Source organism: Panicum virgatum, chromosome 9N (genome assembly GCF_016808335.1).
Source record: "Panicum virgatum strain AP13 chromosome 9N, P.virgatum_v5, whole genome shotgun sequence".
Lineage (NCBI taxonomy): Eukaryota > Viridiplantae > Streptophyta > Magnoliopsida > Poales > Poaceae > Panicum > Panicum virgatum.
In genome coordinates this window covers 31,289,665-31,360,775 of record NC_053153.1, presented here as the reverse complement: position 1 = coordinate 31,360,775, position 71,111 = coordinate 31,289,665, and the positions used below count along the sequence as shown (strand labels likewise).

Genomic DNA, 71,111 nt, shown 5'->3' with positions numbered 1-71,111 from the left:
CGGGTTCTGAGCCGGCTCGGGAGAAAAGGAAAGAGAGGAGGAGGGCCAGCTGGGCTGGGCCAGAGCGGGAGAGGGAAAGAGAAACTGGGCAGGCCAGGTTGAACGCGTCGTGCGGGAGCTGGTGGGCTGAGGTGGGTTTTCTAGTTTCCTTTCCTTTTCTATTTCAAACCAAACTCAAACTATTCGAATTCAAATTTGAATTTGAATTCAAACCACACTCAATCAATAAAATTATGCACCAGCATGAATGCACAACAAGTTAATCCTAAAATAAATTTTAATTAGATTAAATGCAAGACTAATCATAATAAACCTTAGAAAATTAAACAAAGCCAAATAAATTTATTATAAAATGCTGGAATTTAAATTAGGGTGTTACAGATCCCCCTTACTAGGCACCCTCGGCTGGCCTTGAATATTGCGTAGGACATCTCAAACTCCGCTTCGAGGGTAGATTGTAGGGCACATCCATGTTGGTCCTGACTCTAGTGATTTGGGGCATCTGTTGAACCCTCGAACCCCTGATTAGTAAGGCCTCGGAATAAAGTTCCTTCGATGGTAAGGAATCCCAGAGGGAATATTCCGTCACAGTCCACGTACAGCGTGGAGTCGTGGGTTGCGTGCGGGTCTTCCGCTGGTCATGGGTGACGTGTCCCAGCGCGAGCGGTGCGGGCGCACCTTTTCAGGCAGGAGCCTCGGGTAGACGGAGCGGCGTGCATGGCGACTGGTTGACGTGACGGCGCTACAGTGCCACTGTGCCGTGTCGGTTACCGTACCACGGTAATTATCGCGTGTGGGCATGGGGGTTTCACAGGCGTGGGGCCCAGATGTCAGAGACCGCGAAATCTACCGCATTTAATGCGGCGGATTTGGGGTCGCTGCGGAGAATCTGCCCGGCGCAGCGATAAAAAGGGAAGTGAGGGGATCCGTTCGGCTTACCTTGCCATTTGCCTTTGCCTCCCTTGCTTCCCCCACGCTCCCCTGCATCAAAGCTCGGAGCCGAGGAGTGAGAGGAAGAAGAGGAGGAAGAAGAACGAGCGTACCTTTCCCTTCGTTCGAGCCCTTTCACCCATCCTCCGTTCGTTGAAGCGATGGCGCAGCTAGCCGATCTAGTGCCATAGGGCAGGTCCACCATCGACGAGGCATTTCTGGAGTTGCTGGTCGCCGATGGGGTCCTGCCGCCGAACACCTATCCATCGCGTCCGGTGTGGATCGCCCCGACATCGGCGGAGAGGGAGCCGAAGCCCCCGAGCGGCTACGTCGTCAGCTTGGCGCGACTGCATGAGCGGGGCTTCGGCGTCCCCGCCGGACGATTTGTCTGCGTGCTGTGCCACCACTACAAGGTGCTGCACAACTTCTCCCCCAACGCCATCTCATAGGCGGCAGTCTTCATCGCCGTCTACGAGAGCTATTTGGGGGTGGAGACGCACTGGGACCTATGGAAACACTTATTCCGGGGGGCTCTACACCGAATACGTCCAGAAAAAACCGAGGAGGGTTGTCCGCGCCAGTGGCCTCATGCTGCACATGCGGGAGAACATGAGGGATTTGTACATCCCCAGCAAGATGACGTCGAAGAATCATGACTAGAACAAAGCATGGTTCTATCTACGCAACGACAACGGGTGGCTCCCAGCGTATACCGCCAAGATCCTGACGGATAAGCCTGATGCGTGGGGGTACTGGGTGTCGCCCCCCCCCCCCCCCCGAGCGCCAGGCCATGCTCGAGGTGTTCACCGAGGCACTGAAGTGCCTGGTGCGCCAGGGGCTGACCGCGGCCGCCATCATTGCCAACTTTCACCAACAGAGGGCGCTCCCCCTCATGGAGAGGAAGTTGGCCATCTACCAGCTAACGCCCCAGGCTGTATCCGAGGGTTTGCGGATGTCGGAGGTGCTGCTCCCCCAAAACGTCGCTACCCCGAGAGCGAAGAGCGCAGTGGTGCACTTCCCCTCCGACACCGCAGAGCTCTAGGCGGTCAAGATGTGCCCCGAGGCGGGGTACGTCCAGCTGGTAAGATTTGCTTTCGATCGTTGATGGTTTTGCGTTGCTCCCTTTCTTTCCATTCCTGATCTGGGTCATGCTTGCAAGGGCTGAGCCATAGCGGGTATGTCTCAGACCCCCTGCTCCCCAAGACCCGCTAGGCGAACCGCCTGGGCGCGCAGGTGGAGAAAGCGCAGAAGGATGGGGAGAAGGCGACACGCGATAGGAAGAGGATGAGGAGGGAGGCACACGAGAAGGATTACAGGAGGCAGGAGAGGGAGGGCCTCTCACAGCAGACTATGCCCGAGTCCACCCCGGATCCAGATGATTCTTCGTCCGACGAGGTGGACCTCGAGATGTTCGAGGACCCCAACACGGGGGAGGCCGGAGGTCCACTGCCGGCCCAGCAGCGGGCTGGCATCGAGGCCTCGGCGGCGGCGGCGGGCGAGAAGGAGCCCGCGCCTGCGACGATCGAGATGATACCCGTGCTGACGGCGAGCAGGAGGTCGCCCACACCGGCGGCGGGCAGCAGGTCGCCCACACCGGCGGCGGGCAGGAGGTTGCCCACACCGGCAGTGGGCAGGAGGTCGCCCACGCCGACGGTGGGCAGAAGGGTGCCCACGACGGCGGTCAGAAGGATGCCCATGCCTGTGGCAGCGGCGGCCGAGAGGACGCCCGTACCAACGGCGGGTGCAGTGACACTCTGGCAGACGCCGCCGAGGGTGCAAGTTGGTCCAGGGTCGCCACCCCCGAGCCAATCGGAGGGAGGCCGTGGCGTGCCTTGAACCCCAAGGAGCAGTTCACAGAAGTGTAAGCTGAGCGTTCTCTCGGGGTAAGTAGTTCTCTGCTTGTTCTTTGTGCTTTTTCGGTTTCTTTCTCTAGTCCCTGCTGATCCCGGTTCCCTTCCCCGCTTGGTTCAGCCGGAGGGCTACTCCGGCCGCCGCCCCGCTGGCGCCGTCCAAGGCTCTCAAGTCGGGGCTAGGCGCCACGCCGCGCACAGCGGCGCAGCCCCCGACCGGAGGGCCTCAGACGGTGGAGGCGACCGTCACGAGGTACTGGGAGGCGTTGGCCCGGGGGGCCCAGAGCGTCCGGGCGCAGCCGGACAAAAGCGAAGCCGGCCGGAGCAGCATAGAGGAGGCTGCTCGGTCGGGTGCCGAGGGAGAGGCCGGCCGGGACAGCATGGAGGGTGCTGCCCGGTCAGATACTAAAGAAGACACCGGCCGGGGCAGCACAGGGGGTGCTGCCCGGACAGTACCGAAGAAGATGGGGAGACCGGTGGGAACACATCAGAGCGTCCCGCCAGCCAGGTGAAAGGTGAAGTCTTCACTCCCGAGCCCATGAGGGCTGGGGATGATGAGGCTGCAGTGGCGGCGGCGGCGCAGACTACGCCCATGGGGGCTGGGGGCAAGGGTGTAACACCCGGTTTATAAAAGGACATAAACCGAGCAATCATATACGTGCCAGGATCAAGTCACACGTATATACAACAGAATGAACAATATATCACAGCACATATCACATAAAAAGATATAATAAAGCGAATACAAATGTTATTTATTACATTAATGACAAAATGTCTGATACAGCGGAAGCGAAGTACAAAATACGATAAACTCTCCGAAGCTGAGCAGAGCGCCACAGGGACGTCGACTAGGAGACGAACACCTAGAAGTCCTCGTAGTCCTGGTAGCTCCGGGTGAACTCCCTCGTGTCGGCAGGAACTGAGCAGCAGTAGAGTATCCCCAAGAGGAAAAAGAGTAGAGTAGGCAAGAGTGAGTACACAACTTTTACTCAACAAGTATAACACAAACTATGAGGCTCTAAGGTTGGCTGACTGACTGCATTAGCTTTTAAGTCTTGGCAAAATTTTATTAAAGCTGATTACTACAAGTTGATGAATTACCATAAACCCAGTTACATAGTAATTAATCAAAATTAATGATGTTACTACTGAGAACCAAACCACAACCATACCATAACCCTGAGAGGCACCCCCTCGTCGGAAGGAGATAACCCCACTAATCAAAAGGAGGATCTGGGCAGCTCATGACCGTGAGCACGGCTAGTATACCAGTTTTACACTTTGTAGAGGTTGCACATCTTTACCCACAAGTCGTGAGCTGCGCCAGTTGTTCATCACACTTCCTTAGGTGGGATGACTAGCAAACTCACTACGAGGCCTTTACAAAAAATCTCGTTGGCAGGGAGTAACCGCGAGGGTGGATCGGCGACTATGGAGCAGGTCTAGTGGGCGTCAAGACACGAAGCACAGACGAGGCCACTCAGCACGAGGGCCATAGAAGCTTACCGCCCCTGCCCCGCAGGTAAGTTACTCCAAACCAAAAAGACCTAATTATTATGCCAAGACCGTCCCATTCCAGTCTTGTGGTAGCGCTGTTGTCCCAGGTTGTCGCTCTATGAACCGGTCCTTATGGAGAGTGGCCAACCAAGCACTAAGCACCGTGCTGGCCCCCTAAACCATGTTTCTAACAAAAACCAATTTTTAACGAGACGTGAGCCACTCAAGCCACACAGAGGGCCACTCTCAGAATTAAGTTGCATATACCATTAATCAAATTAATTAAAAAGGACCAAGTGTGTTATAGCGCAGCACCTAGCACAACTAACCAAAATGCAACCCAATGGATATATATATAAATGATATAAAGTGGCTAGGAAAGTCCTTATAGGCATACAGTATTAAAATGTAGTATGAAAATGTATTTAAAAGTGATAGGTTGTTCATGTTATACTTGCCTTCCTCGTACTGCTCCTGCTGCTGCTCAAACTGGTCAGAAGACGGCTACTCCGGGTACTGGTACTGGGGCTCCTCTGGTAGCTCAACGTCTACTCACGAACACATGGCCAAAACAAGGCACAACAATAAGCATACAAGCAAACACTAACAAAAGCTAGGAAACAGTGCATCAATACATAAAAACAGCACACAAAACTAGACTAAAACTATTCTACGTGTTACAACGATCGCGTGGACATAAAGATCACCTAAAACGGAGCTAAAACGCAAAATCTAGGCCAAAAACAAATTCTAGGGGCTTATCTGCGAGAAAAACTAAGTTCCAGGGGGTTTTCTGCAAAAAACGAGGACCAAAACGTAATTAAACCTTAGTTTCAAGGGCTAACCTGCAAAACCGACGGCTCAGCACGGCGGGTTATATTTCTAAAAAGGTCAGGGGGTCTGTGGAAAATTTTGGGCCAAACTGTAATTAGTTTTCTATACAGATGGACCCCGGGTTAATTCCTAGGAAACTGGAGGGCTCTTTAGCAAAAACCCCAAACGAACCGTTATCTACAGATCTCGGCCGTAGGATTCGGATCTGGTGGGTCAGATCTTAGGCCTATCAGATCTATTCAGCCTACAATCTAATCTGGGCCATTGCCTCCAGATCGGGCGGCCCAAGGTGAAGGGAGCGCGGAGCGGCGGCGCGGGGTCGCCGGAGATGGCTTCCCGCGGCGGGGCTCGCTAGACTTGGCCCGAATCGGCCGCTCCGGGGCCCAAAAACGAACGGATCTTGCCCCAAGAGGATCTAAGCGCCACGCGCAATCCACCTGGGCACCTAGAACAGGGCTCCCAGGCTTGGACAGGGCTTGCCATGGCGAGGGGCGGACTGCGCGGCGGCGCATGGCCGGCGTGCACGCGTTCGAGTTATTCTAAGGGCCGGGTGTTGGTCCAAAGGGGCCGAGAGACTTGCGCAGTGCCAAAACAAGCTCGTGCAAGGGTCATGCGAGGTGGCGTAGGGCTGCAGCGTGCCCTCCATGGTGGAGCAGCACCAACGCGGCGGAGGGAACGTCGGTGTGCGTGTTCCTGCCTCTGGAGAGGGCTACGGGCTAAGAGATCTAGCGCAACCGAAACAAGAAGTCGGGCAGAGGCTCACGAAGGGGTTGGATTGAAGAACGAGTCCGGCGCAGGGGGTCGACGGCGATGTCCCGGAGAGGCGGTCAGGGAGGCCAAGGAACCCACAATGGTGCGGAATTGCGGTGAGAAACTTACTCACCGGCGACGGGTCTTTGGCGGAATTTGGGAAGAAGGCGCGGTGCAGGGGCCGAAGATGTGGCCGGCGTGAAACCTGAACCCGAGGCAATCAACCTCGGCGACTTGCGGCGATGGAAGTGCGGTGGAACAGACGGGTCGTGGCGGCTTAGGACTCTGCTCCGGTCTGAGCTTGGAGGGCGGCGCGGCTAGGGTTTTGGGGTGGCGGCGCTAGCGGGATAGGATGTGGGGGGTCCGTGGGGTGCTATTTGTAGGGCGGCGGGATGACCTGGGCGTGCGCGCCCGAGTTTGGAAGGCCGGCGAGCGTCACGGCGGGGATCGCAGGGTTCGTTACGAGTGAGAAGACGAGTCTGACAACGGGGCCGGGCTGTCAGCGGGACGCAGTGGCGGGGACGCGGGTGCGCTGGCGTGGGCTGAAGCCGATGTCGGGCCGCTACGCGGGATGGGCCGCGAGAAGAGAAGGGTGAGTTGGGCCCGAGAAGGGAAAAAAATGGCTGGGCCGCGCAGGGGTTTGGTTTGGCTGGTCCCTGGGTTTTGGGTTGCTATGGGTTTGGGTTTTTAGTTTTCCTTTCCCAATTCTATTCCTCTCTCTTTTCTATTTCTAATTCAAACAAAGTTTGAATTCAAATACAAATTTGAATTCAAACCACACTCAAATAATTAAAACTATGCACCAGCATGAATGCAACACCAAAATTTAAACCTATGATAAAATTTTAATTACTTAAGGAACAAAATTAGATTAAAATGCAAGCTAAGCAAATTAAATCCTTAGAAAATTAAATAAACCAATTAAATTTGTTATTAAATGCTGAAATTTAAATTAGGGTGTTACAGACCCTACCCCCTTAAAGAAATCTCGTCCCCGAGATTTAGCTGGGCTGGCTAGCAAAGAGATCTGGATATGTCTTCCTCTGCTCATCTTCTCGCTCCCATGTAGCTTCAGCCTCACTGTGGTGACTCCACTGAACTCTGCACATCTTGATGCGCTTGTTCCGAGTAACCCTTTCTGATGTCTCCAGAATCTTCACCGGATGCTCAGTATAAGTCAGATCTTCCTGCACATCTACTCCATCCAGTGGTGCCTGCTCCTCAGGTACTCGCAGACACCTTTTCAGCTGAGATATATGGAAGACATCGTGAACTCCTGAGAGGCTGGTGGGCAACTCCAGGCGATAAGCAACTTCGCCTTTCCTCTCTAGCACCTTGAATGGTCCAACATACCGAGGTGCTAACTTCCCCTTGACATTAAACCTGCATATTCCACTCATCGGAGACACCTTCAGGTATACATGATCACCAACACTGAAAGTCAGGTCTCTCCGTTTGCCATCCGCATAGCTCTTTTGTCTGCTCTATGCAATCCTCAGATTTTCTCGCACAGCCTGAACCATCTGCTCTGCATCATCTATGATCTCAGGGCCAAAGAGCTGCTTCTCACCAATCTGATCCCAATAGAGAGGAGTCCTGCACTTTCTGCCATACAATGCCTCGAAGGGGGACTTCTTCAGACTGGCCTGATAGCTGTTGTTATATGAGAACTCAGCATAAGATAGGCACTTATCCCAACTAGTACCGTACTGAATGGCACAAGCTCTCAACATATCCTCCAACACTTGGTTGGTTCTCTCTGTCTGCCCATCTGTCTGAGGGTGATAAGCCGTACTGAAACGCAGCTTCATATCCAACGAATCATGGAGCTGCTCCCAGAACCGAGAATTGAACTGAGACCCCTGTCAGATATGATCTTCTTGGGCACACCATGTAAGCAGACAATCCGAGAGATGTACAACTCTGCAAGTCTAGCACCGGAGTAAGTAGTGTTCACTAGAATGAAGTGAGCAACCTTCGTCAGACGATCCACTACTACCCAAATGGAGTTGTACCCTTTCTGAGTACGAGGCAATCCAACAATGAAGTCCATAGTGATCTCCTACCATTTCCACTCTGGAATCTTCAAAGGCTGTAACAGACCTGCTGGCCTCTGATGCAAAGCCTTGACACGCTGACAGGTGTCACAAATAGCCACGTACTCTGCCACTGAACGCTTCATCCCATACCACCAGAAACGTTCCTTCAGATCATAATACATCTTCGTGCTACCGGATGAATAGAGTAAGCTGTATCATGGGCCTCACTCAGAATCAACTTCCGAAGATCATTCACATCTGGCACACAGATCCGGTTCTTGTACCACAAAGTACCCTGATCATCTTCTCCGAAATGAGGAGCCTTGCCCTTCTTGAGCAACTCACAGATCTCCTGCAGCTTCTCATCTTCCTTCTGATGTGCCTGATCTCTGACTCTAGAGTCGGTACTGCCTCAAACGCTGCACTGGAGGTATGATGCAAGAAGCCCAGACTCAACTGCTTGAACTCCTCGCATAACTCTAGAGGCATCTGGAAAGCCACGGCCATGTTGACATAACTTCTCCTGCTCAAAGCATTTGCTACAACATTGGCCTTGCCCGGATGATAGTGAATCTCCAGGTCATAGTCCTTGACTAACTCTAGCCATCTTCTCTGCCGCATGTTCAACTCATTCTACGTGAAAATGTACTTGAGGCTCTTGTGATCAGTGTAGATATCACACTACTGCCCATACAAGTAATGCCTCCAAATCTTCAGAGCATGCACAACTGCGGCTAACTCAAGATCATGAGTAGGATAGTTCAGCTCATGCCGGCGTAGCTGCCGTGAAGCATAAGCTATCACTCTGCCTTCCTGCATCAGAACACACCCGTGACCATCCTTCGAAGCATCACAATATACCGTGAACCTCTTGGTCTGGTCTGGCAGAGTCAGGACTGGCGCCGTAGTCAACCGTTTCTTCAGCTCATCGAAGGCCATCTGACGCTCATCAGACCATACGAAAGCCACATTCTTCTCCAGCAAAGAAGTCAAAGGCTTCGCGATCTTGGAGAAATTCTCGATGAACCTCCGATAATATCCTGCTAAGCCCAAGAATGACCTGACTTCCTTTACTGTCTGCGGTGTCTCCCACTCGAGCACATCCTTCACCTTGCTCGAATCAACAGCAATGCCTCCCTGAAAGATAACATGACAGAGGAATGGAACCTCGTCAATCCAGAACTCGCACTTGCTGAACTTGGCATAAAGCTGATGCTCCTTCAGTCTCTGCAATACGAGTCTCAGATGCTCCTCATGCTCTTCTTCTGTCTTGGAGAAGATCATAATATCATCAATGAAGATCACCACGAAGACATCCAGATAGTCCATGAAAACCATGTTCATCAGATGCATGAAGAAAGCCAGGGCATTAGTCAAGCCGAAGGACATGACCGTATACTCATACAGCCCGTACTTGCAAGTGAATGCCGTCTTCGGAATATCCCCAGGATGGATCCTCAGCTGAAAATAACCCGAACGAAGATCAATCTTTGAGAATATACGAGCACCTCGAAGCAGATCGAACAGATCCTCAATACGGGGCAGTGGATGCTTGTTCTTGATAGTAACTGCATTCAGCTCCCGATAATCAACACACATTCTCTTCGAGCCATCCTTCTTATCTACCAGCAGCAATGGAAAAGCCCAAGGAGAGAAGCTGCGACGGATATAGCCCTTGGCTAGCAACTCATCAATAGTCTTCTTAACATCCTCATGCTCTATAGGTGCCATGCGGTAGGGCCGCTTTGCAATAGGAGCTGTGCCAGGCAAGAGATCAATAGAAAACTCGATGTCGCGTTCAGGCGGCATACCTGGCAAATCATCCGGAAAGACATCCGGGAATTCAGACACCACGCGAATACCATCTATGGGTCTAGCCTCCATCTGATGAAGAAATCCAGAAGGCTTTGAAGCACTGACTGTCACCTCTTGGCAATCAGATGCTGACAAGTGAACTGTCCGCTGAGCACAATCAATACGGACTCCCCATCTGGTAAGGGTCTCCATGCCCAAAATCACATCTATCCCCGAGGAATCAATGACGATCAAACCAGTGCGGAATTCTACCCCCTTTATGACCATACTAAATCTGGAGCATATAGAACATGTATGGATCTGGCCCCCAGGTGAGGTAACTACCATAGCTGTCCTCATACAAGAAACTGGTATACCATGCTTCTCGGCAAATGACTTGGAAATGAAAGAATGAGGAGCATCGGTATCGAAAAGCACTGTAGCGGGGTGAGAGTTGACCATGAACGTACCAATAACCACGTTAGGAGCCTCGGCCGCTGACTCGGCCGTCACGTGGTTCACCCGACCCTGTGCTGGCACCCTGGGCTGAGCTGGGCGCCCCTGCTGTCCCGCCTGAGCCTTCCGGGGGCAAGTGTTGGCGTAGTGCCCCGACTGGCCGCAGTGATAGCAAGTGCGAGGGGGTCCCTGAGCCTGCTGTCCGGCAGGAGGAGCTGCCTGCCGTGGAGCCTGAGCCTGAGGTGCTGGCGGAGCTGGTGGAGCAGCACGAGCCGGAGGTGCTGGTAACCTCGGGCCCTGACCTGCCTGCTGCTGCTGTCAAGGCGGGTACTACTGCGGCCTCTGCTAGTACTGCTGGGGAGGCCGGTTGTAACACCCTAATTTAAATTTCAGCATTTATTAATAAATTTAATTGGCTTTATTTAATTTTCTAAGGTTTATTGTGTTAGGCTTGCATTTAATCTAAAATTTTGTTCCTTAAGTAATTAAAATTTTATCATAGGTTTAAATTTTGTTGTTGCATTCATGCTTGTGCATAGTTTTAATTATTTGAGTGTAATTTGAATTCAAATTTGTATTTGAATTCAAACTTTGTTTGAAGTAGAAATAGAAAAGAGGAAAGGAATAGAAAAGGAAGGCCCAAACCTCAGCCCAGCCCGCGGGCACAGCAGCCCAGCACTCAAACCGCATGGGCCTGCTTCCACCCGCACACACTCGGCCCAGCCTCACCCAGCGCGGGGCCCAGCAAGCGTTCGCGCAAAGGCCCGCTCCCCACACGGCCCAGGCTTCCTTTCCCTCCCACGCGCTCGGCCCGCGTCACTTTCCCTCACTGCCTGGCCGGGCCCATGCGTCGGGGTCATCCCCTTCCCCTCGCCGCGCGCACGCAACGGAAGCCCCACGATCCCCGCCGGGGATCTCGCCGCGTCTTTCACGGGGCATGCACGCCCAGAAACCCGGCACCCCCTTTAAACACCCCAGGCCGCACCCCCTGGAACCCAAAACCCCATCCCGCAGCCGCCACCACAACCCCACCTCCACGCCGCGCCTTGCCGCCGGAACAGAACCTCTGCGCCGTCGTGGAGCCGCCGCTCCACAGCGCCCTAGCCCCTGCAAATCCTTGCGTGAGCTCCTCCTTGGATCCAGGATCAGCCCCGAGGCAGCCATCTTCGAGCCCCGCCACTACCACGCTGGGATTTCCGCCCCGATCCGCCGCCGGTGAGAAGTTTCGCAATGGAAATTCAACGCCGTTGGAGCCCCTCCGATCACCCTGACCGCCGTATCTTCCTCACAGGCACCTCTGAAGTCGATCCGTGCAATCTAAGAGCCCGGCAAGCCTCTGCTTCGACCTCTTCCCCGACGCCGTCCGTGCGCCGCCGCTAGACGACGCCGCCGACGCCACTCCGCTGCTACTTCGACCACCCCGCGCCCTTGGTAAAGTTGGGCCCGCCTCCCTGATGTTTTTGCACCCTAGCTCGTCCCCAGTAGACCACCAGAACCCCTAGAACGTGCCCACGCCGGCGATGGTGCGCCGCCCAGATACTCCCTTGCCGTCGAGCACCCCGTCCCGCGCCCTAATTCCCTCCCATGAGTGTCCAGGACGACTACTCATGCCATGGAGATGCTCCTAGGCCGAAGCCGCATCGAAATCGAGCTCGGGAACCCTAGAATCGCAGCGCTCCGGCGAGCCCGAGCCGCACGCCGCCGCGGAGCTTTGCTCCGGCGACAGCGCCGCCGCCTTCCGCGCCCCAACCGATCCCAGCCGTCAGATCTCGTCTCAACGCCTGAGATTAGATCGGGATCTAGTCTATCTTGAGCCATCGGATCCAGATCCGGCGGTCCAGATCTGGATGTACCCCTTCGCCTGGCCTTTTTGTTAAAGACCCCCCCAGCTTTCTTAGATTTAACCCGCAGTCCATCTCAGTTGAAAAATAATTCCAAATCTGCCCTTCCTTTTATGTTTCAGACCCTAAGCTTCTTCAAAATAGAACCCGCCGTCCTGCTCTGGTAGATTTGCGAGTTAGACCCTAGAACTAAGGTTTAATTATGTTTAGGCCCTCGGTTTTAGCAGAAAAGTCCCTGGAACCCTGTTTTTCTTACAAATAAGCCCCTAGAACTTGTTTTTGGCCTAGATTATGCGTCTTAGCTCCGTTTTTAGCGTTCTTTATGTCCACGCGATCGTTGTAACGCGTAGAATAGTTTTAGATTAGTTTAGTGTGCTGTTTTTATGTATTGTTGTACTATTTCTTAGTTTTTGTTAGTGTTTGCTTGTATGCTTATTATTGTGCATTGTTTTGGCCATGTGTTCGTGAGTAGACGTTGATCCATCTGAGGAGCCCCAGTACCAGTACCCGGAGCAGCCGTCTTCCGAGCACTTTGAGCAGCAGCAGGAGCAGTACGAGGATGGCAAGTATAACATGAACAACCTATCACTTTTAATTACATTTTTCATACTGCATTTAATACTGTATGCCTATAAGGATTTCCTAGCCACTTTATATCCTTTATATATACCTTTGGGTTGCATTTTGGTTAGTTGTGCTAGGTGCCGCGCTATAACACATAATGGTCCTTTTTAATTAATTTGATTAATGGTTTACTTGAACTTAATTCTGAGAGTGGCCCTCTGTGCTTCGTGCTTGGGTGGCTCACGTCTCGTTAAAATATGGTTTTTGTAGAAACATGGTTTAGGGGGCCAGCACGGTGCTTAGTGCTTGGTTGGCCACTCTCCATAAGGACCGGTTCATAGAGCGACAACCTGGGACAACAGCGCTACCACAAGGCTAGAATGGGATAGACTTGGCGTAATAATTAGATCTTTTTGGTTTGGAGTAACTTACCTGCGGGGCAGGGGCGGTAAGCTTCTATGGCCCTCGTGCTGAGTGGCCTCGTCTGTGCTTCGTGTCTTGACGCCCACTAGACCTGCTCCATAGTCGCCGATCCACCCTCGCGGTTACTCCCTACCAACGAGTTTCTTTGTAAAGGCCTCGTAGTGAGTCGCTAGTCATCTCACCTAAGGAAGTGTGATGAATAACTGGCGTAGCTCACGACTTGTGGGTAAAGATGTGCAACCTCTGCAGAGTGTAAAACTGGTATACTAGCCGTGCTCACGGTTATGAGCGGCCCAGATCCTCCTTTTGATTAGTGGAGTTATCTCCTTCCGACGAGGGAGGTGCTTCTCGGGGTTTCCTTGGTGGCTTGGTTTTGGTATGGTTCTCAGTAGTATCATGATTAAATTTGACTAATTACTATGTAACTGGGTTAATGGTAATTCATCAACTCGTAGTAAATAGCTTTAATAAAATCTTGCCAAGAATTAAAAGCTAATGCAGTTGAGTCAGCCAACCTTAGAGCCTCATAGTTTGTGTTATACTTGTTGAGTACAAGTTGTGTACTCACTCTTGCCTCTTCTCTACTTTTTCCTCTTGGCTACGCTACTGCTGCTCAGTTCGTACCGACACAAGGGAGTTCGTTCAGCGCTACCAGGACTACGAGGACTTCTAGGCGTTCGTCTCCCAGTCGACGTCCCTATGGCGCCCTGCTTCAGCTTCGGAGAGCTTTATTCGTATTTGTACTTCGCTTCCGCTGTATCAGACATTCTCGTCATTATTGTAATAAATAACATTCGTATTCCGCCTTAAGACCCTCCATGAAGTGCTCCTGCTTCTTGCGGTCATCCGCAACATCGGCAGGGGCGTAGCGAGCAAGCTGCAGAAAGCGATCACGATACTCCGTGACCGACATAGTCCCCTGAAGTGACAAAGACAGATAGATATCGAAAGATTAACTCAAGATTCATAAGGATAGAACAAGGGGGCATTAGCTCAAAAGAAACCGCTGAATGATTATATCTAAGATTACCTGCTTCAGTGCAAGGAACTCCTGCTTCATCTTCATAACGCCCGCGGGGACATTGTGGCTGCGGAACCGCTCCCGGAACTGGAGCCAGGTGAGAGCCTCGCGGTCCTGAACTGGGTGGGACTCCCACCAGTCCAAAGCTGCACCTCGCAGCTGTCCTGCTGCGTACAAGACTCGCTCCCGATCATCGCACTGGGCGATGTCCAGCTGGCGCTCCACTGCACGGAGCCAGTCATCAGCCTGAAGAGGGTCGGACGTGTGAGAAAACGTCGGCGGGTGACCCCTCAGAAACTCAGCACGCCTGTCGCGAGGCTGCGGCGGTGGAGGAGGCGGAGGCTGAGTGTGAGCCTGCTGAAGAGCCTGAACAGTGTTGTTCAGGGTGGCCATCATCTGCATCTGGAGCTGGAAGTACTGCTCCGGAGTCAAAGGCGGAGGCATCGGGATCCCGGTCCCCTGGGTGTTCTGACACTGGTTGTTTTGCCCCTGCTGGTCAGAACCACGCCTGGTGTTCACCATCTGATTTTGGACAAAAAATTTCATGAGTAAGGATATTGCAGAAATAAATTCAGATGGATATGATAACTCTTTGCGGAAAAAGACTCAGACCTGATAAAAGTAGGCAGGATAGAGTAGACGGTTTTACCCCCAACGATCTAACTCATTTTATTAATTAGTTAACTTTAACATAAGAGTGATTTTCTCTAAACAAATTTAAACTACTAAGCTATACAATCATTCAAAAATCCAAATCAAACATTTGCATAATCACAAGCATTTAAATTTCACAACTTAATCGAGTTTAGCACACGACTCGACTAACACAACGCGTCGCAGAACGTTCTATCGTGCTATTGTAAAAGGGTCATTTAGCTTACACCTATGATGGTCAGTCGACTTACTTCAGGCCAGAATCTACGGAAACTATTCTATAGAGAGAAATCAAGGCAAGACGAGAATTCAATGGGTATAATAGCAAAATAGTTTCAGCAGACAAGGCTGAGAGAGAAGAAGACTTAAAACTCGACCAATTCTATCTAGGCTATCGTCCTACAGTCGATACGGCTCTGATACCACTCTGTAACACCCGGTTTATAAAAGGACATAAACCGAGCAATCATATACGTGCCAGGATCAAGTCACACGTATATACAACAGAATGAACAATATATTACAGCACATATCACATAAAAAGATATAATAAAGCGAATACGAATGTTATTTATTACATTAATGACAAAATGTCTGATACAGCGGAAGCGAAGTACAAAATACGATAAACTCTCCGAAGCTGAGCAGAGCGCCACAGGGACGTCGACTGGGAGACGAACACCTAGAAGTCCTCATAGTCCTGGTAGCTCCGGGTGAACTCCCTCGCGTCGGCAGGAACTGAGCAGCAGTAGAGTATCCCCAAGAGGAAAAAGAGTAGAGTAGGCAAGAGTGAGTACACAACTTTTACTCAACAAGTATAACACAAACTATGAGGCTCTAAGGTTGGCTGACTGACTGCATTAGCTTTTAAGTCTTGGCAAAATTTTATTAAAGCTGATTACTACAAGTTGATGAATTACCATAAACCCAGTTACATAGTAATTAATCAAAATTAATGATGTTACTACTGAGAACCAAACCACAACCATACCAAAACCCCGAGAGGCACCCCCTCGTCGGAAGGAGATAACCCCACTAATCAAAAGGAGGATCTGGGCCGCTCATGACCGTGAGCACGGCTAGTATACCAGTTTTACACTCTGCAGAGGTTGCACATCTTTACCCACAAGTCGTGAGCTACACCAGTTGTCCATCACACTTCCTTAGGTGGGATGACTAGCAAACTCACTACGAGGCTTTAACAAAGAATCTCGTTGGTAGGGAGTAACCGCGAGGGTGGATCAAAGACTATGGAGCAGGTCTAGTGGGCGTCAAGACACGAAGCACAGACGAGGCCTCTCAGCACGAGGGCCATAGAAGCTTACTGCCCCTGCCCCGCAGGTAAGTTACTCCAAACCAAAAAGACCTAATTATTACGCCAAGACCGTCCCATTCCAGTCTTGTGGTAGCGCTGTTGTCCCAGGTTGTCGCTCTATGAACCGGTCCTTATGGAGAGTGGCCAACCAAGCACTAAGCACCATGCTGGCCCCCTAAACCATGTTTCTAACAAAAACCAATTTTTAACGAGACGTGAGCCACTCAAGCCACACAGAAGGCCACTCTCAGAATTAAGTTGCATATACCATTAATCAAATTAATTAAAAAGGACCAAGTGTGTTATAGCGCAGCACCTAGCACAACTAACCAAAATGCAACCCAAAGGATATATATATAAATGATATAAAGTGGCTAGGAAAGTCCTTATAGGCATACAATATTAAAATTTAGTATGAAAATGTATTTAAAAGTGATAGGTTGTTCCTGTTATACTTGCCTTCCTCGTACTGCTCCTGTTGCTGCTCAAACTGGTCAGAAGATAGCTGCTCCGGGTACTGGTACTGGGGCTCCTCCGGTAGCTCAACGTCTACTCATGAACACATGGCCAAAACAAGGCACAACAATAAGCATACAAGCAAACACTAACAAAAGTTAGAAAACAGTGCATCAATACATAAAAATAGCACACAAAACTAGTCTAAAACTATTCTACGTGTTACAACGATCGCGTGGACGTAAAGATCACCTAAAATGGAGCTAAAACGCAAAATCTAGGCCAAAAACAAATTCTAGGGGCTTATCTGCGAGAAAAACTAAGTTCCAGGGGGTTTTCTGCAAAAACCGAGGACTAAAACATAATTAAACCTTAGTTCCAAGGGTTAACCTGCAAAACCGATGGCTCAGCACGGCGGGTTATATTTCTAAAAAGGTCAGGGGGTCTGTGGAAAATTTTAGGCCAAACTGTAATTAGTTTTCTATACAGATGGACCGCGGGTTAATTCCTAGGAAACTGGAGGGCTCTTTAGCAAAAACTCTAGACGAACCATTATCTACAGATCTCGGCCGTAGGATTCGGATCTGGCGGGTCAGATCTATTCAGCCTACGATCTAATATGGGCCATTGCCTCCAGATCGGGCGGCCCAGGGTGAAGGGAGCGCAGAGCGGCGGCGCGGGGTCGCCGGAGATGGCTTCCCGCGGCGGGGCTCGCCAGACTTGGCCTGAATCGGCCGCTCCGGGGCTCAAAAATGAATGGATCTTGGCCCAAGAGGATCTAAGCGCCACGCGCAATCCACCTGGGCACCTAGAACAGGTCTCCCAGGCTTGGACAGGGCTTGCCATGGCGAGGGGCGGACTGCGCGGCGGCGCATCGCCGGCGTGCACGCGTTCGAGTTGTTCTAAGGGCCGGGCGTTAGTGCAAAGGGGCCGAGAGACTTGCGCAGTGCCAACACAAGCTCGTGCAAGGTTCGTGCAAGGTGGCGTAGGGCTGCAGCATGCCCTCCATGGTGGAGCAGCACCGGCGCGGCGGAGGGAACGTCGGTGTGCGTGTTCCTGCCACTAGAGAGGGCTACGGGCTAAGATATCTAGCGCAACCAAAACAAGAAGTCGGGCAGAGGCTCACCAAGGGGTTGGATCGAAGAACGAGTCCGACGCAGGGGGTCGACGGCGATGTCCGGCGGCGGAGCCCGGCACAGTGCTCGTGGAAGGGTCATTGCAGGGGTGCTCCGGCTTCCAACTCCCTCGAGCGGGTGCGCGGGTCTGCTGTGGTCCCAGAGAGGCGGTCAGGGAGGCCAAGGAACCCACAATGGTGCGGAATTGCGGTGAGAAACTTACTCACCGGCGACGGGTCTTTGGCGGAATTTGGGAAGAAGGCGCGGTGCAGGGGCCAAAGATGTGGCCGGCGTGAAACCTGAACCCGAGGCGATCAACCTCGGCGACTTGCGGTGATGGAAGTGCGGTGGAGCAGACGGGTCGTGCCGGCTTAGGAATCTGCTCCACCCTGAGCTTGGAGGGCGGCGCGGCTAGGGTTTTGGGGTGGCGGCGCTAGTGGGATAGGATGCGGGGGGTCCGTGCGGTGCTATTTGTAGGGTGGCGGGATGACCTGGGCGTGCGCGCCCGAGTTTGGAAGGCCGGCGAGCGTCACGGCAGGGATCACGGGGTTCATTACGAGGGAGAAGACGAGTCTGACAACGGGGCTGGGCTATCAGCGGGACGCAGTGGCGGGGACACGGGTGCGCTAGCGTGGGCTGAAGCCGATGTCGGGCCGCTGCGCGGGATGGGCCGCGAGAAGAGAAGGGTGAGTTGGGCCCGGGAAGGGAAAAAATGGCTGGGCCGCGCAGGGGTTTGGTTCGGCTGGTCCCTAGGTTTTGGGTTGCTATGGGTTTTGGTTTTTAGTTTTCCTTATCTAATTCTATTCCTCTCTCTTTTCTATTTCTAATTCAAATAAAGTTTGAATTCAAATACAAATTTGAATTCAAACCACACTCAAATAATTAAAACTATGCACCAGCATGAATGCAACACCAAAATTTAAACCTATGATAAAATTTTAATTACTTAAGGAACAAAATTAGATTAAAATGCAAGCTAAGCAAATTAAATCCTTAGAAAATTAAATAAACCAATTAAATTTATTATTAAATGCTGAAATTTAAATTAGGGTGTTACAAAGGGGCCCGCAGTAGCGGTAACGGCGAAGATGGCGCCGGAGAACGTGGTGCCGGTGGTGGAGATGCCGGACGAGGAGGTGTCGGAGCAGTTCAAGGACTATAAGGAGGTCGACCCGAACACCGCGGCCAATGCCGCTGCTCGGGTCACTGACTTCGTCTCTGTCTCCAAGGGTAGCCTCAGTGCCGAGCCATCCGAGGGGCCTATTTACGGGATCAACTAAGCGATCATCCAGCCCGGGGTTCCCTCGGACTTTGCTCACAATGAGCAGTGGGAGGATGAGGTCTGGAAGGCGTAGTACGAGGTCGGCTCTCAGATCCAGGCCGCCCTTGACCGCGCCTTATAGCTTCATAAGATGACAGACTTCCGCATCAGCAAGGTAAGTGCTTTTCCCTGGGACTTGTCCATTTCTGAGCACATTTATGTATCTTCCGCTCACGTCCTTCCGTTCGCAGCAACTGAAGCAAATCTCGCATGACAAGAGCACCGAGCTGGCTCGGTAGTACTCGAAGGTGCACTAGATCGAGCAGTGCAATACCAGTCTGATCGCGTGGCTGAATGTGGCCAACACCCTGGTGTCCGACCTAGGGGCGCGGGACCTTGCATGGGAGGAGCATCTGGCCCGAGCCGTCAATGAGCGCGATGCCCAGAGAGCCGCCGTGGAGCAGAAGGCCCAGAAGGTCGAGGCGTAGGCTGCCGAGCTACGGTGGAACTTGGTGGCGCTGGAGCAGAAAGACAAGGTGCTCGAGGCGAAGGAGGCTGAGCTCTAGCGGGAGAAGGCGGCCGTCACCATGCTCACCGACACCCTCATGCAGAAGGACGTCGTCCTCGAGGCACGGGAGGTGGCCGTCCGTGACGTAGAGACAGTCCTCAAAGAGAAGGAGGCCTCCTTGTCCGCACTCCAGCAGCAGGCAGACGCTTCGCGGGCACTGCTGGAGCAGGAAAAGGAACGTACTGAGGGTAAGTATCTGAGGCATAATTCGCTTGGTTGTTTTTTGGTTCGCTGGAACTTATCTTTCGGTTTCTTGTTCAGCACTGAAGAAGGCGGTGGCGGATGAGACCGCGGTGCGAGAAGCCCTCCAGGTTGCATTCACATCTGCACAAAGAGGATTATGAAGACCTAGAGAGAGCCGCCGTGGCCACGTGCCAAGAACTCGAGGGGGAGGGAGGCTCGTCTGGGAGCTCGGTGGCCAGTTGCCTGAGGGCTTTGTTGACGGCCATTATTTCCTATTTTGACCGTCAACTTCTCGGGAATAACATGAGCTTTACACCATGTTCCATACATATTTGCTTATGTCTAACAAAGTGCAACAAGTTTTGGATGAGTTGTGGTCACAGGAACTAGTGTACCAAAAATCAGAAAAAATGGACAAAATAACAGGCCGGCCGGCCTACCCTAGGCCGGCCGGCCTGGCACCTCAACATACCATGCCACGAAACTTTGCCAGAATGATCATGAGCACAAATCCAAGCCAATCCAATTTGGTTCTGTCCAAAATTCACAAACAAAGGCCAAAAGGCTTGAGCAATGGAAGGTTGGGTCCACTTTCAGTGTCCAAATGCAGTTTCAAAACCTAAACCGCCTTAAGCAAGAATGTGCAACCATTGATTGATGCGTCTGTGGAACGGAGGGCCGAGAGGAGCCAAACCCAGGCAGGCCAGCCTAGGGGAGGCCGGCCGGCCTAACAATCATGTGCTTTGGACCTAATCCTCTTCCACCGACTTCCAGGAGACAATCCAAGCCATCCACAAAAAGTCGAGGGCCAGATGGTGGGACCTAGGGGAGGCCGGCCGGCCCCACTTTGCTTTGGACCTAGGGGAGGCCAGCCAGCCCCACTTTGCAGCTGCTCGTGCTCCACTTCGTGTGGAAGTTACATCAACCGGCCTAGTTGCTTACAACACACGCGCCCACCTCGTACCGACCTTGGAGCACTATAAATAGAGAGCAACACCCTCACTCTCAACACACACCAAAGGAGTTCTCTCTTCTCACTTTTAGTTTCTAGGGTAGGTTAGGTAGTCTGGGAGTTAGAGTCGAGTCAAGCTTGTCTCGGGATTCCGGAGTCGTCATCGGAAGTCGGGTATAAGCTCTTGTATCTTTTCCTTTGACATTTATCAATATAAGTTATATTCTTTATCTTTTCGAGTCATCTTTACTTTCTGCATTTATTTATCTTTCCAAGTTATCTTGCTTGTGTACGGAAGTAATTTCTCTAGCTTAGGCTTTCTACCTATCTTATTTATCGGGATCTTATCTTACGGGTTTTCTCGCCTGGACTAGAGTATCTCAAGTTAGTGCTCTAGGTTGAGGGGGATTTCTCTTGTTCGCGACAAGAGAAATCCTAACACCGAGTACGGATGTGATGTCTGGGCTTAGTGTTAGCTAGAAAGTGTGTTCCACCCCACGGAACTGTTGTGGTATTCGGTAGGTGGTGACAGCCCTATCCGTCCTTTGTAGTCCACCACTTTCGGGTGTTTTCATAGCAGTAGTTGCAGGTTGCCGTTGGACTCCCCTCTCATCCCTTTCTGAAGTCCTTCCTCTTCCAGCCGCCAAAGTAAGCTCTAGGTTCCCGATAACTAGTTAGAAGCAAGGTTTAGTCTAGAGAGGCTAGCTCGATAGTTTAGAAGTGTTTTAGGAGTCTTTTTCACTCGTTGTCCTCCCAGCTGCTTACCTCTCTAAGGATTAGAGTCTCCTGTGTCAGCCGGTCATCATTGGCCATTATCTTATCCTATCACATCAGGCTTACCCCCACTAAGTTAGTCGGTTGATATCTCTAGTAAAGCTTGTCATTCGATTCTTCGATACTCTTTAACCATAGTGCTTCCATGAGGAAATATGTGATACCCTGGAATACTCCATGGTGAAGTGCTACAGCGGTGATTCTGTGCGCTTGTGGAATCCATATTGTATTGAGCATAAGAAACGCCAACAGGCACTGGGCGGCCGGGTGACTGGACGCCTTATGGATGCGCCACCGCCGACCAGTCCACGCGTATGTGGTAGTCATTGCAAAATTCCAAGAACTTCTTGCCTGTGAACTGGGTGCCATTGTTAGTGATGATCGAATTCGAAACCCCGAACCTGTAGGCTATATCAGTGAAGAACAGCACGGCTTGCTCAGATTTGATCTTGCTGATGGGTCGAGCCTCGATCCACTTGGAGAACTTGTCGATTGCTACCAACAAGTGGGTGAAGCCCCCGGGCACTTTTTGCAGCGGCCTGACGAGGTCCAATCCCCACACAGCGAAAGGCCATGTGATGGGGATTTTCTGCAGAGCGTGCACTGGGAGATGCATCTTCTCGGGGTAGAATTGGCATCCCTCGCAGGTCCGTACGACCTCGGTGGCGTCGGCGACTGCAGTTGGCCAGTAAAAGCCCTGCCTGAACGCATTGCCCACGAGGGTCCGTGGCGCCGCGTGGTGGCCACATACTCTTGTGTGGATATCCCAGATCAGCTCCTTGCCCTCGGGGATGGCGATGCAGTGTTGCATGACTCCCGAGGGGCTGCGCTTGTACAGCACATCGTCGATCAAGAAGGCCATGCCTGGCGATGTGCCACGCCTGAGCACGGTCCGAGGGTAAGCCCCTCGGATCATCTAGTCGAGGTACTGGGTATGCCCATCTCACGAAGGCAGAGCCTCATCAATCTCCATCGCTTCAGCCTCATCCGCCGAGGAGATCTCGGTACCTATCTCCATGGCCTCGGACTCCTCCGCTGAGGGGACTTCGGCTGAGGGCTCGGCGGGTGCAGCCCCCGAGGGTTCGGTGGTCACCCCGGTGGCTCCCGCTAAATTCTTGAAGTCGACGAATGGTTTGGCGAGGTCACGGGCGAAGACGTTTGGAGGAACGGTGGTCCGCCTAGACACGATCTTAGCCAGGTCGTCTGCTTCCCCGTTGTACTTGAGCGCGATGTGGTTGAGCTCGAGCCCGTCGAACTTGTCTTTGATGCGACGTACTGCGTTGCAGTACGCCTCCATTTTCGCGTCGTGGCAGCTTGACTCCTTCATCACCTGGTCGATGACGCGCTGAGAGTCTCCCCAGACGTCGAGGCACTTGATGCCTAGCTCGATGGCGATGTGGAGGCCACTGAGGAGAGCCTCGTACTCTACCATGTTGTTGGACACCGGGAAGTGTAGGTGCACCATGTAGCGCATGTGCACTCCGAGGGGTGAGACGAAGAGGGGGCCCGCGCCTGCACAAGTCTTCATCACGGACCCGTTGAAGTACATGAGCCAGCATTTTACTTGGATCTGAGGTGGGGGCAGCTGAGTGTCGGTCCACTCAGCAATGAAATCCGCCAAGACTTGGGATTTGACTGCCTTGCGAGGTGTGTAAGAGAGAGCCTCTCCCATCAGTTCCACTGACCACTTGGCTATCCTACCCGTGACCTCCCGGTTGTGGACAATCTCCCCCAGAGGGAAGGATGAAACCATGGTGACGGGGTGAGCCTCGAAGTAGTGGCGCAGCTTGCGCCGAGCCAGGACTACTATGTAAAGCAGCTTCTGGATCTGTGGATACTGCGTCTTGGTTTCAGATAGCACTTCACTGATGAAGTACACCGGCCTGGACGGGCAAAGAATGTCCCTCTTCTTGTCTTTCCACAACGATGGCTGCGCTGACCACCTGGGTCGTTGATGCCACGTATAGGTAGAGGGGCTCGCTGTCCATCAGTGGTGTTAGGATTGGATCATGAGTGAGCGAAGCCTTGATCTTGTCAAGAGCTTCCTGAGCCTCGGTGGTCCACGAAAAGCGCTCGGTTTTCCTCAGGAACCGATTCAGAGGCAAGCCCTTCTCACCGAGGCATGAGATGAAACGGCTAAGGGCTGCTAGGCAACCCATGACCCTCTGCACCCCCTTTTGGTCTTGGATCGGTCCCATCCGAGTGATGGCCGAGACTTTCTCAGGGTTGGGTTCAATGCCTCGCTGGGAGACGATGAAGCCCAAGAGCATGCCACGAGGCACCCCGAACATGCATTTTTTCGGGTTTAGCTTTACCCCTTTGGCTCAAAGGCAATCGAAAGCGATCCTGAGATCGGCTACCAGGTCGTCCGCCTTCCGGGATTTTACAACGACGTTGTCGACATATGCTCCTACGGTTCGCCCGATATGATCCTTAAATATGTGGAGCATACATCGCTAGTATGTGGCTCCGGCGTTTCTAAGGCCAAATGGCATCGTGACCTAGCAGTACATGCCGAAAGGAGTGATAAAAGAAGTCACGAGCTGGTCGGACTCTTTCATCTTTATTTGATGGTAACCGGAATAAGCATCAATAAAGAATAAAAGTTCGCATCCCGCAGTCGAATCAATTATTTGATCAATACGTGGCAAAGGAAAAGGAAATTTCGCACATGCTTTATTTAGACCAGTATAATCTACACACATCCTCCATTTCCCATTCTTTTTCTTAACTAACACAGGATTAGCTAGCCACTTGGGATGGAATACCTCCTTGATGAATCCGGGCGCCAAAAGCTTGTGCACCTCCTTGCCGATCACCCAGTGCTTGAGCTCGTCGAAGAGTCGCAGGCGCTGTTTCACCGGCTTGGAGTTGGGCTGGATCTCACAGGAGTGCTCGGCGACCTCCCTCGGTATGCCAGGCATGTCCGAGGGGCTCCACGCAAAGATGTCTGCGTTGGCGCGGAGGAAGTCAACGAGCACCACTTCCTATTTATTATCGAGGGTAGCAGTGATCTTCAGCACCTTGCCGTCGGGGGTGTTCGGGTCGAGGGGTACGTCCTTTGCACCCTCGGCAGACTCAAAGCTGCCCGCATGCCATTGCGTGGAGTCCATGGCCTCGTTCGCCATCTTCATCAAGTCCGCGGTGAGGGCTTCACCCACAGCCAGCGCCTCGGCGTCCTCGACGCACTCAATGTCGCACTCGTAGGCGTGCTCGAACGAGAGGCCGACTGTGATAACACCCTTCGGACCCGGCATCTTCATCTTGAGGTAGGTGTAGCTGGGAATCGCCATGAACTTGGCGTAGCACGGATGCCCCAGAATGGCGTGGTATGCTCCCTTGAACCCCACCACCTCGAAGGTGAGTACCTCCTTGCGGAAGTTGGCCGACGTGCCGAAGCAGACGGGCAGATCGATCTGACCGAGGGGTTGGACCCGCTTCCCCGGCGCAACGCTGTGGAACGACGACTTGCTGGGGCGTAGCTTGTCCAATCCGATCCCCATGAGCTCCAAGGTGTGCGCATACATGATGTTGAGGCTGCTGCCTCCGTCCATGAGCACCTTGGAGAAGCGGGTGTTGCCGATGATGGGATCCGCAACGAGTGGATACTGTCCCAAATTCGGGATGTAGTCGGGGTGGTCCTCGCGGCCGAAGGAGATGGTGTCCTCCGACTAGTCGAGGTAGGGTGGCATGACCTTCTAGATGGAGAAGACTTCTCGGAGCTCGCACTTGCGCTGCCGAGAGGTCATGTTCGTCGTCGGTCCGCCGAAGATGAAGAATGCATTCTCCACCGTGGGGAAGCCGTCGCAACCCTCGTTGTCCGCATCCTTCTTCTTGTCCTCGTCCTTGCGTGCGACACAGTTGTAGTACTTGCGGAGCATGTCGCACTGCTCGAGGGTGTGGTTGACCGAGCCCTTATGATAAGGGCACGAATTCTTGAGCATGTCGTCAAATACGCCGCCACCGCCTCGGGGACCTTTGCGATCGGGGGAGATGGCGAGGGCCTCGTTAGAGTCTTCCTCTTGCCCCTGACCGCGCTGGTTCTATGGGCCTTTCTTCTTTCCCTTCTTTTCCCGCTTCTGTTTCTTTGCGGGGGTCTTGGTCTTGCTGCTGCCCTCTACGGGCGCATCCTCCTTGCGCTTCGTCGTCTTGCCATCGAAGATGGCACCAACCGCATCCTCGCCGGATGCGAAGTTGGTGTCGATGTCGAACAGGTCATTTGCGCTAGAGGGAGGGCTCCGTCCAAGCTCGTGCACCAGGATCCTGCATGTTGTGCCCTGCAGGAAGGCGCTGATGACTTCGGATGTTGGGAAGCTCAGTGCACTGCTTGGAGAAGCGTCAGATGTAGTCGCGCAGGGATTCATTGGGTTGCTGTTGGCACCCTCGGAGATCCCAGGAGTTCCCAGGGTGCACATAACTACCCTAGAAATTGCCCACGAAGATCCTGACCAAGTCGTCCTAGTCGTGGATCTAGCTCGCGGGAAGGTGTTCGAGCCATGTCCGTGTAGAGTCCGCGAGGTGCATAGGAAGGTTGCGGATGATCACGGCGTCATCTGTCGCACCGCCCAGCTGGCAAGCCAGGCAATAGTCGTTGAACTAGCGCCCGGGATTGATCTATCCCGAGTACTTGACGAGGGTGGTGGGTTGACGAAAGTGTGGGGGGAACGGAGCAGTGCGGATTTCCAGACTGAACACACGGGTGGCCGGAGGCTCCGGTGATACGCTCCTGTCGTGCTCGGGGTCGAATCGTCCCCCACGTCGAGGGTTATACCTCTTCCCATTGATGACATTGCGGGGGTCACCGTTGTCGACGTGCCCACGCGTGTCCCAGATGCGCTCCTTTACAGGAGGCATCTGGACGCGGTCGTGCACTGAGGTTGCTTTCGCCCCAGCCACCAGGCGTACCGAGGGTGCCTTCCCCCTATCCCCCGATAGGGTGTGCACCGAGGCCTCATGGTCTTGTCGTGCGGTACCATTGGTTCTCGCCGAGGGCGCCGGGCGCACACAAGACGCAGAGCTCTCCGCCTACTACACCGCAGCTGCGTCGATAAGAGCTTGCGCTTCGTGGCGCAGATTGCAACCCTCGGGCATAGAGGGTTCGGGCATCGCTTGGAGTAGAAAAGCCGCAGCGACGAGCTTTTGGCTAGCCCTGTTCAGGTCCAGCGGGTTGTCAACGTTGTCGTCGGCCAGGATCCGCTCCTGGTCGACGCGCCCCGCCGCTCGAGCGCCTGCATCGTGTGCAGTGCGTTCCCGCTCGAGCGCGGTACGTAACTTCTGAGTCTGCCGATGCTCCTCCTCGATCTTGCCCTCAAGCTCTTGGAGTTGCGCCAGCTGCGCCTGCCACAGCGCTGAGCTTGTCGAAGCGGCCGGCCTGGGTGCTGCAGGTACCACCGCTGGGTTTGCCGGTGGGTTTGCCGCGCCGTTGTTGTTGTCGCTCAGCGCGTCGTCAATCTGCCCATCCGCTAGCTCGACCATGAAGCACTCCCGAGTAGGATCGTAATCCCCCTCGCTGGAGTCATCAGAGCAGGTGAGGCAAAAGTCCGCCGCAGCCTGAAACGACAGGAAAGCGTCGAGGTTACCGACTCCAGAGTAGTCCCACTCTGAGGCCGTGCAGTTTTCCACGAAGAAGTACGCCTCGTCCGCAGTGTCGAGGTAGGTGTCGTCGGGTGATGACGCGATGAGGTTGTGGATCGAGATGAGATGGTGACCCGGAAGATCCTCATACGTGCTCAGGTTGGTGCTGACCGACGAAGCGTATGTCACAGTGGTGGTACGCATCCCGAAGGGAAAGGGTGACGGCGTAGCCGCACCCTCCTTGCGAGGCATCATTGCTGCAGGTGGTAGTGAAACAGTGACGTCCTCCGCCATGGCGCCAGGCTGCGACACGCCAGCCTCGACCCGTGTGGGGGAGCAGAGGCGGGCTGCCCTGCGCCACTCCATGCACGTTTGCTGCGCGCGCTGGCCTGAATGCCTCTTGCGCCGGGGCGGTGGAGTCGGAGTGTCGGGGTTGGCCCTGGGTGGGAGCAGGTCCATGTCGTAACCTATGCCGGTCGCGACGAACTCAAGGCCCCCGAATCGGAGCACCGTGCCTGCCGGGAGTAGGCTTGGCCCGTCTGCCATCTAGGAAATAAGAGGAAATGAAAGACAAAAAGTCACACAGCATAGAGCCCCTACCTGGCGCGCCAACTGTCAGTGTCCAGACCTTGTGGCTTAGCGCCAACTAGTAATCGAGACTGCATGTCCCTAATCCTAGATGGTTGATGCAAGACGTAACATAGTAATGCAAGGGTTTATCCTGTTTCTGGCCACGGGGCCGTACGTCCAGCAGGGGTGTGCCAGTGCACTGTATTATCTTGCACCGAAGTGCTTGTAGTAGGGGGATTCAAGCGACGCGCGAGAGGGAGGGAAGCTCCCACGTCTCTGCTAGAGGCGACGATGATTGAGGCGAGTGCCAATATCGAGCTCTGGAGAGCGGGTATATGTTCTGCGAGTTGCCAGTGTTAGGCTGGCTAGATGAGCGATGAAGGTAAAGGTGAGAGCGTGAGGAAGAAGGAGCCCGCCTCCTCCTTTTATAGACACAAGGAGGGGCGGAGTACATGTACGGGGGGATCTCAGAAGTCGTCGTCTTCTCCCCGAATCGGGGGGTGCAGTGTCCGGTTGCTGTAGAAAGTACACTATGGAGCACTGGAGGGTATGGCGTTGGGCGTGACAGTCGTCCTAGGGAGTCCTTTAGCCTCACGGAGATTGCGTCAGCGTCCTGTGGCGTCAGTTGGTGTGGCGGTTGCTGTGGAGAGTACTATCCTCCGCGTGCATCCCGGGTTGAATGCTGAGGGTTCAGCTGACGGTAGTCTTGCTCTGGTCAAGGTCTGCACCGCGTCCGAGGGTCTTCCCCTTGCCTTCCGAGGGTTCTGTAGTAGAGGAAGTACAAGGAGTTGGCAGCACAGCGGCGGGTACAGTGTCAGGCATGTCCGCACAGGCCCGGAACAGTGCCGGGAATAGCAGCACAGTGGCCGGAGTTGGCGGACGGGACTCCGGTCACACCTGTTGTGCGGCATGGCGGCCTGACGCCGTCTGACCCCGCGCTATGCGGTGGAGTGGTTGGCATTAAATGCCTCTATCAGTCGGGAGGGTGAGCAGATGGGTTGCTTGTTCCATTTCGAGGGTGGCCTCGAGCGAAGCGGAGTTTCCCCCCAAGCCGAAGCCTCGCAGAGGGCTCGATCACGGGGGGTCTCGAACGAGGCAGAGTTTGCCTGCTTTCCGAGGGTAGGTCTCCTACTCTCGAGCGAGGCGGAGAGCTTGTTCCATGGGTTTGAGGGGGCCTCAGATGAGCCGTACCGTGGAGTTGGACCGTGGGCCAAGTGCGTGTTGGGCCTCTTCGGAGCCGGGAGAGGATCTGGGCGCCATGGAAGAGTTGGAGGAACTCCATGGTGTCCGAGTGCAGAGTGACGACGGAGTTGTCATCATTGGTGGCTTCGGTTACTTCTTCCTCTCCAGGATCACTGTCGAGTAGTCCTTCTTCTCCTTTGGATCGGAGGAAGACGGCTCACTTTGGTTCGCTATGACGACAGAATCTGACGAGGTGGCTGGCATTGTGGGCCCGATTGCCTAATTGCGTTTGGGCTTTTGAGGGCGTTTTAGTCCCTAGGTTAGGGTGCCCCTGATTGTGGTACCCGACAACTTCATCAACTTGTTCTTCTTGGGGCATGGTCCAATCCATAGGGATCTTGAGGTTGGGAGCAAAGGGTTGTCGCTTAGATGGCTAAACGCAAAAGATGTGGTCATGATGTTTGCTCCAACCGTACGGCTATAGAGAACTGAGATAGCAGTTCCTTGGATTAAACAAGGAAGGGTGTACGAGGGGGTTTGAATTCGAATTGCTTCAGGTGACATTTCCCCTTCGTCTACTGTGACACCCCGGCCTAAAGATAGTACGAGAGAATTTGAGGATTGCTCAGATGAGGCAGAAGAGATATGCAGATATCCGCAGGAGGGTCCACGTGTATCTGAAGGTCTCACCAATGAGAGGAATCCGCAGGTTTAATGAGAAGGGAAAGCTAGCTCCCAGATATATTGGTCCGTTCAAGGTGTTAGAACGGAAGGGTGAGGTAGTGTATCGCTTGGGGTTACCTCCCAACCTCTCAGGAGTGCATGATGTGTTCCATGTCTCCCAGTTGAAGAAGTGCTTGAGATTGTTGGAAGAACGAGTACCGTTGTATGGGTTGGATGATACGGGAAGATCTGACCTACACGGAGCACCCGGTGAAATTTTTTTTTGTTGACCTCTGAGAGAGTTACTCGGGACAAGAAGACAAAGATGTGCAGAATGCAATGGAGTCACCATACCGAGAAGATAAGCTGAGAAAGACCTATCCTGATCTCTTTGCTAGCCAGCCCATCAGAATCTCGGGACGAGATTCCTGTAAGGGGGTAGGATTTGTAACACCCTAATTTGAATTTCTGTATTTTATAATAAAATTAATATGATTTATTTAATTTCCTAAGAGTTTATTTGCTCAATCATGCAATTTATTGTATTTCATAAGTAATTAAAATTTATCATAAGGTTAAAATGTTTGTGCATTCATGCTGGAGCATCTCTTTTATTTGTTTGAGTGGTTAGGGTTTGAATTCAAATTTATTTGAATTCATTAGATTTGAGTTTGAGTTTGAAAAACAGAAAAAGAATTAGAAAACAAAAAAATGAACTCATGCCCTTTCTCCTTTCTCCCTCGGGCTCAGCCCGTTTTCTTTTCCTTCCGCAACCCAACCCACTCTTTTCCCGCGGCCCATGTAACACCCTAGTTTAATTTTAAGCATTTTATAATAAATTCAATGGGCTTTATTTAATTTTCTAAGGTTTATTGTGTTAGTATTGCATTTAATCTAATTTTGTTCCTCAAGTAATTAAAAATTTCATCATAGTTTTACTTTTAATGTTGCATTCATGCTGGAGCATTTCTTTACTTGTTTGAGTGTTAGAGTTGAATTCAAATTAAATTTTGAATTCAAATAGTTTTGGTTGAGTTAGTTTGAATAGGAAAAGAAATAGAAGAAAAAGGAAAAGAAGCCCAAAACCCCATCACAGTTGGCCCACCAACTCCCCTCTAAACCCAGCCCAACTCCCCTCTCCCTCACTCTCTCCTCGCGAACCAACCCAGCAACTCAAGCCTGACCAGGCCCACCCTTCCCTCCGGCCCAGCCACCCGCGCGCGCGCTCAGCAGCCCAACGCCCTCCCTCGCAAGGCCAGCAGCGCGCGGCCCACCCATCTCCGCCCCACGCCCGCTCGCGCTCACCCCGTCACCGACAAGCCGGGCCCGCACGGCAGAACCTCCTTCAACCTCGCGCAACAACCGCGCCATCTACTCCGTGATCCCCGGCGAACCTCCCATCTGCGGCACGCCTCCCCAAGATCACCGAGCCGCCCTACAAATAGCGCCCCACGCCTCTGAAACCCCATCCCATCCCGCTAGCGCCGCCACCCAAACCCTAGCTGCCGTCTCCGCGCTACCCGGCCTCGCCGCGCCTTTGCTCCGCCGCGGACCAGTCGCTCCACTGCACCGCGAGCCACCGCGAGCCCCGCGTTGGCCCCGCCACGACTCCAGAGAACTTCCCGTGCACTTTTGCCTCCCAATTCGCCACGAGTAGTGCCGGAATCGCGCCGGAACCACCTCAGGTGAGCTCGTTGCGCCGTCGCGATTGCTTGCCGCTGGTGCCGCTCCGCTCACGCTGACCACTCCACCGGATTCGTAGGAGCACGATGCGTCGACCCGCACCGCCCAGGCGCCCGGAGGCCCCTTCCTCGACCCCGGCCACGAGCTCCGCCCCGACTTCGCCGCCGGTTCTCGCCGACGTCCACCCTGCGCCGCCCCTTCGGCCACTCCGCACCCTTGGTAAGGTTCGGCCCGACTCCCTGATGTTGTTGCACCCTAGTTCGTGCCCAGTAGACCACCAGGACCACCGGGCGGCCGCGCTCCGGCGAGCGCCGCCACGGAAGGCCGAGCCGTAGCAGCACGCCCCGCCCCGAGCCCTCTCGTGCCCCGCTCAGTCCAGAGGTAGACTACGCATGGCGCGTAGACCCATCTAGACCCAAACCCCGGTCAGTTTAGCCTCCAGAACGCCAGATTGGGAGGAGTCCGGCGATGCGTCGCCGCGGAGCTCTGCTCCGGCGACCTCCCGCCGCCGCCCCGAGCTTCCCTCACCCTGAGCCGTCCGATCCAGAACCCGTGGCCAGGATTAGATCACCCCCCGGTTAGATCCAAACCACTCGATCCAGATCCGACGGCCGAAAATCAAACGTACCCCTTCGGCCTGTACCTTTTGCTTAAGAGCCCCCAACTATCACTGAATTAACCCGCGGTCCGGGTTAGTTCAAAAGAAATTCCAACCAGGCCCTGTTTTATTCACTTAGGCCCCTGGCTTTTCTCAGAATAGAGCCCGTAGTCCTGAGCCGTCAGTTTTGCACGCTAGCCCTTAGATTTAATGGTTAATTACATTTAGGCCCTCGGTTTTTGCAGAAAACCCCCTGGAACTTAGTTTTTCTCGCAGATAAGCCCCTAGAACTTGTTTTTAGCCTAGAATATGCGTTTTAGCTCCGTTTTAGGCGTTCTTTATGTCCACGCAATTGTTGTAACATGTAGAATAGCTTTAGACTAATTTAGTGTGCTGTTTTAATGTATTGATGTACTGTTTCTTAGCTTTTGTTAGTGTTTGCTTGTATGCTTATTGTGTGCCTTGTTTTGGCCATGTGTTCGTGAGTAGACGTTGAGCTACCGGAGAAGCCCCAGTACCAGTACCTGGAGCAGCCATCTTCCGAGCACTTTGAGCAGCAGCAGGAGCAGTACGAGGAAGGCAAGTATAACATGAACACCACCTATCACTTTAAATACAATTTCATACTGCATTTAATATTGTATGCCTATAAGGACTGTCCTAGCCATTTTATAACCTTTATATATACCTTTGGGTTGCATTTTGGTTAGTTTTGCTAGGTTGCTGCGCTATAACACATTCTGGTCCTTTTAATTAATTTGATTAATGGTTTACTTGAACTTAATTCTGAGAGTGGCCCTCTCTGTTGTGATGAGTGGCTCATGTCTCGTTAAAAGATGGTTTTTGTAGAAACATGGTTTAGGGGGCCAGCACGTTGTTTAGTGCTTGGTTGGCCACTCTCCATAAGGACCGGTTCATAGAGCGACAACCTGGGACAACAACGCTACCACAAGGCTAGAATGGGATAGACTTGGCTTACTAATTAGGTCTTTTTGGTTTGGAGTAACTTACCTGCGGGGCAAGAGTAGTAAGCTTCAATGGTCCCTGCTCCTCCGGCTTGGTCTGTGCTAGGATTGCGCTCCGGTGCTTGTACCCCTGGAGGTGGGCCCCATCGTCGCTGACCTAACTCTCGCGGTTATGCCTTACCAACGAGATTCTTTGTAACGGTCCTCGTAGTGAGTTTGCTAGTCATCTCACCTAAGGAAGTGTGATGAACAACTAGCGTAGCTCATGACTTGTGGGTAAAGATGTGCAATCTCTGCAGAGTGTAAAACTGGTATACTAGCCGTGCTCACGGTTATGAGCGGCCCAGATCCTCCTTTTGATTAGTGGGGTTATCTCCTTCCGACGAGGGAGGTGCCTCTCGGGGTTACTTTGGTGGTTTCGGTTTGGATCTCAGTAGTATCATGATTAAATTTGATTAATTACTATGTAACTGGGTTAATGGTAATTCATCCACTTGTAGTAATTAGTCTTAATAAAATTTGCCAAGACTTAAAAGCTAATGCAGTCAGTCAGCCAACCTAGAGCCTCATAGTTTGTGTTATACTTGTTGAGTACGGTTGTGTACTCACCCTTGCCTCTTCTCTACTTTTTCCTCTTGGATACGCTACTGCTGCTCAGTTCCTGCCGACGCGAGGGAGTTCGCTCAGCGCTACCAGGACTACGAGGACTTCTTGGTGTTCGTCTCCCAGTCGACGTCCTTGTGGCGCCCTGCTCAGCTTCGGAGAGTTTTTACCATATTTGTACTTCGCTTCCGCTGTATCAGACATTTTTGTCATTTATGTAATAAATAACATTCGTATTCGCTTTATTATATCTTTTTACGTGATATGTGCTGTGATATACTGTTCATTCTGTTGTATATACGTGTGACTTGATCCTGGCACGTATATGATTGCTTGGTTTATGTTCTTTTATAAACCGGGTGTTACAGCCCACTCCTTCTTCCGTTTCCTGGCCGCTTCCCCCGTGCCCCGGCCCAACACCGCCGCTCCAGCCCATCTCCCACGCCAGCCCGTTCGCCCGCGCGCCGATGTCCGCCACTGATATATGGGCCCCGCTTGTCAGGGCCGTCTTCCCCGCGCCGCGTCGAGTTCGCCGGGAATCTCGCTGCGGTTCCCCTGGGCACGCACGCCCAGGATCACCTCCGCCGCCCTATAAATAGCCCCACTGCCTCCCCGAGCTCGCCCTCACCTCCGCTGCCCTAAACCCTAGCCTAGCGCTAGCCGCACTCCCGTAGTTGGAGCAGAGGACGCCGCGCCGCCATGGACCCGGGGCTCCGCTGCCCCTCTGCGACGCCCACGCACTCGCGGAGCTACGCATGAAGGTTTGCAGATCCTGCCCGGAGCTCCGCCGCCGGGTCTAGACGTCTATAGCCGCCTCCACCTCATTTTTCCGCGAAGCCCGACGTCACTCTGTCGCTCGAGCTCACCGCCGACCTACCTGCACCGCACCCCCGCCTGCATCACGCCCCTGGTAAGCTCCACCGTGCTCGCCTCTTGCTCGTGATCTAGTCCCGCTCGGGCCTAGCCGCTCTCTGCTCCCCGCGCGCGCGAAATTGCTCACCGGTGTGTTGCTGCACCGCCTTGCCGTGGTCCGCTGCTACTGCTCGCCGTGAGCCCACACCAAGCCCGTATTTGGGTTCGTGACGTCGCGCACGTCACTCCTGAACCAAACCCGAGTCAAAACGGCCTCCAGGTCACGTTTTGGCTGAACTCCGGCAAGCCGTCGACGCTGCCAGCGCCGCCGCCCGCGCCCCCATCCATCCTGGCCGTCCGATCTAAAAACTGCGGCCCAGATTAGAACGGCATAACCCTTTGATCTGAACCGCGGGATCGTGATCCAACGGATCAGATCCGCGCGTACCCCTTCGCCCTGGCAATCTTGTTAAAGAGCCCCTGAACTTTCCTAGATTCAACCCGCGGTCCACTGCAGTTCAAAAATAATTGCAGAACAGTCCTATTTTTAACATTTAGGCCCTTGACCTTTTTAAGAATAGGACCCGCCGTCCAGCCCCTCTCTTTTTGCACGTTAGACCCTAGATCTAACCGTTAATTATGTTTTAGTCCCTGGTTTTTGCACAGAACCCCCTAGAACCGTAGTTTTTCTCGCAGTTTAGCCCCTGGACCTTGTTTTAGCCCAAGTTTTCACGTTTTAACTCCGTTTTAGGTGGTTTTTGCGCCCACGCGATCGTTGTAATGCGTAGAATAGTTCTAGCTCTATTTTGTTTGCTGTTTTTATGCAATGTTGTACTGTTTCTTAGTTTTTGCCTTGTTTGCATGTATGTGTATGTGCTGGACTTTGTTTCGGCGTTGCGATCGTGAGTAGACGTTGAGCAGTCGGAGGAGTACAAGGAGCCATCCTCCGCGGGACACTTTGAGCAGCAGGAGCAGTTTGAGGAAGGCAGGTATAACATGAACATTCCTATCACCTTTAAATACAATTTCATACTGCATTTTAATACTGTATGCCTATAAGGACTTTCCTAGCCACTTTATATCCTTTATATATATCCCTTGGGTTGTATTTTGGTTAGTTGTGCTAGGTGCTGCGCTCTCACACATGATTCTTGTTAATTAAATTGTTAATGGTCTTATGCAACTTAATTCTGAGCGTTACCCTCTGGGCTCTGTACTTGAGTGGTTTACGTCTCCTTAAAACATGTTTTTCTAGAAACTTGGTTTAGGGGGCTCGCGCTGTGTTTTGTGCTAGCTACTCTCCATAAGGACCATACGTCATTAGAGCGACAACCTAGGACAACCGCGCAACCACAAGACTGGAATGGGATGGTCTTGGCTTACTAATTAGGTCTTTTTGGTTTGGAGTAACTTACCTGCGGGGCAAGGGTGGTAAGCTTCTATGGCCCTCGTACTGAGTGGCCTCGTATGTGCTTTGTGTCTTGACGCCCACTAGACCTGCTCCATAGTCGCCGATCCAACCCTCGCGGTTACTCCTTACCAACGAGATTCTTTGTAACGGCCTCGTAGTGAGTTTGCTAGTCATCTCACCTACGCAAGTGTGATGAACAACTGGCGTAGCTCACGACTTGTGGGTAAAGATGTGCAACCTCTGCAGAGTGTAAAACTAGTATACTAGTCGTGCTCATGGTCATGAGCGGCCCAGATCCTCCTTTTGATTAGTGGGTTACCTTGGTGGTTTCGGTGTGGTCATCAGAAGTTCTTAATTAATTTGATTAATTTCTATGCAACTGTGTTATGGTAATTTCATCAACTTGTAGTAATTAGCTTTAATAAAATTTTGCCAAGATTAAAAGCGAATGCAGTTGAGTCAGCCAACCTTAGAGCCTCATAGTTTGTGTTATACTTGTTGAGTACAAGTTGTGTACTCACGCTTGCCTACTCAACTCTTTTTCTCTTGTTCTCTTTGGGGACACCCTACTGCTGCTCAGTTACCGGCGATGCGGAGGAGTTCACCTGGAGCTACTAGGAGTACGAGGACTTCTAGGCTGTCGTCTCCCAGTCGACGTCCCTGTGGCGCCCTGCTTCCGAGTTTCGTACTTGTTTTATACTTCCGCATACTTTGTATCAGACATTTTGTCATTTATGTAATAAATAACATTCGTACTCGCTTTATTATATCTTTTTATGTGATATGTGCTGTGATATACTGTTCATTCTGTTGTATATACGTGTGACTTGATCCTGGCACGTATATGATTGCTCGGTTTATGTCCTTTTGTAAACCGGGTGTTACATCTACCCAATTACTGTTCATAACAGCTGTTACCCATTTGACTGCCTCTTTCAGCGAGGCTCTATCTTGAGGGGGTATGAGTTCTTTAGGAACTAGTGGTCTCTTCTCACGAGGATACATCGAGGTGTTTTCAAAGTTTTGAAAAACATCCTCCTCGATGTTGAAAGGAAACTCTGGAGGTTGAATTTCTTCTTCCTCTGTTGTTTCTGGTTCAGGGGAAGGTTCGTTGGTTGATTCTAGGTGATTGGTTGAGGTGGATGTAGAAACAACCAACGAAACTTCCTCATGGCTTGAGGATCCCGCTGCCGGAAGGGTTTCGGTGAAGGATGTGTTCTCTAGAATACGATCTAAGAGAGCTTCTCCTTTGGCTGTGGTTTTATGTGTGAACGACCCTCCTACAGTGATATCAAGATGTAGGGCAGATTCCTTGCTAAGCCCTAACCAGAAGTGTTGAAGCAACACGTGGTCAGGGATAGACAAGTTTGGGCCAGCATGAGTTAGCTTGGAAAACCTGGCCCAGGCTGCACCTATGGACTCCTCATCCTGACGAAAAGTCGAGGATCTCTTTTCATAGTGAAGCAATGCGAGCAATCGGGAAGAACGCAAGACAGAACCTGTCTCTTAGCTCTTCCCTTTCTCCGCTTATCTTCCCTACATTATGGGTGTACCATTGTTTCGCTTTCTCAGTAAGGGAGAAAGGAAACAACTTCCACTGAAGTGTTTCTTGCCCCATGCCTGCGATTAACAGACATGAGCACAACTGCTCGAACTCTCGTAGGTGGTGGTAGGGGTTTTCATCATCAAAACCCGAGAAGGATTGTTCCCGAACCATGGCTATGAAGCCAGGGCAGAGTTCAAAGCTGGAAGCTGCGATTGGCTTCGAAGATTGTGATGGCTCTACGAACTCGTCCTTGGGAGCGGAGAATTGTTGGATAGAAAGGTGATCCATGGAATAAGGATAAAATAAAGAGAAAGGTAAAAAGAAAGGATACACGGGCAAACTAGGTTCGAAGATAACTACAGCAACCGTTCTCCGGCAACGGCGCCAGAAATACTTGTTGGTATTTCTTAACGTTCACAGAAAAGATCCGCAAGCGCACGGAAGATACCATTGTAGCACTTCACCCGGAGAGTATTCAGGGTATCGTATTTTGACATGGAACAGAGGTGCAACGATCTTCTGGCTAGTTTAACCTAGGAGAACAAGAGGTAGGAGAGCCTTGGGTGGTGTGGTTTATCTAAAGATAAGGATCAAGGTAAGGTAGACTTAGGCTTTCACACGTTCACTTCGGGCACCGGTCTGACCCAGGTACTGTTAGGGACCTCCGGCTTGTTGCTCTACGCCGTACTCGGACAGGGGGAGTGCACTAACCACAAAGTAGCTTCGTAGTGGACCGACGGGGCTGTCACCACCCGCGGTCTACCCCATAATACTGTGGAGTACAAGGCAAACAAAGGCAATCTAGGGCCTAGACACCATGTCTAATCCTTTGATTACTACTCCAGTGTTGTACAGGGTTACCCGTCTTTATCAGGGGCCCTCTACCAGAGTATCCGTTACAAGAACGGATGATGAACCCGTAAACGAAAGAATAACTTAAGAATACTGAACCAAGAACTTAACAGAAGATGAACTCCGGATACTTACTCAAGTGATTCGTACCCATCGAGGTACAAGACGAAGAGAGGCCGACAAGTCCGACTCTTCTCCGATCCTCCTCCTCGCACACTCCCTACTCTAAAGATACAAGTGGGAACCTCTCTACAACTTCTTCTCCAACTTGAGTGGTATCTCTTCTTGTGTTGTGTATGAGAGGGTCTCCCCACCTCCTTTTATAGCTTGGATAGGTTGGTTCCCGCGGGAATCAAATATGGGAATACTCGGAACCGCCTTGGGGAGGATAACAGCGACCTTCCCGCCAAAGATCAGGTCGGTTGGCGCCAAAGTGGGGCCGGGCGACCTCGGGGTTCGGCCGACCCCCGAGCCCCACCTCTCGCGCCGTCTTTCTTCCTAGACACTGCCAGGTGGGCCCCCATCTTATGTATGTCGGTGCCAGGGTTTTGTAGGTCGGTTTTCTCTGTCAGATGGGCCCATCTTGTGAGTGCGACGCAGGATGAAGTCTTTGGTGTGTTTCTGTTGCGTCTTGTGCTTGTTTTCTCCTTATTCCGAGTATGGGTGCCTGCAAACCAAGAATCACCAAAACTCATGGAATTGATTAGAATTAAGTCCTACAACTACGTTTGGTGTTTGAATGATATGAAAAGCTGCAGGAGTTGACGGCTTTATTTCTAACTTAAGCACCGTCAACAACAGGCTAGTTCGGTTCCTCCGGATCCAGTTTCCCGTATGGGTGTAAGGGGAGTACCGTGTTGAAACAAAAGATCATCGATGCTGGCGACTTCTCGAAGGCTGTCGAGTAGTTCTGGAAATGAGTAACCATGGCAGGACTTAAGTTGGAATTTTGCCAGTGCATCAATGATCGGATCCAGATTGTCATGGGATGACTCATCTGAATCTGAATATACGTCGAAAATGGGTGCCCCCCGGCTAGCGGTGGCGGAGAAGTTCTCGGCGTATGCAGTTTGATCAAAGCTAGCTTCGTATGAGGAGTAGATAGATTTGATCATCCATTGGTAAGCAGATGATGCATTGCACAACCCAAAGATGGGTCGGGCGAGAAGAGTCTCAACCCGAGTAGGACTCGGGCTAAAACCGATCTGAGTCCGAGTGGAACTTGATTTGTCGTCGAGTTTCTGCTCGATCTCGTTGCTCGATCTCATCTGATGCGGCGATGGCATTGCAACTTTCCGAAGAGATCGTCTCTGGCTAGATGGGTTGGCTAGGTGGCTGTCAAAGCTGCCTGAACTGTTGGCGACCTAGACCCATGAGCCAAAAACGAAGGTGGTGCCTTGAGTAAATGCCATGGTGCTGAAAGCGAAGGTGGCCATCGAATTCGCCGATGAACTCGCCGAATCCCCTACCTGGCGCGCCAGCTGTTGGTGTTTAGCCGCCAAGACTACTCAGGGATGCCCTTAGCAGTAGGATTGTAGGCAAGGGATCGAGTAGCTCTGGAACTCGATGGTTCAAGTAACACAAGGATTTAGATAGGTTCGGACCACGAGGTGCGTAATACCCTACGTCCTGTGTGGTTGCTTGTATTGCCTTAGGTGTCGATGTGTTTTGAGGGGGTCCCTGCCCGCCCTTATATATTCCGGGGGGACAGGGTTACATGGAAAGTCCTAGCCGAGCACAGTTGGAGTCCTACTACAACCCGGTCGGGTAGTTTCCTTGTACTGCTGCTAGTACTACTATTTGGGTAGTTACAAGAGAGGTAAGGTCCAATCATGCACTATCCCTTACTCTAGAATATTCTATGCCTATAAGCAGTCCCGCTGTCCCAGGTCTGACAGCTTACGAGCAGCATCTAGACCCTAGTCAAAATCGACCTGCGTGATCAGATCACGGGAGGTAGCCGATCAAGATAGATCTAAGCTGGATAACTTGTGACAAAAACTTTAAACAAACTAGATTAAACAGATTAACCTAGCAAGATCTAAGTAGATGCCGATAACTTGTGGTGAAAACTTAAAACAAACTAGATTAGACAGATTAACCTATTGAGATCTAAGCAATTAGCGATAACTGGTGATAAAAGCATCAACAAAGCTAGATTAACGGATCAATTAACCTAACATATTGATAACTTTTATCAATAAATTGATGAACAAGCTAAACCCCACCGGACAGATCTAACTTGCTCGATAACTTTGAACTCTATAGACAAAGGAAGAAGCGATGCACCGTCAACCTAGATCTGCCTACGCAATTCAACTCGGAACTTACCAGCAAACGATAAAGGTGTCTGCTGAGAAGAACTCATAAAGAGAAAAAACTACTGCAACTATGGCGAAGCCGCCTGCGAGAAAAGTAGATGTGTTGAATATAAAAGATTTTCTTGTTCTATGATGGAATGAATCTGTATGAACGTCGATATGTAATGGGCACGTGTGACATCCAGGTTTCGGACACGTGGTGGTCCGAAACTGACATGCAGGAGAATGAGAAACAAACACGTGGTCCAATAAGAAACTAACATGTGTACAAATCGTGATGGACACGTGCCTCAATGTGAATATGGCATGTGGCAAAGCCTAGAAAGGGCACGCTGCCAGTTAGGAATGGGTCTTACTGTGTTGGAGAGCGGATTCTGCAAGTTCAATGCACCTGATAATGTTTTGTGAGAACCGATCCACTCCATCGAGTAGTTCGGCGTTGCTTATCCTTGACGTAATTTCTGATTGGATTGGAATTTTGAAATCGTCATCGTGGTGGGCGACGACTAGCTCGGCTGACCCACCAACGCAGGTTGTAGCTAGCTCACCCTCGGTGGTAGTTAAGTGGCTCTGCTTTTTCTTCATTGCCGAGGAAGAAGTAGGTGCTAGGATCTCCTGAGGAACAGAGGTCAAGTTGCTTGATCCAATCAACGGTTCAGAGTGAAGATTCCAAGGTCGGGTAGAACTGACCCGGGAACGAGTGGAACATGAGTTGGAATCATGTTGGGAATGGATTCCATCCCGGCTCCTTTGGGAGAAATAGAGATCAATGTCTCATCGAGGTTGTCGAAGCAACCGGCGGGAATGTCCTCCTTTTCCAAAGAAGCCTTCGGCACCCTGGGCTTGGCTAGGTGGCTAATGTAGCCACCCGACCCGTTGGTGGTGCAGACCCAGGAGCCGAAGACGAGCGTTGTGCCTTTAGGCATGGAGTTGGATTTGCCGAAATTTACCCTCGAGTTCGCTAGTTGACCTTCGTTGAAGGCCCCTACCTGGCACGCCAGCTATCGGTGTTTAGCCGCCAAACCCACCTTGGAATACCCTAAAGTGGTAGGTTTGTAGGTAGGGTTTCGCCGAGGTCTGCAACCAATGGGTACACAAAGCTTTAGATATGTTCGGGCTGCTAGATGCATAATACCCTACGTTTTGTTGGTGGTTTGTATTGCCTTAGAGTAGACTATGTTTTGGAGGGGTCTCTGTCCGCTTTTTTTATAGTCTGGGGGACAGGGTTACATAGAAATCCAAGTCGAATACTATTTGAGGAGTCCTTCCCAATGTATATTGGGTAGTTTCATTCTATTCTACTAGTTCTACTCATGTACATGTAGTTACAGTAGGATAAGGTACATATCATGCGCTATCTCTTATTCTAGAATATTCCTCACATGTGACCAGTCTCGGTACCCGGGGTCTAACAGTCACGAATTGGTTTGCCTTGGTTTCTAGCATTTGTTTGTGATATGGATGATCTCGTGCCCGATGAGAACCGATGGTAGTGGATACCTCGCTTCTACGAAGCCGGGTCAGCGAGACCTTTGATCCTCCCTTGGATCTCCTCGTTCTCTTTGATGAAAATAGTGGCGACCAAACGGCTGAGGTGATGCAGATATTAGACACCTTGGTTAAATGAAGACTCTCAGATGGTGTCCCAACTTTTATTAGTACAAAATTGGCAAGCAAGGCATGCAGCGATGGTATGAACTGATGATCGACAGGCTGCTCCACCTTTCTGAGGCTTGACTTGGCTGCTCCGCCCATAGGCCCTTACGTTGTGTTGTGTTTTCTAGCAAGTCGTATTGTGTGTGTATGCTGCGATTGTAACCCTTTGTGGCTCTCTTCCCTTTTCTTCTGTGGCTTTTAGCCCATGTATCCTGATCATTGTTTGCTGGTTTCCGATAGTCACTTGATCTTGTAATTTTGACGGTTAACTGCCTCACCGCGTTAACCTCTATGCAATGAAAGGTTCGTGGGCGAGTTCCGCCCCGGTTGTTCTTTAAAAAAAAACAATTACCTGCAAAACATACAAATACATCTAGGGTTTAGCTCGTCATTCTTTCTATATGAGAAAGAAAAAGAGGGCATGAAAAGGTTCAGGACAGGTGCGCAGTAGGAAGCTGTAGATACATATATGGTCCTCAAGGAGAGAAAAATAAGTAAAAAAAGGTGGCATATGCATGGTCCCAGTTATCTTGGCAGTTAGGTTTGTGCTATATACATGGTCCTCGATCGGTTTTGCAGTACTCCATGCCCTTGTGCGCCCCCATTGGTTGCAAGTTTGAAATTAAAGGTAAGGGGCGAGTAGTAGGTGTTGGTTTGGGACCAATATTGGGGGCCGGGCCTGCTTCCGTTGGCGTACTGAATTCCACATATGTTTTTTCTTATTTATCATCGTCTAGGATGGCGGTCGTATCATCATCTAAATATCATTCACTCATGGAATATCTTTTCACAAGTTGTTATACTCTCAAGGCAAATCAAGTAGACTAATTCGAATTGGAAATTCAAAAATTTTATATCTGCAGTCAAAAGAAAAGAAAATACGTTTTTTAAATCGGTTACTAGGGGATTCCCTTGGAAGTTTGAAGGTAATATATAAATGTAGAGCTCGATCGCAGTAGTTCTATCAGAACTTTATCCTAAGGTTAGATTTCAGGAGAGCAGGGGATCATCAGCATCCGGAAAGAATCAAACATGGCTTCCTCTAGCAACACGAATCTCCAGCGAGCCAGGCGCGCGGCAGTAGCTGTGCACGCGTTAGGTAGTAACTATCCCCTCCCCTGCATGCTCTCGTCCATGGGACGAGGGGCCCCACTCCCATCCTGCTCTAGATTCCTGCAGCTTTCCCTCCTCTTAAAAAACCATCCATAGCCAGCAGCCCTCGCTCCAAAAGTCTATACCCTGTTTTTCTAATGGTTTTTTCTTGTGATTCTCTCTCTATCCAGCTCATTCCTCTAATTCTTTCCGTGTACTTTCCTATCACCACCTCCCCCCACCACTACTTGAACATCCGCTGCCATGTTCCCAAATCCCCACGGGAAATAAAAGATGAGTATTTACACAAGTATGTTCCCGCAACGCCCCTCCTCGGGCCAAAAGAAATGGCTCGCGCCAACTAAAGAATCGTAATAATCGCAATAAATAAAAGAGCCGAAAGAACTTTCCTTCTTATGTACTACATGTATGTATGTCAAACATCAAGAAAATACATGCATTTATCGCTCGATCGACACCTAGATAAACCACCTTTGATTTGTTTCATGTGAATTTATTTCTTGTGTTCTAAGCAAATGATCAGTTGGATTATACTGATGATGAACTATACAACAACATGCCTATGCCTATGTGCATATCAAAATGAGTTCGATTTTTTTTTCCTCTGAAGACAAAATGCACTTAAACTAAGTGAGGAGATGGGTGCCAAGCAAGTGTTCATCAGCAGCAGGGGAATAAGCAGAATAAACTAGATGGAAAGTTCTCCAAAGCGATCTTGCCTCCTCCCGTCCCTCACATGGCCGCCAGCAACTCCCGGGCGCTCGTCTGCATGGCGCATACGCAAGAATATTGCAAGTGCAGGGCGCCAGCGGCCGCAACCACCAACTCAACACATGCAAGAATCTCCGGCCTCGCCTTTGGAAGGATCGTGCTGCCCTATTTTATTACTACTAGCTACAATCGCCCCTTTTCGATCAAGGATTAAGCTCCCAAAATAAAGCTTGCCACAGGTCTTGTATGCATCTTAGGCCAGTCTCAGTGGGGAATGTCATGGCACAATTATCAAATCTGTAAACAAGGTAACCGAGCCAAAGGAGTGTCATCACCTCCTCTCATATTCCATGACACTCCCCCTTCTCCTCTTATGTCATGTCAGCATATTTAATATTTATGACACTCACGTGACACTCCCACTGAGATTGACCTTAGCAAGCTAAGCTAAACTAATCATAGGGCTCTCAACGAGGTGGTGATGGCTAATTGGCTATAGCTCCTTACAAGAAAAGGTCGCCGGGATGATGATGCATGGGTTCCCGAATCCTGAGGCGGAGGATTTCCTTGACATTGTCGTCGGCATCTCTGCGATGATTGCAACATCATCGCCGCCGTCGTGGTCAACGCGGTAAAATAATGGTCTGACTTTGGAAGAACATCCCCCTGTGAGAGGCTCAGCGCACTGGATCCCGGATTTACTCTGTCAGAGAACAATACCTGGACCAGTAGTATTTATTTCTATGTGCGCACGCGCCTAGAGTGAATACACAGCAGCAGCATGTACACATGCCCCTGCAGTGTCACCCTGTGCCATGTGGGACCCCCTGTGAGTACTGTTTCTACAGATCCACAAGGATTATTATTACCGTACCTTGATGTTTGGTTCTATCTAGGTGTCCAGATCTTTGTTCTACATTTGCCTGCATGAACTAGCAGTTTAATGTAACAAATTAGTCTGAGATAACAAACATTTAGCCAATTAGGGCACTGTTGGAACATTCAGTTTTGCTCTCTGCAGGTACACGTACGCCGCGGTGAGTGCTTGAAATGGTCGTGGTACAGGCAGAACACAGTGCGTGGTTGGTTGGTACAGGCAAGCAGGAGAAGGAACCGTGCGTACGTTTGCAGGCGGAGCAAGCGCTAGCTAGCTAGCTGCACTGGTACGGCTGCTCCTTGGGGGGCCCGCTGGAGGAGCTGGATGCCATGGCGTACGTGACGTGTCAGATCGATGGAGCCAGGAGGAGCACGGTGTCTGGTTGCCAATGGCGGTAGCAGCTAGCTAGTGGACTTTGCTTCACTCGTAATTTTTATGGGCCAACTCTTGCTCCGTCGCCGTTTGCTTGACAAACTAAAGAAAATTTCACCGTGCATGCATGTAAGATCACAGCTTCAAAGATTTTGTCAGTTAGGGTACGGTGATGGGTGATATAGATCTAATTATATACAGGTTCACAAATTAAAACTCCGACATATTTCAGCTAAGTGTTGCCTCCCGTTTCCTTTTCCTTTTTCCCGTTTCCTTTTCTTTTTAATAACTAGTAGTTTTATAGGTTTTTTGGCTTCACAAATTATCACTTTTTAATAAAAAAAGTGAGGGAAGAAATCCTCTATCTTATATTTCCATTTGCTCCCCTCTTCCTCCTCTGCCTCTCTGTCACACACTCTCATGTCTCAACCAACCTCTCCCTCTCTTTCTCTCTGTGATTGATATACTCCCCCCATGCTCCTCCCGCTCCTGTGATGAAGCCAATGGCCACCAATGGCATGGCCCCCTCCTTCTTCCCCGCAAACTTCCTGCTCCAAATGCAGCAGCCCCTCCCTCACCATCCCCAGCAGCAGGAGCACCACCACCACCACCACCACCATGACGCCGGCCACCACGAGCACGAGGCGCCGACGCACCATCTCCTCGCTCCCCCTCCCCCCGGCCTCGTCAGCCCCTTCCTCCACGACTTCGGCGGCGCCATGGCGGCGCCGCCAATGCTGGCCGGCGGCGGCCTCGGCAAGCGCATGTATGCTGACGGCGCGGGCGACGACGGTAACCTGCAGCACGCGGCGGCGGATCCGCAGCAGCAGGACGGCGGTGCCGCCGCGTCGGACGACGAGGAAGGCTCCGCCAAGGCGGGCGGCGGGTGCGGCGGGGAGCGGAAGCGGCGGCTGAGCGTGGAGCAGGTGCGCACGCTGGAGCGGAGCTTCGAGGTGGCCAACAAGCTGGAGCCGGAGCGGAAGGCGCAGCTGGCCCGCGCGCTGGGGCTGCAGCCCCGGCAGGTGGCCATCTGGTTCCAGAACCGGCGCGCGCGGTGGAAGACGAAGCAGCTGGAGAAGGACTACGACGCGCTCCGCCGCCAGCTCGACGCCGCCCGCGCCGAGAACGACGCCCTCCTCGCCCACAACAAGAAGCTCCACGCCGAGGTAAGAAGAGACGCCTGCATCATATATCTTCTTCTTGCATCATATATCTTCTTCTTGCTAGCTCATCTTGGATCTTGATCAGCAGCTAGCAGTCTCAGTAGTAGCGGTAGCGCACTCCAAGATCACCATGGTTCTTGGATTGGATCGATCTTGGTTATTCTTGGGTGTCAGAATCCATGATTGATTGGGCATGGTGGATACAGATAGAGTACAGACATGGGGTATAGTGGTAGGCTGGTAGGAGTAGGATGACTGACTGCTACTGCTACCGCTACCGCTACCGCTACTGCTGCTGTATGTGATCCATGGCAGGGAGATAGCTAGCAGTAGCTGATAGGATCCATGTGGGTTTCAGCGTCGTCTGCAGAAAGTGCGCGTGTCGGGATCGGTGCCGGCCATATGAACGCTGCGCCTGCTGTCGGCCACCCATGCATCCCCGTTTCTCTCTCTCTCTCTCTCCTGCGGTGCATGCAGCATGATTAGCCACTCGATATACCAATCACCGTCTTCCCTTCCCGAGCCCACCGGGCCGTTCCCATTCTGTCCATGTCCTCATGCGTGGTCCGCGTGCAGATCATGGCGCTCAAGGGCGGCGGAGGCGGAGGAGGGAGGCAGGAGGCGGCGTCGGAGCTCATCAACCTCAACGTCAAGGAGACGGAGGCGTCCTGCAGCAACCGCAGCGAGAACAGCTCCGAGATCAACCTCGACATCTCCAGGGCCCCGGCGCCGGCGGCCGCCGATCACGAGAGCCCCGCGGCCATGAACGGCCACCGCGGCCTCCCGTTCTACGCCTCCGCCGCCGTCGACCAGCTCCTGCACAGCGGCCACCCGTCCCCGGCCGCCGCGGAGCCCAAGATGGAGCTTGGGCACGGCGCCACCGCCGACACGCCCTCCGCCACGCCCGGCGGCAGCTTCGGCAGCCTGCTGTGCGGCGCCGTCGTCGACGAGCAGCCGCCGTTCTGGCCCTGGGCCGACGGCCACCACAACTTCCAGTGATCGCACATCCTCCGATCCGCGAGGATGATTATATTGAGACAATGCATATGTCACGTATATGATCGATCACCGGACACATACAACAAAAGAGTAATCGATCAGTGCGTGGCTAGCTCTCCATTTCTTGGCATTGATCGAGGCTAGCAGGAGGAGAGATCGCCGGTATCAAATTGAGTTGTTGAACAAATTGATGTGATAAAACAAGTGGGGATGATCCAGTTTGAGTTAAGATGAGGAGGAATGAGCCACGAATGATTGGAGTACGTCGGATGGGTCATGTGTCAGTCTAGGTAGATTTTGGATTCAAGTAGTAAGCTCTTCTCTCTTTTTCCCCCTTTCTCTTTTTATTTATTTTTACCTTGATCACTATTTTTCTGTTTAATATTATATATAGGTGATTACATTTGTGAGGCAGTGGTGATATTATTGTGTATAGGATTGTGGTACCTTGCGAGTACCAAGAAGTTTCGCATGCATTTTGAAATCTTGCAATTCTCTCCTTTTTTTCTCTCTATCTCTTACTTGTGTGTGGATCTACTATGAAATGGACATTAATACATGTTTAATTGATTAATATTTTCTGTGCCGGTAAGGATCACTGGAATATCCTTTTTTTTTATTTATTTTGTTTCATTGGACTATCGCTGATGTGGATGGGAGCTTGACGCATGGGGTAGTAGCAGTACTGTGGTGTGCGGTTGGTGTTTGGCATGTGGGCCTCGTCTTCGAGCCTACGAAACAGACAGCTTGTACAGACACACTGTTGTGCAAGCTGTGCAGCACGCCCATTTGATTTAATCAATTCGCAATAATAATGTGTGAACACGAAATAAATTAATTGAAAAGTTGACTTATATATCGACTATTAGTTACCTTAATGGTCCGTGAGTAAATTACTCCATCACCAAATTAAACGTGAACAGGTTTCACAAAGTTACTCCGTTTTTAAAGATTGTGATAAGAAAAGAATGTTGAGGCCCAGCAGGAATATACTCGTACGTACCAAAAATAGTTACGCTTTTGTCTTCTTTGCAAAGGCTGGTTATGTAACACTTTGATGTGCAAGATTTCTGTCATCAGTGCACTTTGTAATAAGGGTAGGGCGGCAGTACTTTGACCGTACCCACCCCTTCAAGCATATGCTTCATTTTGTGACGGTAAAACAGTCACTCTCCCCCATATGAGACTAGTAGAGAAACCCACATATGTAACGGGCGGCTGGTGCCGTTAGTACCAACTATCGGTACCTCCATTTAGTACTGGTCGCAGCATCCGGTACTAAATGCATCACCACTTTCAAAAATAAGATCGAATAAATGTGTGTGCATCGTGGGATTCGAACCCTTAACATGTGGCCTCGTGTGTAGTGTCCTCTACCATCCCACCCATACAACAAATGTGATTGAATAGGAGATGCTATCCTTTTGAAGTAACACAACAGGGCGGACCTTTAGTACCGGGCCATAACACCACCTGATACTAAATGCCACAATTCAGTACCGCGTGGTGTTAAAACTAGGTACTAAATGGTTGGGACCCCCAGGAGTCATTTAGTATCGGTTGGTGTTAAATAAAACTTGTACTAAATAACCCAAATAACCCCGAGGGGCACTATGTTGTAGTACCGGTACTAAATTGGCATTAGTATCGGGTTTAAAGCAATCGGTACTAACTGGAGGTGGACGAATGCCTCTTTTTCTCCTAGTGTGAATTTCAATTTGCCCGGTCTTGCTGTGTTTTGCACTTGTAGGTGATTTCACTTTGAACCCTAGCTTGCTGAACCATGTCGTTTCTGAAAAGAGGACAAGAGGGTAAATAGACCATGTCACTTAGGGTTTAGCAGATATTTCACAACCATCTGACTAATGGAAGGGGTCAGATATTGATTTGGTCCCTTTTTTCAGATGTCTAAATATTTTTTTCTTGGATCTCCAATCACATAGTTTTGTCTAGATGTCATATTCGAATATAAGAATACAACGATATCCAATCAGATAATTCAAATTGTAGTCATTCGAATATCAAATTCAGAGAGTTGTATATGATGTATGTTAGGCTTAGATCTGCCCTACAGGGCCAATTTAAAGACCAAGGGTGAGTGAAGCCGAGTTTCTTTTTTTTTCCACAGGATTTTAGGCATATTCATTCTTAATTATATATATACACGTATATTATCATATTTGCTGCGATTGTCATTATTAGATAGTCCATCATAGTAGAATTCGCCTTTTGGATCGAGGACTTGATCAACAATAAATCCGGACAATTGTTCTTGAATCGCCATAATCTTTTCCTCCGGTATGAGTTTATCGATCATCTCATCGACCTATGGAAAAATGGGATAATTAATTTCGACTAATTAAAATACGAGTTCAAATATTAACATGTTTTTTACTTACTTCCTCCTCCCAATCTGTCCAGGCCCTTGGAGGACCTACCAGACCATGGATGTTCTCGCATACATAGTATGCGCATAAATTAGTGCCTTGTTTCTGCCTCATACACTTTAAGAGAGAAGAAATTATCAGGTATTTACATGAATATATAATAAAACTAATGAATCGTGCAACGAATCATCCAAGTGCGTACCGCAAAATCTGTCTTGATCTTCAATTCCTTGTCAAATTTACCTGGATGATTTTTAGCAAATTGTTTCCAAATCCTGTGTATGATTAGAACAATTATAGTCAAGTAACAAAGTGATTCAAATTATCGGTCATCGACGGAGTAGTGGTAGAATTACTTTTTCATCATGTTAAGAATATTTTCGTATTGTTCTGGATTTCTCCTCAATGAGTCCATAACCACGAGTAAGCTCTTCTCGGGAATTATGACAATTAGGACTCAGTGTTCACTACAAGATTATACGCAGGCAGTTCTTGGTAGTTAAGGTTTAAACAATTCGATTACAGAATAGAAAGAGTTAGACGGAAGGAATCACTCACGTAAAGTTGTAAGGAAACAATATCATTTGCTTGTTGTGATGAACGCTTATTGAACAAGTTTTGGAATAGCTCATCGGAAGTGTCGCGTAGAATCCTCCAATTACAAGTCATTGGGTCGATGAAGCCGAGGTGAGAGTATCCCTTTCTCCTACAAGTTTGTATCTCCATTCTACATGATACCGAATAAATCAAGGGATTAGTATGTTGAGATCATGCAAAACAATACGTAAGGTGAGTAAAATACTTACAGAACCCACAAGCCGACCATAGAGATGTCGAGGTCCTCCTGATGGAATAGTTGGTAAATTTCTTCCCAGTTTATCCATATAATGGCCTCCCCCCGTAAGAAATCGTCATCTTTAATCTTTGCACCCTGCATGAAGATGCAATCGGCCATCGTACGCATGTAGTGCTGGTGTAGCTTATACATTTGCGTTGGAAGCACGGACACTACTTCAGGGGGTACAAGAGATTTGCCCAGCTCATACGTCCATTTGACGACCACATTGGCCTTTGGAATATCTTCTCCCCCTGCAATCTGAGCCGCCGTCAGGTTTGATTCTTTCAAAAATGTAACAAAGTCTTGTTGTTGCGTCGTCTGTCCCACTATGAGAGGCTCTATTGATTGTTTCTTTTGGGCTCCGAGCTATGGAACGTCGGACGACAACGACTTTGATTGTCTATTCTTTTTCTCAGTAGTTTTGATAATTGTGCGTTCGTAGTCTGAAGGGGGATCTCTCGGAATGAATTTTCTCTTATTTGATTCGCACATTCCCTTAAAAAATTTCAAATCTACCGGATTTATCACTTTCTCGGGCTCTGGCTTCGGCTTTGGCTTGAAGTGCTCTTTAACTCTTTCTTGAGTTATCCGATCGCATTCTTCAAGGCTCATGTCCTAGGGTTTAATAGGAGTCTCCTTGGTTTTCTTCTTCTTTTCCTTCTTTTTTGGAGGCTCCTTATCCGGTGCAGCTACCTTCTTTGCCGGCGGCTGTTTCTGCTTCTTTGCTGGCGGCGGAGGGGGTGACCATGGAGGCGACGGTGACGCTTGAGTGTTCATCGGCGCATGAGATGATGGTGATGGAGAATGTTCCGGTGAACCTTGCTGAGACAGTGCTGCTGTAAAGGATCGATGGACCAAGAGGGGGGTGAATTGGGCCTTTTTCAAATTTGTAAAATAAAATAAAGCAACCTTAACCTATGCAATACTAGTAAGGCTCAATTCACCAACCGGCTAACTAAGCAACCTACACAAGCTATAAAGGATACAAAAAAATATAAAGCTAAGCAAGGTAGAGCTAAGTTATCATTTCTAGGGTCAAGTACATGAATAAATTGCATGAAACTAAGTGCTTGAATGTAAAGATTGGGCAAGAGACGACTGGATTTTTTCCCGTGGTGTCGATGTGTTGGCACACACCCCTAATCCACGTTGTGACACTCACTAAGAGTCTTGTCACCTCCCAAGTCACCGAGATGAGGGTGCTCACTAAGAGTCTCCGTTCACCATCCCGGCATGGTGGAGCTCAAGCCACGTACAATCTTCTTCGGGCTCCCACAATCAACTTGGCAAGCTCCGCAAGAAACACCTCAATCACTAAGATCGCCTAGGTGATGCCAATTACCAAGAGTAACAAGCTAGGGCCTTCACTTGAGCAAGAACCGATCACCAAGAATGGATGCACACAAGCTTCTCTCTACTCAAGTCCTTGGCCTTGCTTCTTGGATGCTTGAAAGATCAAATGAGTGGAATGTGAAGCTCAAGGTGGCTCTCAACAATAGAATGAGTGTATGAGTGTTGCCTGGTGTAAGAGACTTCAAAATGACCCATTGGAGGGGTATATATAGGCAGCTCACGCGGATAGAGCCGTTGGAGAAAAGCTACCAGAAAAGTACGTAACGCCGGTTAATCCGACGGCCCTCCAAAAGTCATCGTCGGTTTAACCGATGAATGTAAACTGCCCATTTGAAAAACTAGCCGTTACAGCTTGGGCAATTTAACAAACGTATCATCGGTTTAACCGGTGAGTGTAGTTGTCCACTGATCAACTAAAAAATCAACTCTCTGGACAACTGCACCGACGCTAACTCAAATCCATTGTCGGTTTAACCAGCGAGTATAAGCTTAGAAATACCTGGAAAACCAACGTTCTGGACAACTGCACCGACATTAGTTTCAAATATCATCGGTTTAACCGGTGTACTCAATGTCCATGCTTCAGTGACAGCATTTAACCGACGTATAGAAAATTGATGTCATCGATTAAACCGGTGATAAGACTTTTTCCTGATTTTGTCTGTTTTGATTTGAGTCTTGAATGAAATCCAAATATTCTTGAGATATGAGTTGAATAGCACTTGTTTGAGCTTCCAAGAACCTGAGTGACCAATGTGTGCATCCATTTTTTGATTGACCATGTCCATGCTCAAGTTACTTGACCTTAACCCCTCTTAATAGTGCGATCTCTACAAAACTATAAAACCTATACTAACCTAAGTGTCCTTCTCAACCTTGAGACACTTAGGACTAGAAAGATCCTTAGTCTTGTTATATACTTGAGTTGAATACCAAGATCGCCTTTTTGAATGATGAAATTTAGGGGCCTCTTTAACATATGATCCAATGAGCGATAAGATTTCATTATGCTGTACAAACTTATTAGTCACAATAATGGTTGTCATTAATCACCGAAACATACCTAGAGGGCCTAGATGCTTTCAATCTCCCCCTTTTGGTGATTGATGACAACACAAACAATAACTTAAACGAGTAAAGCAAGAAAGACTAACGCGTGAAAAGAAACGCACAAAGAGCACCAAGGCTCGAACAGTATCCATAGACATGTCATAAAAGAGCAACACGCACAAGAGTCAAATATACATGTCCATGAATTAGAAGCCAATAAAGATACAACAATCAAGTCCTGGCATCTACGATCACTCTGCTAGCTCTACCCTCCCGCTGACTCCAACTCCTCTGTGACTCCCCCTAACTCTCTCCCCCTTTGGCATCAAAGCACCAAGAAGGCGAACTACGGGTCCTGCTATCGCGGCACGGCGAGAAAGCGGTCCAGGTCGTCGTCGTCATCGTCAGACGGAGAACCCTCGTTGACGGACGGGAGCTGCGGGTCCGAGCTGACTAGCGGTGTAGCTGTCGTGGAGGCTCTCGTGTTGGCACTGCCTGGGAGAGGATCCGTAGAAGTTGTAATAGGGTCAGCAGAAGAGGTATCAGCATCTGAAGTCGTGACTGCTAAGGCTGCTGGCTGTGTCAACTGCGGTGGTAGGGACTCCTCTCCTACTCCTCCCCCTGAAAGTAGTGCCTGTGGTATGATGGGGAGGGCGACTGACTGAACCGCTGATGGTGAGTCCTAAAAAAGCGTAGTCGCTGGCAGTGGCGAGAAGATCTGACGACTGGTAGACCCAAGAAGTGTGGACAACGAGAATGTGGTCTCCGGTGAGGTCGAAGAAGCTGGAGCTGCTATAGAGGCTGGAGTTGGAGTGACTATAAGTGTAGGTGTTCCCATACCCTGAAGACCTGGCTGCTTCGGGGCTAGTCCGGAGTGAGAGTATAGCTGTGTGATCATGCTGAACATAGCCATCATGCCCTGCTGCATCTGCTGAAACTGATCGTCTGTCCTCTGAGTTACTCTATCAAGTAGGCCGACAAACCGCTCCTCAGATGCAGCACGCTCTAGAGCAGCCTCCCTCTGGATGGCAGTAAGTCGGGCCTCTGTCGCGAGCCGGTCCTCTCTCTGCTGACTGACTAGCTACTGAAGTAGAGAGGTGAGCTCGGATGGCTGAGTCACCTGAGACTCGGAGACAGTAGTGACTGCTGGCTCTCTGGATCCTCCTGCCTCATGATTGTGAGCAGCTGGTGCAGGAGGGAAGTACTCATCATCCTCAGAGGAATCGGTCTCGATGTCTGACTAGTGGATCTCATCGTCTCCTCCGGGAAGATGTGCCTCTTCCTCAAGTAGTGCCTCGTCCTCCTCGGCCACTCGAGCCTGAACCTCTGCCGATAGCTGTGCCATGGCAGCTCTCTCGGCCTGTCTGCCCCTCCTCCGGTCCTGGGGAGCAGTCAGATGGTAAACTGGGAACCGGGGAGCCTCATCCTGGCGGTAGACAGCACTGATCGGTGAGTCTGCGGGCACGATCATAGAACAAATATAACTGATCCAGTGTGCATAAGGAAACTGGTGCACAACACCCATCCCATCAGTGATCACATCCTCGATCTCAGCCAAAATAAAGTCCACAATGTCGAAAGGCTCATGAGTGAGGATGTGGAGTAGTAGTAGCTGCTGCAGTCTTGTGAACCCCTCTGGGTAGCCACTCCTCGGTAACAATGTCCTCCGGAGGGCCATTTGAACTGTGTATGCCTCTGGGGTCAGCAAGCTGGGGACTCTGGCATACGAGGCTGGGAAAGGCTGGCGGAAGCACCGAGAGATCGCCTCATGAGAGGGTGCTATCCCGCCAATCAATGCTTTGCGAGGTGGATCTGCGTCCCCGTAGACTCTCTCGTGCAGGGAGACATCGACCAAGTCTACTCCAAGGATTCCTGCAATCGTCGCCCTCGACAAACCAAAGACCTGGCCTCCAAACATGAAATGCACGGCTCTGCACTCGAGAGCAATCCAGGCTGTGGCATATAACACTCTTACCCAGTCCTCAATATACCTGTTCTGCTCCATCTCTAGCAGTCTAGGAAGGCCTGTGAAGTGTGAGAAGTGATCTCTGATATCTACCCCTCCTGTTGCTGTCCTCAGAGAAACCCAGTCAAGCACACGGTGAGGGAAGATCCGGTGGCCCCTCCTCTGATAGGTCTCGTAGAAACTGGCCTGAAGAAGCGTCCAGAACCTATGGTCAACTCTGCTGTAATGAGTCACAGGGAGAGGTGCATGAAGGCAATGGTCTTGGTCTTCGCCGCATTGGTCTTGGTCAAGTTCTGGAGAAGCACACCTGGCTCCAGATGCACAACAGTGTCCATACGGAACACTGCGCGTTTGGCCGCTAGGGCCTCGGCTCTACGGGCGGCTGCTGCTGCTGTCATGCGAGGCACCTGTGGCTGGTGATCACCTCGCGTCCTGGGCCCGGTGCGACGCTCGGTCGCTGGTGGAGACTCTGCTGCTGGGGCCGTCTGCCGAGTGCGGCCAGAACATCGTGGAGTCGGTGACCCCTAAGTACTCTGCCCCTGAGACTGCTCTAACTGTGCTGCATCTGAATCTGAGCTATCTAACTCTGCAGCTGCCTCAGACGTGGCCCTGATGGCCCTTCCTCCTCTGACTCTGCCCCTGCCTCTGCCTCTAGCTGGCTGCTCCCGGATCCCAAACGGACGAGCATGGCCTGACACCTACTCCTCGGCGGCCTTGGCCACCATCTCGGCCCTCTCGGCCTCCCTCACTGCACGGGTCCGCTTGCGGACCGGCTTTTCGACCATGATCTCCTTGCCCTTCTTCTTCTCGCGACCCATCTCGGTTCAGGCAATTTGTCAAACACCTTGCGAGCACTGTGCGAGTGTGTGGGCTGCGGCTGCGTGGCGTGCAGGGCGCTGCTGCGTGGGCGGCGTGAGGTGCGGCAGTGGTGGCTCTGTGCACGTGGCGGCAGCGCGGAGGCGCACGACGGCGACGGCGCACGGGCGGTGGCGCAGGCTGCGCGTGAATGGAGCGGCGCGGCAGATGGCAGCGCGCAGGCACACGATGGCATGGCGTGCGCGGGCGGAGTGCGGGCGGCGTAGATGGCGTGCGGTGGTGTGAGGCGCGGTGGCAGCGGCTCGGGCTGGCAGCGTGCAGGCGGGCGTGGAGCGAGCTGCAGCGGTGGCGAAAAGTTGGGAAACGAATGAGGAAGAGAGGCCGGCGGCGCGGGCAAGAGACATGTATGACATGTGGGCCCCGCGATTTTTCTTAACGCCGGTTGATCCGATGCTTAGGTTTAGAACGCCGGTTAAATGCATCGGTTCAGTTCACCCGAGACTCCAGCAATTCTGCATCTGAACACCGGTTGAACCGATGATGTGAAGTTTGAACTCGTCGGTTGAACACTGAAATCATCAGTTGATTGCTAGGTCAGAACTGTGTTATGTTCACCGGTTGATCCGATGCTGTGCTATTTGCATACGTCGGTTGAACACCTGGATTTGACTGAGCTGAGACAGAACTTAGTAACGCCGGTTAATCCGATGGTGTAGATCCATTAAACATCGGTTTAACCGGTGAACCCAAAAAACCTTCACTCAGCTCACTCTTCTATGCTAAGTCCAATAAACTTATAAAATTCAACCAAACTCAAGTTAATGGACTTGCATAGGCGACTTTACCCCTCAAAATATTTAGGATAGCATACTAGCTTAATAGTTTTCTTTTCAAACACAAGGAAAAGCCGCAAAGCGAGGCAAAGCGCCAAATAAAATGTATGAGCCATGTCATAGGAATAATGAAGATAGAGAGCTTCAAACTCATCATGACATGACTCACTAGGCAATAACGCACCTAACACTTTGCTCTATTCACTTCTCATGAATTGAGATCTTGCATATGAAACAAGTCTCATTTTCATCAAGTGATCTCCTTTGTGACCCTTACGTATGCAATGATGGTGCAAGCTATAACCACATGCGAGAGAAAGGTAAACATGAAGTGCACATCTATATGACAAGAAATGCATAACAAGAATTTAAGTTCTACTTGTCAAGTTTGAACCCATGGGAAGCTTCTTCATGATGAGCCTTTCTACAAGCCTAGAGGAAAACAAGTGGACCACCACCTCTAGCTAAACCCATGCTCATGACTATCTTACCATGGTTAGACAAGTGTCCTATATGTATGCATTTTTCTATATGACATGGCAACTTACATGACATTTGCCGCATCTAATACATTAAGCTCATTCCTTAGCCTAACAAATGTACTCTCGTCTAAGGGTTTTGTGAATATATCCGCCAATTGCTCCTCGGATCTCACACCTTGAAGAGATATGTCTCCTTTAGCTTCGTGATCACGCAAGAAGTGATGGCGAATATCAATGTGCTTTGTGCGAGAGTGTTGAACCAGATTTTTGGCAATTTTTACGGTACTTTCATTGTCACAAAGGAGTGGAATCCTATCTAGTTTCACACCAAAGTCCAAAAGGGTTTGCTTTATATATAGGATTTGGGCACAACATGCACCGGACGCTATATATTCTGCTTCCGCGGTGGACAAAGCCACGGAATTTTGCTTCTTACTTGACCAAGAAACTAGAGAACGCCCAAGCAAGTGGCAACCCCCGGAGGTACTCTTGCGATCCACACGGCTTCCGGCAAAATGCGAGTCCGAGTATCCCAAGAGATCTAAGCTAGCGCCCTTGGGGTACCACAAGCCTATGCTTGGGGTGTGCTTTAGATAACGAAGGATCCTGTTCATAGCCGAGAGGTGTGACTCCTTTGGGTTTGCTTGAAAATGGGCACACAAGCACACACTAAACATTATATTGGGCCTAAATGCGGTAAGGTAAAGCAAAGACCCTATCATAGAACGATAGAGGGATTGATCAACCGGTTTACCGTCCACATCCAAGTCGAGATGCCCATTGGTTGCCATGGGTATCTTGATCGGCTTGCATTCATCCATCTTGAACTTCTTCAATATATCTTTAGTATATTTTTCTTGATGGATGAATGTCCCTTCCTTCAATTGTTTGACTTGAAAACCAAGGAAGAAGGTCAATTCGCCGATCATGGACATCTCGAATTCCCTAGACATCATGGTAGCAAACTCATGGCTTAGTAAATCATTAGTTGAGCCAAAGATAATATCGTCAACATAGATTTGACAAATGAAAAGATCCCCATTGACGTCTTTTGTGAACAATGTGGTGTCCACCCTCCCGATTTTGAAGCCTTGCATGATTAGGAAGTCACGAAGCCTCTCATACCAAGCCCTTGGAGCTTGTTTGAGCCCATAGAGTGCTTTGTGCAACCTATAAACATGGTTAGGATTCCTCGGATCTTCAAACCCGGGAGGTTGCTCAACATAAACAAGTTCGTTAATTAAGCCATTTAAGAATGCACTTTTCACATCCATTTGATATAATTTGATATTATGATGAGAAGAGTAAGCAAGAAGGATGCAGATAGCTTCAAGTCTTGCAACCGGAGCAAAAGTTTCACCAAAATCCAAACCTTCGACTTGAGAAAACCCTTTTGCCACAAGTCTTGCTTTATTGCGTACCACCAACCCATGTTCATCTTGCTTGTTTCGGAAAACCCACTTAGTGCCGATGATGTTCTTGTTTTTCGGAGGAGCTTCGAGAACCCAAACTTCATTGCGGGTGAAGTTGTTCAATTCTTCTTGCATGGCCATCACCCAATCCGAGTGCTCAAGCGCTTCCTCTATGCTAGTGGGTTCAATACAAGAAACAAACGAGTAATGTTCGCAAAATGAAGCATGCTTAGAACGAGTTCTTACTCACTTGGAAGGACTACCAGTGATTTGATCAATTGGATGATCCTTGGAGATACGACCATGCTTCACTAGCGGTACATGCGTGGATGTTTGTTGAGGTGGATCATGGATGACTTGTGTTTGTGGTGGAACATTTTGCTCTTCTTGTTCTTGCACTTGGGGTGTTGGCGTTGGAACACTTTCTTGAGATTGTAGATCATCTTTTTCTTTATCTTCATTCACTTGGGGTGCCATGGAGGTGCTTGGTGTAGACGAGGAAGGTCCTCCCCCTTGATCATTGCCTTCATGCACCTCTTCCGGCTTGATATCCCCAATGGACATCTTCTTCAAAGCTTCTTCAATCTCCTCATCACCTACATTGTCATAGCCAATAACCTCATCTTGGGAGCCATTAGATTCATCAAACTCCACATCACATATTTCTTCAACTAACCCGGAGGTTTGATTGAATACTCTATATGCTTTGGAGTTTGATGCATAACCAAGAAAGAATCCTTCATCACATCTACTCTCAAACTTACCGAGCCTTTTCTTCTTATAAATGAAGCATTTGCAACCAAAGACTCGAAAGTAGGAGATGTTTGGTTTCTTCCCGGTGATGAGTTTATATGGCATTTTCTTGAGGAGTCGGTGGGGATACACCCGGTTGGATGCATGGCAAGCCGTATTGATTGCTTCCGCCCAAAACCTCTCGGACGTGCCATAATTATCCAATATTGCTCTTGCTAGAGTGATTAGTGTTTTGTTCTTTCTTTCCACCACTCCATTTTGTTGAGGCGTGTAGGTGGCGGAAAACACATGCTTGATACCCTCTTCATCACGCCATTCTTCAATCTTCATATTCTTGAACTCGGTGCCGTTATCACTCCGGATCTTCACAATTGGGGAGTTATACTCCCTTTGAGCTCTTCTTGCAAATGTCTTGAACACTTTCGGAGTTTCACTCTTATCACCTAGAAACATGACCAAAGTATACCGTGAAAAATCATCAATGATTACTAGGCAAAAGAGGTTACCACCAATGCTCTTGTATGTGGTTGGACCAAAAAGATCCATGTGAAGTAGCTTGAGCGGCTTGGAGGTAGACAACATCGTCTTGATAGGATGATGTGTTGCAACTTGCTTTCCGGCTTGACATGCACTACATAGTTTGTTCTTGTCAAAGGTGACATCCTTCAAGCTGGTGATCATCCCTCTCTTGTGGGCCTTCTTGAGGTTGCTCATGCCAATATGAGCAATTCTTCTATGCCAAAGCCACCCAAGAGACGACTTGGTGAAGAGGCATGCCATGGAGCTTGTTTGCTTTGAAGAGAAATCCACCAAATAAATGTTGTCATGCCTAAACCCTGTGAATACCAACAACTTATCTTCTTCAAAGGTTACTACAACACCATTCTTGTCAAAGGTACACGTTAGTCCAAGATCACATAATTGAGCAATTGAAATAAGATTAAAACTAAGTGATTCTACAAACAAGATATTAGAAATGGATAAATCATTAGAAATTGCTATTCTACCCAAACCTAAAACTTTCCCCCTTGAGTTATCACCATAGGTGACATGTTCATGATCGCCGGGGACTTCAAGAGAGGTGAACATGCTATCATTGCCGTTCATGTATTGAGAGCAACCGCTATCAAGTATGCAATGTTTTCCACCGGCTTTGTAGTTCACCTACACAAATGAGAATCATTTTTGAGTTTTTGGAACCCAAATGAGCTTTGGGCCTTGCACATGTGTGACAAGAACTTTGGGAACCCAAAGTTGCTTGGGGAGCTTCTTCTTTGCTTTCTTTGTAATCTTGCCAATAAATTTGGCCTTCACCTTGCCCTTTACCTTACTCAAAAGAAAATGGTTATTTTGATGCATAGATGAGTAATTTTTAGGTAAAGTAGGGAAATGACGTGATTGCAAAGGACACTCCCTAGTGTGGTGCCCGGTGACTTGGCAATGTTGACAATATGATCCAACTTCTTTAATGAAGCTAGTCTTGATCTCCAGAGAGGGAGTAGTGCCTTGGTTTGGCTCCGGAAATGAACCAAGACCTCTCTTGCCATAGTCACGAGCATTGTTGAAGAGAATTTCCTTGTAGATGTATTCTCCTCGTGAGAGCTTCTCCACACTACTCTTGAGGCTTGCCACTTGATCCATCAATTCCTTTTCCCTAGAGGGAGCAAGCTTGGGCAAAACATTAGTAGCATTTGCATCATTGAGTAGGTCATCACATGAAGTAGAAGCATTGACCTTTTCAATATTTTCATTGATAGAGTTCTCAAGACTCGGGTCAATTGCTTCATAGGCAAACTCAATCTCTTGATATTTGTGAGCTAACTCCCTATGCTCTTGCTTGAGCTTTTTGTGATTCTCTTCAACTTGCTTAGCAAGTGCAAGTGACTCATGGTGCTTTTTGAGCAAGTCATTGTACTTGCCAAGCAAATCGGAGTGAGCTAACTCTAGCTTGGCATGAGTGCTCTCAAGAAGCTTGACCTAGCACTTTTCCCTCTTGATGACGGATGTATACTCATTGATGAGGTTAGCAAATTCATTAGGATCAAGCACATCATCACTATCACTATCACTATCCTCCTCACATACCTTTGTGTTACCTTTTGCCATGAGGCACATAGGAGGTGGAGGTAGTAATGGTTCTTCGTTGGTGATAGCAATGGTGACGATGTCTTCTTCATCACTTGATTCTTCACTTGATGAGATATCGGTCACCCATTCTTATTTTTCCACCAAGAAGCTTCTCTTGGTGTTGCCTTTCTTCTTTGGGAAGAGCTTGGTCTTCTTGTCATGGCTCTTCTTCTTCCCAAGTTTCTTGTTTTTGTTCTTCCTTTCATCTTCATCATCATCGCTTGAATCATGGCGATGCTTTCTCTTGTTATCCTTCTTTCTTTTGTCCGGCTTGGGGCAATCTGGAGAGATGTAACCTTTTTCTCCACAATTGTAGCATGTTTTGTTCTTGAAATCTTCCCTTGGCCAGAACATTCTTCTTTTAGGGTCAAAGTTGTAACCCTTCTTGTTCATCTTGTCACTCAAGCGTGTGAACTTTCTCATCATGAGAGCAAGCTCACCATCATCTTCATCATCGGATGAGCTTTCATGATGATCATCTTCTTCATTGCTTGAGCTTGATTCTTGCTTGATCATCTTGAGCTTGCGGTGCTTGTTGACATTGGTTTTGAGAGCGATTGATTTGCTTGAAGTTGGCTCTTCGGACATACCAAGAATACCCATTTCATGAGCGCGCATTTCGCCCACAAGCTCTCCCACTTCCATCGTATCAAGATTCTCCTTTTGAAGCATAGCATTGATGATGTTGTACTTGGGCTTCGGAAGGAGCATGAGTATCTTGCGGTTGATGGAGCCACTGTCAATTTTAGATATTTCAAGTGCATTAATGTCCTTGACAATGACATTCAAGCGAGAATACATATCATTGCAATTTTCATGAGCTAGCATTTTAAAAGAATCATACTTAGCTCTAAATAAGTGATATTTTTGCTCACAAACTTTGGTGGAGCCTTTATGAATTTCAATGAGGTCCTTCCAAATATCACTTGCCAAGTCCATGCCATTAACTCTAGCAAAGACTTCCTCACTAATGGCTTCGAAAATTGCATTTCTAGCCTTAGCATTCTACTTGAGTTGTTCCAGGGTGGGAATTCCGGTGAACCCGGTCTTTGTTGCTAACCACACTTCGGGGCAATCGCATCAAGATATGCGGCCATGCGAACTTTCCAATAAGCAAAGTTCTTGCCCTCGAAGTGAGGAGGCGATCCACCGATCTTGGCCATAGATTTAGGCGGTGAAGCTTAATGATCCAAATGAGCAACGAGGCTCTGATACCAATTGTAAAGGATCTATGGACCAAGAGGGGGGGTGAATTGAGCCTTTTCAAATTTTTAAAATAAAATAAAGCAACCTTAACCTATGCAATACTAGTAAGGCTCAATTCACCAACCGGCTAACTAAGCAACCTACACAAGCTATAAAGGATACAACAAAGTATAAAGCTAAGCAAGGTAGAGCTAAGTTATCATCTCTAGGGTCAAGCACATGAATAAATTTCATGAAAGTAAGTGCTTGAATGTAAAGAGTGGGCAAGAGACGACCGAGTTTTTTCCCGTGGTGTCGATGTGTTGGCACACACCCCTAATCCACGTTGTGACACTCACTAAGAGACTTGTCACCTCCCAAGTCACCGAGACGAGGGTGCTCACTAAGAGTCTCCGTTCACCATCCCGGCGTGGTGGAGCTCAAGCCACGTACAATCTTCTTCGGGCTCCCACAATCAACTTGGCAAGCTCCGCAAGAAACACATCAATCACCAAGATCGCCTAGGAGATGCCAATCACCAAGAGTAACAAGCTAGGGCCTTCACTTGAGCAAGAACCGATCACCAAGAATGGATGCACACAAGCTTCTCTCTACTCAAGTCCTTAGCCTTGCTTCTTGGATGATTGAAAGATCAAATGAGTGGAATGTGAAGCTCAAGGTGGCTCTCAACAATAGAATGAGTGTATGAGTGTTGCCTGGTGTAAGAGACTTCAAAATGACCCATTGGAGGGGTATATATAGGCAGCTCACGCGGATAGAGCCGTTGGAGAAAAGCTACTAGAAAAGTACGCAACGCCGGTTAATCCGACGGCCCTCCAAAAGTCATCGTCGGTTTAATCGATGAATGTAAACTGCCCATTTGAAAAACTAGCCGTTACAGCTCGGGCAATTTAACCGGCGTATCATCAGTTTAACCGGTGAGTGTAGTTGTCCACTGATCAACTGAAAAAACAACTCTCTGGACAACTGCACCGACGCTAACTCAAATCCATCGTCAGTTTAACCGGTGAGTATAAGCTTAGAAATCCCTAGAAAACCAACATTCTGGACAACTGCACCGACGTTAATTTCAAATATCGTCGGTTTAACTAGTGTACTCAGTGTCCATGCTTTAGTGACAGCGTTTAACCGACGTATAGAAAATTGATGTCATCGGTTAAACCGGTGATAAGACTTTTTCCTGATTTTGTCTGTTTTGATTTGAGTATTGAATGAAATCCAAATATTCTTGAGATATGAGTTGAATAGCACTTGTTTGAGCTTCCAAGAACCTGAGTGACCAATGTGTGCATCCATTTTTTGATTGACCATATCCATGCTCAAGTTACTTGGCCTTAACCCCTCTTAATAGTGCGATCTCTACAAAACTATAAAACCTGTACTAACCTAAGTGTCCTTCTCATCCTTGTGACACTTAGGACTAGAAAGATCCTTAGTCTTGTTATATACTTGAGTTGAATACCAAGATCGCCTTTTTGAATGATGAAATTTAGGGGTCTCTTTAACATATGATCCAATGAGCGATAAGAATTCATTATGCTGCACAAACTCATTAGTCACAATAATGGTTGTCATTAATCACCGAAACATACCTAGAGGGCCTAGATGCTTTCAGCTGCCCTTGGGGGGTTTTGCGGCGATGATGGCCTTGGAGAGGCATGCTGAGATGCCGGTCTTGGTATTCGATCATCCGACTTTAGGACAATGTAGCGCTTATCCCATAGGATGTAGCCATGAATGGCTTCTGCTAGTGTCGTCTCCCCATCACCTCCAGGAATATCAATCTCAAGCGTCTCCCAACCCTGGCACACCAGCTCCATGCCAACTCTTGTATATCCTGCCGGAATTTGCTTCCCGTGGTACACGTCGCCTGGTTGGGTTGGCATGGCGGTACCGTACGCAACAGTAAACATTAAGTTCTTAATGGCAGTCTGCAGGTCACAAGGTGTCCGCTGGGTGATCTCATCCACTGGAAATCGCTGCGGGGCCGTCGCTTCAACTGCGGCCTGGATCCCCGTTGGCTCGACGGCGACGTCTGTGGAAGCGCAGCTGCTTTTCCGCTGAGACATATGATCGGCTGCGACATTAGGCTCTGGAGGCACCGTTTGTGCTTGCTGTTGCTGGCTCATTGCTATGGCTACTTGGCGTTGAACCTCTTCCTCCAGTCTTTGATCGTGTGACATGAGCCGTTCCTCTAGCCTTCGCAAGTGCTCTGGATGTTCACTCGGCCACTACTTGTATGGCCTCCTGTAGTCTCTGTGTTGCTAGCTGGATCCTTGGCCCATAAATGCAATCCCCAATCAATGGGTCCAAGCTTCCCCCGTGACCATAAAACCAGGTCCTTGACCTTTCAGGCCAGTTCATGGTCGCAGGTTGGATGCCTCTGTCAAGCAGATCTTGCTCCACCTTCTCCCATTTGGGTATTGCAAGCTTGTAGCCTCCTTGGTCTAGAGTGTGATGGTACACTTTCTTCGAGGCATTGTCTTTGGCCTTCTGGACCTTCTGAAGCCCAAGCTCTGAAGACTTGTATTCCACAAATGCATCCCAGTGACCCTTGAGCTTTTCGAGCTCGCCGGTAAATACGGGTGTGGTCCCGGTCTTGATATATTTCTTCGTCAAAATTTTCTTGAATGATTGCAGCTGTTCGGCCGTCATACTCAGGGTCCAGCGCTTGCATATCTCTTCGGATTCAGCTGGAACCGTGAAGTTTTTCTTAAGCTCCCGCCAGCACCATTTTTTTTCTCTTTCGGGTACCGCATCCCGTTCCTCGCTTGGATTGGAAGCTTTCCAGAGCCTGAAGCTGATCGGGATGTGGTCCCTGACAATACATCCGGATTGTCTTATGGATTTTTTGGCGGCAGCTTCTGGAGCAATCGGTTCGCCATCTGGACCAACTTCCGTTATAATGAACCGCCCTTCCAGTTTTTTTGTCGGGCCTCACTTCGTCTTTTTCTGTTGCGACGATGATCCATACAGCTATAAAAAAACATTCATAGTATTCATATAGATTCAGATGAAAATATAATTTTCACTACAAATAAGTATAGTTGTGATATGTACATTAGCACTTTGTTCACCAGCAGCATCATCCTAAATAGATGGTGGCTCAATTCCATCACCGGACATATTCAAATATATGTCGGTATTGCTGCCATCATCAGCTTGTTCAGGGACATCTCCTTGACCTTCAGTAATCATATTGAACAGGAACTGTTCGTCTTCCGAGTTTGTGTGTCGCGGGTCCATCGTAACTAAAATATGAATACAAATAAAACCCTTAAAAAAATTCTCTAAATAATCCACATATTTAGATCGGTAACGATCGAAAACTATCGGAAACGATTCGGTCGGTATCGGTAACGATCGGAAACTATCGGAAACGATCGGAAACTATCGGAAACGATTCAGTCGGGATCGGTAACGATCGGAAACTATCAGAAACGATTGTGTGTTAGCGCGAGTTTGCGAGCTCGAGAAGTAATATAAATGACATAATTAAATAATAAATACATGATACATTAAAGTATTTGAATGACATAATTAAAGAATAAATACATGATAAATTGAACTCTTTTAATGACATAAAAAAATAATAAATACATGATAAATTAAAGTCTTTGAATGACATAATTAAATAATGAATACATAATAATAGAAATTCTCTCTAAATTCTCTCTAATAATATATCCATAATTTGTCGCTAATAATATATCCAAAATTGAATTCTAATAATATATCCAAAATTGGATTCTAATAATATTTCCATAATTAAATTCTAATAATATATCTACAAATCAATTCTACTTAATATATAATAAATAAAATTTTCCAACTATTTTTCATGATTTTTCATGATTCTACGATTTTTCCAACTATTTTCTAACTATTTTCTACAAACTCCTATCTATTTCCAACTATTTCTAACATAATAAAAAAAGCTGACGTCAGCACATAGTAGTGCTGACGTCAGCAAAGGGCTTACGTCCTTGACCCTTGACTGCTAGCTGGCGTCGGCGGTGGTGCGTCGGGTCGGCGAGTTGAGGCGGCGGCCGAGGTGTGCAGTGCGCCGGCGGTCGAGGGCGGGGGGGGGGGGGGGGGACGGGGGCGGCACGGCGGGCGTCGAGGTCGGGTCCGGCGACGTCGGGGCCGGCGGCGGTGGAGGTCGCTCGAGGCGGGGGGCTGGCACGGGGGCAGGCGACGTCGGGGCCGGCGGCGGGTGGAGGTCGAGGGCGTGGTCCGGGACGACGGCGCGGGGCCGGCGAGCTCGGGCGGTGCACGCGGGTGGAGGGCGAGGTCGGGGCCGGTACGGGGGCAATGGTCGGCGACGACTGCGCTCGGGGATGACGGCGCGATGGGGCGGCGAAGCTCTAGCGGCGCGTCCTCTGGCGGCAGTGGACGGCGGCGCTCGGGGATGACTACGATGGCGAGAAGGAGGAGTCAGATCGAGCAGCGGGACGACGGCGCACCGGCGGAAATCAAGAAAATCGCAAAGTGTTGGGGGAACAGGGGGCGAGGAAGAAGGAGAGTTATATAGGGGGGGGCTTTTGTCGCGGGTGGAGCCACGACCCGGGACAAAAGGCCCTTTTGTCCCGGGTGGTGGCTTCACCCGGGACAAAAGCCCCCCCCCTTTGTCCCGGGTGAAGCCACCACCCGGGACAAAAGGGCCTTTTGTCCTGGGTCGTGGCTCCACTAGGGACAAAAGATGTTTTTGGGCGGGGCGGGAAAATTCCCAGCCCGCGGCCCACCTTTAGTCCCTGGTGGATCTACCACCCGGGACAAAAGGGGCCCGTTTTCCCTCATTCCCGCCAAACCTTATGTTTGATTTTGTTTCTTTTTACTTCTCTTTTAAAATAGGCTTTCATTTGTTAATTCAGTTAATAAAATTATGATTCCAAAAATTATGAAACAAAATTTCTTATCTCTATATAAACTTGATACACGCAACAAAAATAATTAATTTTCATTCAAGTGATTGGGTCAACGAAATATCCAACTTTTTTGAAATCATATTTGTTATTTTGACCATGCAAAAATATATTAGGTGAATAAATTTTTTCAAACTGTTGCTTTTCGATAGAAAGTGGATTCTATCATGATATTAACGTTTAAAAAGTGAATTTTACATAAAATTAAGCAATTTCATTATATTAATGAGTAGTGTGTGAGTTTGAGAGATAGTGTGTGTTAGTGAGAGAGTATAGTGTGTTAATGTGAATGTAATTTCATGAAATAAATAAAATTAGTTGAGTAATCCATTATTGAATGAAAATTATAATTGAGTCTGGTAATTAAGTGAAAAATATAAAAAATGATATATATAACACATAAAGTATAATTGTACAGTACATATATAATAAAAGTATTAGAATTGCGATTACTTTTTTATAAAATAATATAAAATGATTCAAGTACATGAAGGATTAGCGGTAACAGACTTTCTCTTCACAAATGTCCCTTGATTATGATCACGGCACAAGTATGGAGCATCATCATTGGCTAGCAGGCTGCATGGATCAGCATTTACTTCGAAAGGTGGAATGGCAACAAAATTATTATATTCTTCTGACAAGTCTGTCTTGTCCTCCACTCCAACGATGTTTCTCTTTCCTGATAGAACTATGTGTCGCTTAGGCTCATCCTTTTGCTTGTTTATCCCCTTCTTTGGCTTGCTGGACATGTCCTTAATGTAGAAAACCTGAGCGACATCCTGGGCTAGAACAAATGGCTCGTCTCTATACCCAAGATTGTTGAGATCAACTATTGTCATCCCATACTCATCTTTTGTTACCCCTCCTCCAGATAGCTTAACCCATTGGCAACGAATTAGAGGCACCTTGAAATTGGGACCGTAATCTAGCTCCCATATCTCTTCAATGTAGCCGTAATATGTGTCCTTTTTTCCATTATTGTCTGTGGTATCCATACGAACACCGCTGTTTTGGTTGGTACTCTTTTTATCTTGGGCTATCGTATAAAATGTGTTTCCATTTATCTCGTACCTTAAGATATTCCAAGATGGTCCCCTAGCTAATAAGAACAGTTGTTCACTTATATCCATGTTATGCATTAGATGCTTCTGCAACTAGCTGCAGAAAGTGTTCATGTGCTCACGTGTAATCCATGCCTCAGACTTTTCCGGGAATTTGGAGAGCAGAATTTTCTTGTGTTCCTCGATATATGGGTCAACCAAGGATGATTGTTGAAGAACCGTATAATGCACTTTCTTGAATGAGAAATCATCTGTGCAGACATAAGATTTCTATCCTAATGTACCCTTTCCGGTTAGTCTCCCCTCATATCGCGATTCAGGGACTCCAATCGGTTTAAGGTCATCAATAAAGTCAACACAAAAGTCAATGACCTCCTCAGTTCCGTAGGCACTGGTGATGCTTCCTTCTAGACGAGCTCGATTACGAACACATTTCCTGAGTACCCCCATGAACCTTTCGAATGGGAACATGTTGTGTAGAAATACTGGTCTGAGGATATTAATCTCTTTCACAAGGTGCACTAGAAGATGTGTCATGATGTTGAAGAAAGATGGTGGAAATATCAGCTCAAAGCCAACAAGACATTGCACCACATCGTTTTGCAGCTTTATCAAATTCTCCGGGTCAATTATCTTCTGAGAAACTACATTGAGGAAGGCACATAGCTTCACGACGGTTAACCGGACGTTATCAGGCAGAATCCCCCGCAGCACAACCGGAAGAAGTTCGGTCATAAGCACATGGCAGTCATGGGACTTGAGATTTGTAAATTTCTTCTCTGCCAAATTTAAGATTCCTTTTATATTGGATGAGTATCCAGATGGAACCTTTATACTGCTTAAGCAGTCAAACATGGTTTCTTTCTCTTCCTTGCTAAGAGTATAGCTGGCAGGACTTAAGTATTGTCGTCCATTATCTCGCTATTGTGGATGTAAGGCATCTCGTTCTTCCATACGTTGCAATTCTTGACGTGCTTCTATTGTATCTTTTGTCTTTTCGTACACTCCCAAGAATGCTATCAGGTTGACACAAAAATTCTTTCGTGAGGTGCATCACATCAATTGCATGACGAACATCTGAGACTTCCCAATATGGTAGCTCCCAAAATATAGATTTCTTCTTCCACATGGGCGCCATTCCGTTTTCGTTCGGAACAGGTTGGCTACCAGATCCCTTTCCAAAAATAACTTTTAGATCTTTTACCATGTTGAAGACGTCTTTACCACTACGGTGCATCGGTTTTGTTCGGTGGTCCGCTTGGCCTTTGAAATACTTGCCCTTCTTTCGTACCGCATGCCTGATGGGAAGAAATCGACGATGACCCATGTATACAACCTTCTTACAGTGAGTCAACCATATATTATCGGTATCAACTAAATAGTGTGTGCATGCTTTGTATCCCTTGTTCGAATCTCCTGACAAGTTACTAAGAGCAGGCCAGTAATTGATTGTTATGAACAGCAATGCTCGTAGGTTGAAGTTTTCCTGTTTGTATTCATCCCACATCCGTACACCTTCATCGCCCCAGAGCAATAAGAGTTCTTCGACCAATGGTCTTAGGTACACATCAATGTCATTTCCGAGCTGCTTTGGACCCGAGATAAGCACTGGCATCATGATGAACTTTCGTTTCATGCAGAGCCATGGTGGAAGATTGTACATACAAAGAGTCACAGGCCAAGTGCTATGACCACTGCTCATCTCACCAAAAGGATTCATGCCATCCGTACTCAAACTGAACCTGATGTTTCTCGCATCCAAATCAAATTCAGGGTATGTTCTATCTATTTTTCTCCACTGCGACCCATCAGCGGGGTGTCTCAACATCGAGTCTTTCTTGCGTTCCTCTTTGTGCCATCGCATCAACTTAGCATTATCTTTATTTCTAAACAGACGCTTCAAACGTGGTATTATAGGCGAATACCACATGACCTTCGCAGGAACACTCTTCCGGGGAGGCTCCCCCTCGACATCTCCAGGATCATCTTTTCTAATCTTGTAACGCAATGCACTGCATATGGGACATGCATCCAAATTCTCGTACTCGCCTCGGTAGAGGATGCAGTCGTTGGGGCATGCATGTATCTTTTTGCACTTCCAATCCTAAAGGGCAAACAAGTTGTTTGGCTTCATATGTTGTGGTAGGCAATTCGTTGTCCTTAGGAAGTATTTTTTTAACAAGTTTGAGTAATTCACCAAATCCCTTGTCGGATACACCATTTGTCGCCTTCCATTGCAGCAACTCCAAGGTGGTGCCAAGTTTCTTCAATCCATTTTGACAATCTGGGTACAACAACTTACGGTGGTCCTCTAACAACTTCTGGAACTTCAACCTCTCTGTTTCACTCTCACAGTCTGCCTGCACATTGTGCAATGCCTGCCCCAGATCGTCGCTGGGATCAATTTCTGCTACATCTACTTCAGGCTCTTCCATGGGAATATCGTCATCGAATGCACCGATTCCAGCATTCCCGGAAAAGTGGTCGTCAAAATCTTCTTCTTCATTATCTTCCATTGTAAGGATCGATGGACCAAGAGGGGGGGTGAATTGGGCCTTTTTCAAATTTCTAAGATAGATAAAACAACCTTTACCTATGCAATGCTAGTAAGGCTCAATTCACCAACCGGCTAAACAAAGCAAACTACACAAGCTAACAAAGATATGAAACTAAGCAAGGTAGAGCTAAGCTATGATCTCTAAGGTCAAGCACATGAAAGAATGCATGAAAGTAAGTGCTTGAAATGAAAGAGAGTGCAAGAGACAACCGGAGTTTTTCCCGTGGTGTCGATGTGTTGGCACACACCCCTAATCCACGTTGTGACACTCACTAAGAGTCTTGTCACCTCCCATGTCACCGAGACTTGGGCGCTCACTAAGAGTCTCCGTTCACCATCCCGGCGTGGTGG

The 71,111-nt window shown here is 49.5% G+C and overlaps 3 protein-coding genes across 3 annotated transcripts; 2 read left to right on the top strand and 1 right to left on the bottom strand.

Annotated features, from left to right (window-relative positions):
• Nucleotides 1–1,981: 1,981 nt before the first annotated feature.
• LOC120688969 (translation initiation factor IF-2-like) lies at nt 1,982–3,292 on the top strand. Its single transcript, XM_039971310.1, has 3 exons — nt 1,982–2,011; nt 2,143–2,709; nt 2,864–3,292. Exons 1-3 carry the CDS (start codon nt 1,982–1,984, stop codon nt 3,290–3,292), a joined length of 1,026 nt encoding a protein of 341 aa, XP_039827244.1.
• An 18,268-nt stretch (nt 3,293–21,560) lies between these two features.
• Nucleotides 21,561–22,142, bottom strand: LOC120688968. The gene is made up of 2 exons (XM_039971309.1): nt 21,784–22,142; nt 21,561–21,681 (listed from the first exon to the last, which is right to left on the bottom strand). Exons 1-2 carry the CDS (start codon nt 22,140–22,142, stop codon nt 21,561–21,563), a joined length of 480 nt encoding a protein of 159 aa, XP_039827243.1.
• A 22,826-nt stretch (nt 22,143–44,968) lies between these two features.
• LOC120692116 (homeobox-leucine zipper protein HOX23-like) lies at nt 44,969–47,578 on the top strand. Its single transcript, XM_039975347.1, has 2 exons — nt 44,969–45,995; nt 46,569–47,578. The coding sequence occupies exons 1-2, from the start codon at nt 45,324–45,326 to the stop codon at nt 46,989–46,991; spliced, it is 1,095 nt and encodes a 364-aa protein (XP_039831281.1). The 5' UTR covers nt 44,969–45,323; the 3' UTR covers nt 46,992–47,578.
• Nucleotides 47,579–71,111: the final 23,533 nt, after the last annotated feature.

Coding starts and splice junctions, on each gene's coding strand:
- LOC120688969 (XM_039971310.1), top strand. CDS start 1,982: ATGTGCCCCGAGGCGGGGTACGTCCAGCTG. Junction 2,012..2,142: donor AGGCGGGGTACGTCCAGCTG/GTAAGATTTGCT, acceptor AAGACCCGCTAG/GCGAACCGCCTGGGCGCGCA. Junction 2,710..2,863: donor AGACGCCGCCGAGGGTGCAA/GTTGGTCCAGGG, acceptor TTCTTTCTCTAG/TCCCTGCTGATCCCGGTTCC.
- LOC120688968 (XM_039971309.1), bottom strand. CDS start 22,142: ATGGCCTTCTTGATCGACGATGTGCTGTACAAGCGCAGCCCCTCGGGA. Junction 21,682..21,783: donor CCCGGGGGCTTCACCCACTT/GTTGGTAGCAAT, acceptor TATAGCCTACAG/GTTCGGGGTTTCGAATTCGA.
- LOC120692116 (XM_039975347.1), top strand. CDS start 45,324: ATGAAGCCAATGGCCACCAATGGCATGGCCCCCTCCTTCTTCCCCGCA. Junction 45,996..46,568: donor ACAAGAAGCTCCACGCCGAG/GTAAGAAGAGAC, acceptor GTCCGCGTGCAG/ATCATGGCGCTCAAGGGCGG.